Source organism: Anoplophora glabripennis, unplaced genomic scaffold (assembly GCF_000390285.2).
Source record: "Anoplophora glabripennis isolate ALB-LARVAE unplaced genomic scaffold, Agla_2.0 scaffold149, whole genome shotgun sequence".
Classification (NCBI taxonomy): domain Eukaryota; kingdom Metazoa; phylum Arthropoda; class Insecta; order Coleoptera; family Cerambycidae; genus Anoplophora; species Anoplophora glabripennis.
Genome location: NW_019416248.1, coordinates 671,877 through 732,824, shown reverse-complemented (window position 1 = coordinate 732,824; position 60,948 = coordinate 671,877). Strand labels below are relative to the sequence as shown.

The 60,948-nt window shown below is 33.8% G+C and overlaps 2 protein-coding genes and 1 non-coding gene across 5 annotated transcripts in view; 2 read left to right on the top strand and 1 right to left on the bottom strand.

The window, feature by feature from the left end:
* The first annotated feature begins 265 nt into the window (after positions 1–265).
* Positions 266–37,049, top strand: LOC108911694 (sodium/hydrogen exchanger 3). The gene is made up of 17 exons (XM_018716688.1): positions 266–647; positions 8,839–9,105; positions 9,377–9,830; positions 12,340–12,557; positions 13,711–14,003; positions 14,821–14,891; positions 16,859–17,071; positions 18,813–18,951; positions 19,766–19,909; positions 20,954–21,023; positions 21,094–21,189; positions 22,503–22,610; positions 22,962–22,982; positions 25,894–25,953; positions 29,075–29,239; positions 31,182–31,452; positions 36,824–37,049. The coding sequence occupies exons 1-17, from the start codon at positions 266–268 to the stop codon at positions 37,047–37,049; spliced, it is 3,198 nt and encodes a 1,065-aa protein (XP_018572204.1).
* Positions 37,050–41,304: 4,255 nt separating this feature from the next.
* The window catches only part of LOC108911719 (zinc transporter ZIP11), a 125,404-nt gene continuing 105,760 nt past the window's right edge, over positions 41,305–60,948 (top strand). Inside the window, exons 1-5 of one of the 3 annotated variants that reach the window (XM_018716718.2) lie at positions 41,305–41,623; positions 41,732–41,930; positions 41,986–42,220; positions 42,337–42,468; positions 48,024–48,246. In XM_018716718.2, coding sequence (XP_018572234.1) covers positions 41,823–41,930; positions 41,986–42,220; positions 42,337–42,468; positions 48,024–48,246 — 698 coding nt within the window. In that variant the 5' untranslated portion in view covers positions 41,305–41,623; positions 41,732–41,822. Of the gene's footprint in view, positions 41,931–41,985; positions 42,221–42,336; positions 42,469–48,023; positions 48,247–60,948 lie in introns of all 3 variants that reach the window. The other 2 variants (XM_018716717.2, XM_018716719.2) reach the window with 2 other exon arrangements.
* Trnar-ccu lies at positions 49,218–49,290 on the bottom strand. The gene has a single exon. It is a non-coding gene; the product is annotated as a tRNA-Arg (tRNA).

Genomic DNA, 60,948 nt, shown 5'->3' with positions numbered 1-60,948 from the left:
ATGTTCTAAGCTTAGGGTCCTGAAGCTCCAAAAAATACGTCAAAATCAGTACCAGCCAAACGATCATTACCGGACTAATTTATACACGGCGGCGGAAGGGTCGACCGACATCGACGAGCCCTTCGAGCGCGCCTGCGCCCGGCCCGACGTCGCGCCGCCGCCGCCGCCGCCGCCGTCAGCTGAGCCCGCCGCCCAGTCTTGCAGGTGCACGGACCGGCAACAGACTGCCCCATGGCAGTCCTCCCGCGCCTTTAGACCGTATGTGATGCATTCGCTCCAGCACGGCGTCAACCTGTCCAGGCGGGCCTGCAGGGTCGCCGCGGTGCTCCTGGTCCTAGCGGGCGGCTGCTGCGGGCAGCCGATGCCGCCCAACCAGGCCTCCAACAGCGACAGCCGCCCGCCCGCCATCCTCGAGACCTCCGTAGACATCAACAGCCTGCGCCACTCCATACCGACGCCCGTCGTCCCCACGAGGAACGCCGCTTCCACGGAGACGCCGGCCGTCGAGAAGGTGGCGTCCACCGAGGCCCCCAAGCCGCTGAACAAGACGGTGACTAGGTACCCCGTCATATCCATCTCTTTCCACCGGGTAGAGACGCCTTTCATCATCGGGTTATGGATTTTCTTTGCGAGTTTGGCGAAAATTGGTAAGTTGAGGGGTGGTTGCATGCATGTACGGGGTGAGGCGTGAGGGTGTCTTTCGTGGAGGAAAAGATAAACACTGTAAAGAATATTGAGTGAATTTTCACTCGCATCGCACCCAATAGTGTACCAACTTTTGAACTTTTTATTATTTTTTTCTTAGCCCTTTAAAGTAATGCGAGTCTCTTAAGAAGCGTTTCAGGATGTACAGGATGTCCCTGAAAAGCATGGACAACGCTTGATCACAGGTTCCTTGGATGAAAATAAGACTATTAGCCTACCTAACTTACTTATGTACAAACAGCACGCCTACTGAGATATAACCGTCTAAATATACAGGGTGGTCTCGAGGTAATGGGCCAAAATTCCTGGGTACATTCCCCAAGCAAAAATATTGCGATTTAGCCGAACATACCTTAGTAAAATATTATTTCAGTTTATTTCCATTTATTTCTTAATAAATGCAAATATCTACACAAAATTTTGGGGTTTGGGGTTCTTTGGATAGAGGAATTGAAATTTGTTGACATTTTAGTTATAGTTCGAAATTTTGTGAGGATATTTGCATTTGTTAAGGAATAAATTAAAATAAACTGAAATAATATTTTACTAAGGTAAGTTCGGCTAAATCGCAATATTTTTAATTGGGGAATCTACCCATTTTGGCCCATTACCTCGGGACCACCCTGTAGAATAGATAACCTAATTTTTTCCAATAAATTGTAAACTATTTTTCTTAGAAACTTCAAATTTGGTACACATATTTTCTTATATAAGAGCAACCTAAAAAAATTTGGTGATAATACATATACAGGATGTTCTCTTTCTAGTGCCTGTGCACCACTGGCTATCCCTTAATTTTTTTTTGGTGTGTATTCCAGTGACGCCAAAATTTATATTTCAAATAAGCACTACTTTAGAAAATTTTTGTGCTCTTACAAAATTTTGATATCGTTTATGGATTTCGAGTAAACTTGGTATACATTAAATATAGACAAAAATCCGATTATAAAAAATAATTTACAACTGCCTCAAAGCGGGGAATAATAATGAAAAAATATCACATTAAAAAAAAACATTAATAACACATTTTTAGTCTTAGTATTATCAATCAATAAAATAAAAAATCACCACTAGTTTTTTAAATAAACAATAATGTAAGAAAGTCAACATTAACATCTTAAATAAAAAATCTTCTAAAATAGTTCTTATTTTTTAAAATAACCTAAATAAAAACCTAAATAAACGTAAATAACCTAAATAAAAAAATAAAATAAACCTATTTAAAAAAAATTTAAAATATTTTTCTAAGTTTAACACCCTGTATCTTTCTAATGAAGCGCCCTAGATAGGAAAGACTCCCCTTAAAATTCACCAAAATATACGAGGTTTCATTTTTGGTCACCATTTGTGAATCACCCTGTATATATAGCATAAATTCATTAAACGTAGAATTGTGTACGGAAGGCAATTACTTTGGTAAAAATATTCCGGGAAGAAGAGACTTTTTTGAAAATTATCTAAAACTTATACAGACATCGATAGTTTAGAATGGAATGTTTGTCTTTTTTTTCATGATAGTTAAAGTTGAGTTTACAAACTTATATTTTTATTTTTAATTTTGGTAGAACGTGTTTAAGATATAAGAACTGTGATAAAATTATATAGTAAATTTATATACAATAAAATTTATTAATTAAAAATCCTGGGGAGTATGCTATCCACATAAATATTCTTATTTATGTACCATAAAATTAATTTATGGTAGTTATACTACTACTGGAAGTGTGTTTTCCTAAGAGTTTGATAGTTCTCTGTTCAAACATTAACTTTTTCATTATTTAAATTTAATCGCTCTGATAGTAAACAGCCTGAAAGGTTTCGAAACATTTTCTTTCAAATTTATCAGTGAACAATAATTTATTTCCCTTTCTTTCACAAAATTTAAAGCTTATTTTAAAACTATATCGTAGTCGTTGCGTCTCAAGTGACAGTATGTTTGTGTCATAGGTACAAAAATGAGCATCGAACAAAGGGAAAAACTTTGTTAAACTTTTACCGAAACGTTTCAATTAATTGGTGAAATTGGTGGTGTGGTGTTGTCAATATGATCCAGAAACCAAGTGTCAAAATACTGAATGAAGACGCCAGATGAGCCATAACCAAAAAGTCTCGTTTTGAGATGTTAGAAGAGATAATGTTGGTTTGTTTTTACAATTCCAAGAGCATTGTCTACAAAGAATTCGTTTCACCGGTCCAAATAGTTAATGCACAATTATTTCTTGTCGTTTGGTGCATCGTATTCATCGTATTCAGGAAATTGGTGTTTGTCGCACGATGATATGCCATCTCATTGGAAAGGAAAGCGTTTTATAGACTGCCATCCAAAAGACTTGTACTGACATTCTGAAGGACGTCCCTGCCAACGATCTAAAACACTCATCCGACATGCTAGATCATGCATATCGCTCTATTGACTCGGAAAGAAACTATTTTGAATAAAATAAATCGGTTTTGCCAAAAAACCTCTTGTTGTTCTCATTTTTAAAAAGTCCTGTTTACTTCAGCCTCACTCCTCGCAGTTTGATGCCGAAACATTTTCAAGACACGTACAAAGAACGACTTTCAAGAAAAACTCGCTCTGAAAGCTCGCCTCTGCGCTTATATGACCCATTTGAAGAGTTTGGGCTGAATAGAAATTTTGATCGATATCTATAAACGCAAATCTAATTTCTGAACGGTCTCTAGGCCCCACAGAACGACTAGGTGGATATATTTTTTTGCAAGAAGTTGTAGTTATGAATTTGCCCACCGCACATACCGTGGTATCCAAACAAGGTTTCCACTGCAGAGTTTGAGGTCAGGATATATCGATTTCGGCGCGTCGGCTTGATACACTAACCCGTACCGAATGTTAATGTTTGTTTTTATTTTTGTACAAAGCATGCTCTGATAAGGGATAATCTGTGTTGTTACAAGTGCTTGTTAATATTTATTTATTTATTTATTTATACTGCATACATACAGACAAAGGGACAGTCCAATTACATGTATACAGTTGAGAAATGTTAGCTAATATAAAAACCAGTTAAAAATTATGTATAAACAACCACAGACACATGCAAAATACAATGTAAAAAGAGAACAAAGAAAGAAAACAAAAAAATGTCAATTAAAATGTACATAAAACACAGCTTAGTCCGATTAATATTAAAAATATCAATATCGTATGTTCTTAACAAATTATTCACCGTACACAGACACTGTTCTAGGGGTGAATTAATCACCCCTAGAACGGTAATTAGAACTAACTAATAACTAGAATTAATTAATATTTTAAAATGTCTATATCTAGTTCGCATTCTCATATCGGGAACATTAATATTAATCTGACTATGTAAAATATTATAAGCGAACAAAATCTGAGCATTTTCTCTTCTCCTATTCAAAGAGGTCACACCAAACTCTGCTCGTTGATGTTCATATGATACCATGAACGGGTACAGTCCATACTCTTTAACATATATTGACCTTAAAAGCTTCTTCTGTATTTTCTCTATTGTGTCTTTGTTACTGGTACCTTGTGGGTTCCAAATCACACTGCAATACTCCAATTTGAATAGCCTTATAACTGGGTTCGATTTAAACTCTTGACTAGTCCTAAGAACAAAACCGAGCTTCCTGTAGCATTCTGCTGTTAAACTTGTAATATGCTCATTAAATGTAAAATTGTTGCTAAAAATTACACCTAGGTCCCTGATTCTATTCAGAGGCTCTATCTCAACACCATTCACCATATATACTCCAATATAGGGTATTTCTTCCGTGTATATGATTCCAGTTTACATTTTGCCCCATTTAAAGCTAGGTCGTTATTTTTACAAAACTCAGAAACAGCTGTGACTTTGCAATTTTGCAACATCCTCCCAACATGTTATGTTAAGGTAAATCTTCAAGTCATCTGCATAGAGTAAAAACTTTTCATGCTTTATATAATCAGAGATGTCATTTATAAATAAGATAAAAAGCAATGGTCCCACTATGGACCCTTGAGGTACACCGGAAGTTAAGATTCTGCACTGTTAAATTTCACAAAGTTTATCCGATCAGTCAGATAAGTTCTAATAAACTGTATCAAATCTACGCTAAAAGAATAAGAGTTCAATTTCCATAATAGAATGTTATGGTTGACTCTGTCAAAGGCCTTCGCCAAGTCAGTTCATTAAAAAAATCTACACGATTGCTAATGACTTGGTTTCCTTTTGTTGCATTGGATATTATGCATTATAATTCTATAAAATATAATTTGTAACACCACTGCAAGTCACAGGGGCTGCTTTCGAGATTTTTGAATATTTCCAATGAATTTCTAGAAGGAGTACATGGCCCATTTTCGGACCTTCTCCTCTTCTATTTTGATGTATTGTGATGTTCTTTAAGTGTTTTTTGTATCTAAATTTCTTTATTATTTTTTTATATCAACATATAAGTAGGTCTGTCAGAACTGATCAGGACATAGGATGTTATAGCAAACATCATTATTATTTATCAGGCTACTTTGATCGACATATAAGTATCTTATCTTATCTTTGGAATTTGACAGAAAATACTAATGACGTCATCAATTATATTTTTTCCTGAATCATACCCAAATGTTTTTTCTGTTAAAGAGCTCTCTTTTTTCTAATAAACTTTTATTAGAGAAATTTTTCTGCATTACTTCCTGTTTAAAAGTTATAAGCAGTATCGTCCTAAAGAGTTTCAAAAAAATCACATTAGCAGTGGAAGGATCAAGTAGTCGTTGGAAAATAATTGTATGTTCGTTGTTTAAAATCTGAAGGCGTCGAACTAATCATAACATCAATACCTTCATTTATGTGGATGGCAAATTTATCTGGGCAACAGTTAACACTTTGTATTAGAATTTGTATTCAGAAATATTTGTATATCCATTGAATTTAATATGTTCATCTTTGTTGAAATACACGAGTAGTATTTGAACGAAATACTTCGATATGGAAGATTTCTTCTACAAAGCAGTGAGATATAATTCTTTGTTCGAGAGCATGTTAAAAATTCTTCATTTCTGATTCCTGTCATATGTGTATATCAAAAAACGCAATTTCCCTTCAATTGACTTATTTTTTAAGCGGAAACTTATGTTCATATCAAATTTATTTCTACCAAAAATAATTATTTTAAATATAAGTAAGTTGCTGCAAACTACAGCTCATTTGCAACATGATATGATCTTTGTCCAGTCAATTTTATCTCTTCTAAAAGGAATTGCAATAAAACATCCCATATAAACCGCAATATGGAGGTAATACATTGATTGCAAGTGAGGTATTTGGAACCTCTTAGGAATTTCTGCTACACTAGAAATATTTCGCGTTATTAATTATAGGATATTGTAAACATTCCACGCAAGCTATGGAATCCAAAACATGTAATCAATGAAGTTCATAATAAAATCTTTTTGAAAGTCTTCGAAATCGCCGGAATTTGATAACTGGATAAAATAGTAATACACCATCCCCTCCACCGCACAATTCCTTCGTTTCTTTGTTCCAAACACAGCAAAATTTTTGATGATACATCGTAAAATGAGATTTGTCACCCATGGAATAGTCATAGTTAGAAAGAAAATGAATAACCGTTAAAGAAAACCCAGTGAAACAGCACGCGTTTTAGTAGATTGAAATAAAATGTGATAGTGGCGAAATATAAGTTCGAGTGTGAAGGTCGATTTCTAACAACTTGTTAAGTTTTCAGCTAAGTTTTTGGCCTACAGCCAAGCTAGCTCGTGTGTAGTTCCCTAAGCTGATCTCCTGTTGATGTCAGGGTTATTTGTAAGAACGGCTCAGGTTCTTCAAAGAGGTTAGCCTTCCTAACATGCCCTGAGTGTTACAAATCCTATACTTTTTCAGAGTTTCAGTGTTATTTGCCTTGATTTATCAGTTAAGTTATCAAAAATCACTTATTACTTGAGTTATCAAAAATAAATTAACTCTGGTTCAGTAACTCAACTTATTCAATTTTCCTGAGGTTACCGATTGATAGAAACTGAAGAAGACGCGTGTCTTTCTTACAAATATTGTGCGTGCCGCCTCACCTACTTTCATTTTGAGATGTGTGCCCCAGTTATCCCAAATGTATTCAATAATTACTGAAATTATGTTACCATGATAACACAGACTCTCATAAATGTTAAAACGTCGAAATATAAACAGCATAACGAGGAAGCAACATGAAAGTGCCTTGTTAAACTCAAAAATGACAGTGTGGAGGCTAATACATATCCCAAAAGCATCTTCCGCCTGTTGTTTCGAAACTGATAAAAAGCAGCACACTTCCCGAAGCCTTTCCATAGCCCTGAATACAAATTAAAGAGTTGGAATAAAAAAAATTACTAACACAAGGATTTTGAAATTGCCCTTGTGGCTATAATTTATGACGGGATGCAATCGATAATCCAATTTCGTTTTATGTCCTTGGAGACGTCGTCCAATGCCAGTCCAAATTAAGAGCGAAAATTCAAGTGGAAAATGGTTTGATTGTATCCTTATTCTCGTCCTTGCCGCAAAGGAGCATTTATCCTCTGAAATTATCAAGTTAATATCGAATGGCCTTGAAATTAAACAGAAATTGAAATATCGGAATCGATTTCCCAGCCTTGTACTTTAAAATGTACCGTACGGGTAAGTTCGATACAAACAGAGTAATAATGTGAATAAGAAATAGAACAAGGTTGGTATTAGTTGCTTTGAATATTTTAAAGGGGTTTCAACGGGGAACAAGTAATTTTCTTTTAATCTTTTGATCAATATAAAAGTTACACAAAAAGATATACATAATATAGAAGAATTGTTAATTAGTGATCTTCAGATAGAATCAAAACTTTTCTTTCACCTTTAGATTTCCAGTCTTTTATTTATCGTCGACTTTTTATAACCTAACTATATGGAACAATCTGCTGTTAATCCGTCTTTTCAAAAGTTTCTAAATAAATTGTTGTTGTTCATTGTTTTTAAGAGGAACTTGTTCAACATATCGTACACAACGTCAAATAATTTTTTAAAACAACCAGTCTTTGCACAATATCCAACCCTAAAGGAGTCAAAGCGTTTGTGCATTAGGTATCATAAAGAAAAAGTTGTTTTTCTATAGAGTCCTGCAGCAGACTCACTTAAGGTTATTGACATAAGTAATGTATGTCTGGGAATAACACTAATATGTATTTCCTTTTCCCTTACAAACTGTAAAGCTCTCAAAAGCACTTTAGTCTGGATGTTGAAATGCCGTTCCTTGTGTGACAAACTCGGGGGACTAGAATTTCTTTTTACTTGGTCTCCCGTGGAAAAAAGTGAATTATGCAGTTTTGATTTCGTCTAGATGTTTCAACTAGATATTCTTAAAAAACGAGACTTCATTTATTAGTTTTCTATGGAAAATATTTAGCGAGTCACAAATAAAATGTGGAAAAACACAGGCTTTTATATATTCTACTACGCTTTAGTCCTGGCTCTTCATTATTCAGGACATTCGAGTTTTATTAGGTGTAAATGTAGACTTGCTGCTTAATTACATACTTTTACGATCTTGATGAAAATCTACGCTAATTTAGAGTAAATTCCATTGTAACCCTTTCATTTTTTCAAGTAAGTTCTATTACATAACATAAATAATAATATAAAAGTAATAAATATCACAAGTGGACCTTCTATCAGCATAAATTTCTAGAAGGGACACGTTTACGTTGATGAAAATCTGCACGCAACAAAGACAGCCCATTATCAACATGAATTCACGATTACCTGTGGGCAGAAATCATTAACAAAGTTATTATCGGTCTAATCGTTTTACCGCGTGGATTAGTTGGCGAACGCTACTCAGTTTATCTCCAAAATAAATTACTACCGTTTGTAAAATAAGCTTCAGTAGTATATAAAGTGTTTTTGCAATAAATCTTGTACTTGCAAATTATAACTCCTTTTTTTAGTACGACAGACATGAATGAAACGTTCGAAGATCCTTAAAGCTCCTTATATAGAGACAGAAACTGACTTAGCATCATATATGCTACCCATTTTTTTAAAATAAAGAATAATAATCATATTTAAAATAAAAATTTGTTAAACAACAATATTTTTACCCTCGAATAGCTTTCCTTAATGACAATTTTTTTTGTTCCAGGTTTCCACATGGCTCCTAGGTTAAGCGAAATATTTCCAGAATCGTGCCTACTAATTTTCGTGGGAGTCGTCATCGGTGTGATCTTAGTCTACGTCACCGACACCGTCCACGTGTCCCCCCTCACACCGGACATCTTTTTCTTCTACATGCTTCCACCGATCATCCTGGACGCGGGCTACTTCATGCCTAACAGGCTCTTCTTCGACCACCTCGGAACCATCCTTCTATTTGCCGTGGTCGGCACCATTTTCAATACTTTAACTATAGGTAAGTCGCTTAGTTAGCAATTTTTTTGGTCTTTAAATGTGGAAGAACACATTCACTTGTACGCTTATGACGAGCACTGACGCGCCTGGGCTGGACACTGAGTAGGGCAAGATTTCAAGAAGTTTCAGTCACGATGACCTGTTGTCCACTGCTGACGGATGTCTCAAGAAACACTAAGTTGGTTTAAAAGAGTCTAAGCAAATCTGTAAAGAAAGATTGTCTTCCACTTTCCTTGAAACCACTTTTAAGAGAACATTTCTTAATTTTTCAGGTGCTTCCTTATGGGCAGTGGGACTGACGGGTCTGTTCTCCTGCGAAGCACCTCTCCTGGAGATGTTTCTGTTCGGGTCCCTGATATCCGCTGTGGACCCGGTGGCTGTGCTAGCGGTATTCGAGGAAATACAAGTTAACGAGATATTGTACATAGTGGTGTTCGGTGAGTCGTTGTTGAATGATGCGGTTACTGTTGTTTTATACCACCTGTTCGAGTCTTACTCGGAAATGGGTCTCGATAACATCCTCTACGTGGACATGGTGTCCGGTCTGTTGAACTTCTTTGTGGTCGCTTTTGGTGGTACTGTGATAGGAGTGATCTGGGGCATTGGCACTGCCCTCGTGACTAGATTTACGAATGAAGTGCGCGTGATCGAACCTATTTTTATATTCGTGATGGCCTATCTGGCGTATCTGAACGCCGAAATTTTTCACATGTCAGGAATATTAGCGTAAGTACTAGAAATTGATTATTTACGATAATTAAAGAAACATGTTCTAAATTTGGTAGCCAAATTATCAAATTTCCATTCATCAAAAAACGTTTGCCTGACTTGGTAGTTGGCGCATTCAAAATGACCCCTTTGTATCGTATAATTGCTTATAAGTCACAGGTGGTGATTGAAGTGTACCCTTGTGAACTCTAGGAACTAGGAACTCTAGGAAGTATCTACATGGAAGCTTTCGAAATAAAATTCCTAGATCTGACTTACTGAAAACTTTTCTATTACATAAGTTTGTACTGAGGTAATGACAAAAGTAAACAGAAATTTCCGCCCGTATTGTAATTTGTAATCCTTACCTTTTCAGCAATTCATTAACCCCTTTTGGAGAACAAATGAAAGGCGTACGCAAAACGTAATGCCAAAAGTTACTGAAACAATGCTTCCTAGATCTCACATGGCTTTTGAATGGAATTGTACTAATAACAAAGTTGTTACTAAAAAAAGTAACAGCTGAAATTATGTCAAAGTAATTAACGATCATTCAGTGTCTTGAACAAACTGACAATTTAGAAAACGTTAAAAGACTTAATACATAATACCTATCAGTTAAGAAGAATTAATGCACAAAACTTGTAACGCTGCCACGAGAATTACAAAAATATTTATTCGAATTTATTCTCATAATAAATAGTATGTGTAAAGACATTATTGTAGTTAGAATTCCAGATTCTAAAAATAGTATGTCACTTACAGATTGCACAGTTTTTGAAACGAGAACATCCTTAAATATATACAGGCCATTCATTCCGAATAACATCGGTAACGTTACTGGCTAATACAGGAGTTGATGTATTAGCAATCAAGAGACATGGTGGGTGGACATCAGCCACAATTGCAGAAAGTTATGTTGCTGACAGTTTAAGTAACAAAAATGAAATAAAAGAAGAGCCAAAGAAATTTGTATGTTAAAGTGTGTATAAAATTTTTATTAAAATCTTAGCTGAGCGCTTTCGACTACATAGTCATCATCGGAGCTATTCCTAAAATATCAACAAGAGGTTGAAATGACATTATATAAGGCAAAACATTTTTACTTACGTTAAATTTTAGATACCAAAAAATATTTAGGAAACGTTGAAAATCTTAAAAACTTCGACATAACAATATACAACATTAAATATAAAATCAATTACTGGTAAATACCAAGAGAAAGAAACAGAAATTGACTAACAATGTCAATGAAATTGAGCGGTCCAATTTATTTTCAGAAAAATGTGACAATTAGTAAACCCGAGGGAAATAATTATCCAGACTTTATAAATGTTACTAAATAACTGTACAATTACTATAAATATTCATTCATAATAATTAATAAAATGTAATGTTCATCAAATATTTCTATTTATTTGTTCATAAAATATGCATTTATACTTCGAAGTCGCTTTTTTTACTATAGTGGGAGCAGATAACTACTGTTGCTGTTTACTAAAAATCTACAGTTACCCAATTCTAGGTTCTATAATTAGTTACTCATGTGAAGGGGCTAAATCCCCATAAATATCTAGCAGGCTACTTTGAAGGTATTAGTTCCCACCACCCATAAGTTCTTGAGTCGATTTACCACATAATGAGATTTAGTGCCCAATATTAATCAGTAATTAGTGCCCCTTAGGAACCTTCCTTGACGTCTAGAGCCTGACTATTTGCGTCATCAATAAACCCATTACCAGAAAATAAAATAAAATCACTAATGGAAGTCGATGGTGACTTTTATAAAAGCTGCTCGATGTTGCGTAGGCTAATTCATAAATTTTTGTATCAATATTTAATCACAGTTTGAGATAATCAGCATTATTCACAAAGAAAAATGCGTCATGCTATATATCATGATTTTTTTTTTGGTCCACTTAGCAAAGTGTTACGTCGAAACCGCCCCACATTTTAAATATTTCAATTTCTATCAGTTTCAACTCATAATTCATAAGCAGAACACTCCAACAAGAGAATGATAAATTCGTGTTTTAAAAAGAAAACGCCGGTGTAAACACTAACCTAGCAATTATTATTATTATTATTATTAAAGTGTTTATTATATTTCAACAGATACGGGCATTCCATTAATCAAATGATCAACGGTAGTCCCTGCACAGTTTAAATTTAATCAGAATGCGATCCTGATCCGAACGCTCGTGAAAAGCAATGACAGGGCTTCTGGGCTATAAAAATAATACAGCAAAAAGCAGTACTTCACGGTGGATGGTGTGGAGATGTGCTTTGTAATAAAATGCTCCACCTTTCTTTAAATTATGAGATTTGACGACAATTCCAAGTGTGTATGCACTGCGACTAACGCGTGTCATTGTTTGAGGTCACACTAACTTGTCTAGCGGCGGGGTATGAAAATTATGAAAAAAACACTTTAAAGAAATCAGTTTTCAATACGGAATATGAGAAAACAAACTTGTGATGTGTTTTCTAAAGATCAATGTTAATTTAATGTTAATTTATGCTCCAGAATTACATTTTGTGGGATAACCATGAAGAACTACGTGGAGGCTAATATATCGACCAAGTCTCACACCACAATAAAGTATGCCATGAAGATGATGAGCAGCTCGTCAGAAACCATCATATTTATGTTTCTGGGAGTCGAGACAGTCAACAAGATCCACGACTGGAACGCGTGGTTCGTTATACTAACCATTATCTTTTGCTCAGTGTACAGAGTTATAGGTAAGTGATTGAAATTTTTTTACTACATTGAGAATGCTATTACATAATAATTAAAAATACGTGAATGGAAGATGTTCTAGCACAACTCCACCATTTTAGCAATAATTTGAAAACGAAAAAAGATATCGACCTCCGGTTTGTGTATTTGTTCTCCTTAATAAATGGTCTATCAAGCCATGAAAAAAAAACTCTATCGTTGCATTTTATTTTTTTAGTAAACGGAGACAATTACAAAACTTGTCTGATTAGCGTCGTCTACCGTTGTGCAGGAAAATAATATTTTTATTCCCATACCATAAAAATATATTTTATTAATTGTTTTTTAAAATGAGCAGTCGTTTTTGGAAATCGATAAAAGCATTTAAAAGTTCTGACAATGGATCACCCTGTATATTTCCCATGATACAAATTCAGGTGGCGAAAGGGATCATATACGATTTAATAAAAAAACTATTAATCATTCTGACTGCTGGAGAATTGTTTTACTTCCCCTTTGTTGTCTGGTAAATGACTGGTCTGTAATATTACACATTTCTACAATATCATTCATCACAAGAATGTTGTAAGATAGTAGAATTTCTTGGTCTCATATATCTCAATATTGAGTTAATATACCTCAGTAGAACAATTCCTTTGGGTATAAAATTTAGCTTATAAAACTCCTAAACTAATCGGGTTTTCTTAGAAAAGCGGGTTTTGGCAGCTTATAGTTACTAAGATTCTGGGCATGTTTACAGAAGTTTATTTATCATCATTAATTTATTTTCCATAACAAACTATTTTAACAAAGAAATAATGTTTAGTGAGAACGAGTTATCCGTTTATTTTATGACAATAATAAAAATCATTCTTAACTTTAACAGAATTTTCATGGAGTTTAATTAATTTTCAGAAAATTTACAACTATTTTAACAGACAGAACGGCAGAGAGAATTTGTAAACATGCCCAGAATCTTTAAATGATACGTCGATGAAAGATATGACAACACCTGAATTATACAGGTTGTATTAAGTTGACGGTCCATTAGAATATTTCAGAGACTACTTCGATTTGAATTTTGAAAGTTTGGGCTATAGGTTTTTTGGGGCTGCTCTCTTTAAATAAAATAATGCCTTAATGTATTCATTCACTGACACTTCAATTTCTTTCCAGGCGTTATAATATTTACAGCGATAGCGAACCACTTCAGGCTCAACCAGTTGAGCACAGTGGAAAAGTTCGTGATGTCATACGGAGGCCTAAGGGGCGCCGTAGCCTTCGCCCTAGTACTTCTCATCGACCCCAAGAAAGTGGAACTACAACCTATGTTCATGACTACCACCATCGCAGTGATCTACTTCACCGTGTTCTTCCAGGGCATCACGATAAAGCCGCTGGTGAAGATACTCAACGTCAAGACCGCAGAGAAGAGGAAGCCCACGATGAACGAGAGGATACACGAGAGAGTGAGTAATTACACGAAGATGGCACCTCTTACATATCGCTTCGTTAGATGCTCCAGAAAAGCGGGATCGCAAGGAGACCAGGCCTTAGCCGACGGCTGCGGGTCTCAGCTGACGGGGCTCATCCAGGACATCCCCGCGAAGTGAATTAATTTTAACACTAATTAATCCTAATTAATCATTTACGAGTGATTTATTTTATATTTGTGGTTTATCTATCGTCGGGCATACGCTGAACAAAGAAATAGGACTATGACTTGAAGTGATATATTTAGTTAAATTTATTTATTTTGTAAACACAACAGCCCTCAAAATATTCAAGAGCACGTCGTGTTTAATTCCGATTTGGGCAATTGCACTTAATAAATTTATAATTAAATTCGTATAATGGAAACGTCGATTCGAATCAGAGAAATACAATGAAGTGAAATTTCTGTTTAAGTGGAATTTCCCCACGTTTTGGTTTGGCAATCTGGTTTCCCCCTAATAAATTATAAAACATTCCTTTTGCGACATTAATAGGGAAATTCGATAAACTCAAAGTTTTGGTCATAAATCCTGTTAAAGCCTGGGACAGATTTATGTTCAGTTTAGTTGGAAAGGAATATACAAACTGATAGTGATAGTATATATAGTAATCAATATCAGGAAAGGGTTAGATTCTGAGGATTCTAAGGATCATCTGCTTTTTTTACATCATAATTGTTAGTTTGGTGTTTGGTTACATCGGCATCACGTGAATATTGCCAGAAATTTAAACTACATAAATTATTATTTATTTTTGTCATCAAAATATATTTTAATTCATGTATTGTTACAGCTACTGGATCATACCATGTCCGCCATGGAGGACATTCTAGGTCAACATGGAAATTACCATATGCGAGATAGGTAAATATTGTAGTATTGTAATTGTTTTTTTTTGTGAGGATTTACGTATACCTATGTATAACGTAATTAGAAAAATGGCAACGTTATCAAAAGTAATATCATGTTTCACTATTTCCCGAGTGGTATCTCAAAAAAATGCTATTTTCGCTTACAGTAAACAGTTTGTCAATCACTGACTGAATTTAGTAACCGGCAAATAATGCGTTCACACTAAACTTGAAGTCGAAGTTGGAACAACCTATACAGTTTATAACAATATATCATTAAATACTTCAAAAATTGAAAAAAAAATAAGTGTACCACATCAGCTTTATAAATGAGTATATTATTTCTACAAATTCAAGTTAAAAAATCGATTTGCATTAACCCTTTAGAGTGGACGTTATTACTATGTTATTTATTATGGATTTATGTTCGAAACTCATAAAAAGCAACTGCTATGGTTATATGTATACATAAATGTGAACCATTTGTTTTTATGTCATTTTTATTTGATCAGGTCACTTGCATAACTAGTAATGGTACACCATTTACCGATTTTCTATGCGATATCACCCAGAAATAGAATAAATTGGCCTTACAGATAATTATTTTTATTGCAGACATACTTTTATAATAAATGGGATAAAATTTCATATAAAACTAAATGTAACTAACTCTGTTTAAACAATAAAATTCCATAATCAAGCAGAGCTTAGTAATTTTTAAATTATTTTTGAAAAGATAACATTTTTTAAACACAGCGACAATAATATTGATAAAAATGGTGCATGCGCCAGGTATACTCGGTGCATTTTTTTCAGCAAGTGTCCTCATATATCATTGTCATGGCCTACTATTTCCTTACATTATTTATAGCTTTATTATTCTATTTCCTTACGGATATGCTTATGATTAAGTAACATAAGCAATGAAAACATAGCGCTACACTGAGAAATGGTTTTAATTTGGGGAAATAGAACTTATTAGAGTTTGTCTGTATTTGGAACATTAAAGATTTCTCCACATAAGGCATTTGTTTGAAAGAATATACCCAAAACTTTCGTTTTAAGAAATAATTTAAACAGGTGAACTCAACGGTTGTCACATCAGATATTTATTAATTTTTTTTACATGAACTTCAATAAGATTCTTCTTCTTCTTCGAGCTAAATAGTGCAAAGTGCAGATCTCCTCTCTTAGATAAAGTCTCTTTAGGCAAAAACTTACGCTTAATCTTCTAAACAAACTTGAAAACAATTTTCGGTTGAACCGTCTACGAACAGAATAAATATTTACGTTTTTAAAGCAAAATAACAAATCTTTTCTCAAAGATCTCTGAGTGGAATTAATATATGCAAATAGTTTTATGCAAGTGATTATAGTCACTGCAATATTTTGGCTGTTGTATGGCAACTCTCGCTGTATATGAATTACAAAATGTTTTTGCGTAACTTATCTCTATACAAATTGGTCCGCTAGATGGTGTTAAAGTTGGCAGAAAAAGTTTTTCCCTTAACACTTGTCGAATTTAAGAGCGATCTATTGCAAATAAGCAACCAGAAATACATTTTTATAGATTTTATTACACAGTTTGTCTAAATATGAATTAATGCATAAATAGCAGACTTTCCCCCAATTTAACCCTGATTTTCTATAAAATGGACTTAGTTTGAAACTCAAATAACAATATGGTGTAAAGAAATTTGTAATTTACTATGCAAATTACAAATTTCTTGACAACAGAAAGTAGTTTGAGATTCAAACCTACTCCATTTTATAGAAAATCTGCGTTAGAATGGAGGAAAGTCTATTATTTGTGCATTGATCCATATTTACACAAACTGTGTAATAAAATATATAATAATGTATTGCTGGTTGCCTATTTGCTATAGAGCTCTTTTAAATTAAATTTACTACGAAATTACCTGTACACAGATTGCGCCACAAGCAATTTTGAAATATCTCGCAAACTACCCTTCTTTCCAGGTTCAAACGTTTCGACAACAGCTTCATCCGCCCCTACCTGTTGCGCAACCACCAGGGCGCCGAACCGAAGATCCTGGAGACATACTCCAAGCTGGCCATGAGGGACGCCATGGAGTATATGCGCAGGAACGCCTCCACCATAGGCAACATCTCCGGTACGGAGAGTATGTCGGCCATCTTCAGGAATTACACGGCGGGTAACCTCAATGGAAGGTGCGCCCCTAAATTAATCACCTGGTAAACTTACACGGCACTGACCGCTACTATTATCTACTATACTAAGAGTAGCAGTTGCATGACTTCTTTATTTCCTGGTGTCAGGATGTGGACGTGGTAGATTTGTGTGTAGATGTTGTAGGATTGTAGAACGAATCTGCTCCTAGGCTTATTCTACAACGCACTGAGCGACTCCGCCCAATTCTATGGTTGTCGTGCGTTGTCTTTGTCTTTACCATCGTCCCCATTAGGTCGTCCATCTCGTGGCGTGGTGTACGGCGTGTAGTGTTGGCAGCTATCCAGTTATCAGATCAGTTAACGAATTCTTTTAAACGATCCCTAAAATACAGAAACCACTGTGGCAGCTTAATAGTTTATTAAAACTTAAAGGGAACATAAACCAAGTATGAGTAAAAAATTACTCAATAATAGTTAAATTTAGAGGAAAAGTCAACTCTTAATTGGTTTTACAAACTCAGAATAGAGTCAAAAGTCACTCACTTGATAATTAGGAAAAAACTCTGATTTGAGTAAAATTCACTCACTTCTGCTGCAATAGTTTCATTCATAAAATTTTAGTTGTACTCATACTAATAGAGTGAATGTTTCACTCAATCGAAGTGGATAAATTGATACATTATTATTAATTAAAATTGAGTGGAATTTGAGCGAAATATTTTTACAGTGCATACTGCAATTTTTCATTGATTGAATGATACCTATCACCACAAATAAGAAGTGGATCTTATTTGTGGAAGGGCGAAATGGGCGGTGACTATGACACGTCTTCATTATAGCCATCCTTCTCTATCGCATGAATTTCTATGGCTTACTTTATCGCTCTCACGTAACTTCAGATAGACCATCGGTACTTTCCTACCCGGTAAGTATGCTTGCATATCAAATAAATGACAAATTAATGCTTATTCATTCACTTTTTCTAAATTAATGTTAAAAACAGACAGTTTTACGTTGATATTTAACACTATTTCTTGCACAATTAATTATAATTAATTGTGTATTGAAAATTAAAATAGCAGTAGTTCAAACTAAGTGGCCAAAAAGGTTAGAAGACATACAGAAAACACATACTGTGTGTTTTTTGCGCAAAATCTGACTTAGATGGAGGAACTATGATTTTAAAGCAGACTAATACGTTGTAGATTTTCCATGCCTCGTATTCATCTCATGATTTTCTCTAATTTAATACCAACATTACTGTAAAAGTCATGCATTTCGTCGGTGTATTTTTTTGTATTTTACTTTTAATTAGGTACACAGCAATCTCGTAATAACAAACTGGCAAATTTTATTTACACATTCACAAGGTAAACACATCACTTAATTTCACATCAAATCCAACAGTTATTAATTAATTAACTACAGCTTGCATTTATTGGATGATGTTTTTATAACTTCGCAGCTATTAAAAAGATTAGAAGGACTTTCTATGTCCTTCATTATTTTCCATAATTGACTAATGTTGGATATGTTTATCTACTATCTTTAAAAATATGTATTTTAGTAACGTAGAAATAATTATTTTCCATTGAAATGGGTCTTGTATAATCTCCATACCAATTTTCTTAAATGTTTTTTGTTTGCTTATAGACAAAACATTGCTGAAGTAGGCCTTTTTTTGGTACTGGCGTGAATTGTAATTATGTATGTGGTGTTGTGTTGTGTGTTGCTTGTAGACACGATGCTAATCAGTGTTTAATGTATATGTCTCTTTCAGTTCTAGTTTTAGTCAATTGGACTCAAGTACCTGGAACATTGATATGCAGGAGCTGGAGTACAATCCATCGAAAAAGGATTTAACGGATGCCAAGATTCATCACTTGCTGGCAGAGGAGCTAGTAAAGCCTTATAGACGGGTAAGTTGAATATTTTCCTATTGAGTTAATCCACTAGGTCAGCCTCATATGCGAAGTATATTGTTTCAACATTTCAAGCTTTTTAAAAGAACATATTTATGGTATACTGAAAAATGAATTTCTGACGATGTATTTTAGAAATACAATTGAAAATATGTATGTAAGTTCCATTTAATTAACAACATTTTGCATTGCGGTAACAATAATTTCAATATAAACATTTTTTATGCAACTTCCTTGTTCTTCATCCTAGCCTTGGCCCAGTGTTCTTGGTCTCGAGAACAGTTACTTAACTTTTTGTTCAACTTCACTTTCCGTAATTTACAATAATTCTACTGAGCCGATTTGCTCCATTTCTGCCGCCATCCTTGACCAGCTCAAGTTGTGTCCCATTTAAATGGCAAAGGCCGCTGAAAAAAATCAATACGCAATGTCGCATTATGGATAAACAGATTATTTAGATGCATAACCTTGTAAGTTTGATACAATTTGAAAGATGAACCTAAATTAAAATTTATTATTGTTGTCAGAATTAGTAGATTATCAGAAAAGCGCACAGAATTTTACATTTTGTAGAAGAAAAAAGTAGCGTTAAAAAAATCCACTTGAAATTTTATCGTAATCGGTTTAGGAGTTATATACCGGGTGTCCCAGTTTCGCAGTTCAATTTTTTCTCATTTAATTAATTACACAGGATAACCCATTTTTTCCGGACGTTACTTAGCTTAATTATTTCAACCGGAACCCGTACTGACATCATTTTATTACTCATTTTAGTATATTCCTTCAAATTCTATTGTCCCTTTAATTTCAGCACCGGAAGTTCAGTTACAGCAGACACGCGGTCAACGATCGCGACCTGTCAACCCAAGTCAATTATCGAATGCACTACAACATGAGGAGGCTGGTGGCGGACAAAAAACACCACCACAAGAGGCACAGCAAGAAGCTGAACAAGGTGAGGATTATATTAGACGCTGGCAAAAACTAAACGACTTACATCGATAATATTATAATGGCTTTTTTTTCGTTGATACCTTGAGACTTGGCACTACTTCCTGTAAGCGCAAAAAGCTCCTAGGTCAAGAATAATCGATCGGTAAACCAAAAGGTCGCGTAAGATTGAGATAAAAAGATTATTCTGTTACAATCGCGAGAGAGGAATTAGCCAAGTAAATAAATTTCCTGAAGTGGAACCGAATTCTTATAAGAAATAAAACGCGGTTTTAATATAATTACGAAAATATTAAAAGTACATCATATTTGCTTTGTATGATCCTGAAAAAAAAAAAATTAAATGGAGTACGATTATCTTTACTAATTGCTTCTTAGAAATAGTTTATTTCTACAACACTTCTTGTATCAATCAATTATAGAACATTCTCTTGAAAGTCTTCTTCAATTTTCACTTTAATTTTAATATTATTCCCTTATATTCAACATAAACTTCATTTTGCATCTCATATCTATTTGTAGTTTGAAATTTGTATCCACGTATTTAATTGTATCTGCAACTCCTAAGAAATTACCGCATTTGGATGTTAATTGCTAAAATTGCTTACGAATTAATTCCACTTTTCACTTTCAGCTAATATTACGAATAGACAAACGAGAGGAAAGTTCTCTTATTGATCCTTTGAGACTATTTGATTCGTATTTGCTCTGTGTCTTTAATCTGTCTCTATTGCAAGTCGTCCACGCGCGGGAACTGTGACGTCACATAGTGCGTTGTAAGCTCCAACGTATCATAACCTAAACTAAAGCAAATAGTGTTTATAAGATTCGGTACGTTCTGTAGTCAAAATTTTTAAGTTTTCAGAAACCCAGTCTGCTACAGAGTAAAGATTATGTAAATACTATTCATGTACATGTATTCATCTACCTACTACGATGTTAAAACTTACCTTTTCTATAAGTCGAACCTTTTTTCCTTCAATATCAAACGAAGAATTGACTATGGATCTACAGTACTGTCTGGACATTACAGATTTTTTTCTCTTAGGACGGGAAGCAGAACCACGTGAGTTTTCCGGAGTTCCAGCAGAACGGAAGCGCCAAACAGTTCTGTCACGGTAAGTGGTCATATTTGCGAACAAGTAGTCGTTCCTCCTCAGTAGTAGCCTTCATGATTTCTTTCATTAGATTACATAAGTGAGGTTCTGAATGAGGATGATACAGAACCGAAATCTAGTAGGGAAGAATGGGATAGTCCAATTACCTTTACAGCTAAGTCATCTCGTAAGTAACTGTCATCTTCATGCATCTCTCTTAGGGAAAGTGCTCAGTTGGCTGGTTGTGATATTGGCTTATGGATGTAAAAAAGGACTGAAGAAAAAGCAAGGCGTTGCAAATTGCACTGAAACTGAAAGTATTTGTTTACCATGAAGCTGTCAGTAAATTTAGAATTATTCGTTCATCAAACCAAGCAAAAATAGCGTGAGAAAACGTAGAGTGTTATTGGAAGGGGAATATTCCTTTCTAGGTACAGAAATAAATAAGAAAGTTTTGATAAAAGTTTTTTAAAACTCGAGATATCTATTGATTGATAATTGATAATTTATAAATAATCATATACTAGGAGGAAAATTACACTTTCGATGACGGTACTCTACAGATTCGAATTAAAAACATTATAAAAAGTGAAATAACAAGAGTTTGCATAAAACTGACACACGGTAAAATTTTCTAACTGCATCTAAAACAGAACGAATGTAATAAATGCTTTTTCTTCAGATACTTTAGACAAGGTTTAAGGCAAACAACTACAAACACCCACCAATTTAAAAATACAAGTATTGTTTACAAATTAATACAACTTTAACTATGGATCGTTCAATAACTTATCACAATAAACACTGATTTACTTATAATTTTTATTAAAAAGAATTGTTCTGCAAAAGTATGAGATGCAATAATTGTATTTTTAATACAATGTCGTGAAAAGTATATATGTAGGACAAAACAAAAGCGTAATATTAATTAGCGCTTAACTTTAGTAGCTCGATAAATCGGCAGCATGGTGTGAAGATCACTTTCTGAATAATAACGCTGCAAAAACTTGAAATCAGAAGCTGTAGTAGTAGTAATATTTATAACGGTAATATTGCAACTGTTTTATTGATTGACGTAACTCGCATTTACATACAACATGTCCTCAGATAGACGAAAGAAAAGGGCTAAAAATGGTCGTCTGGAATTTAACTGTGCTGTAATGGACGATTTGGAATCTGTAAAAGACCTTTGGTTCTAGGGACCTTTGGCTTCGATGTCGTTGACCTTTGGTTTCCAGGATCATTGACCTTTTGCATGGAGTCATTGATCTGTGGCCAAGGGGCCAATAATCTTTGGTTTCCAGAGTTATTGACCTTTGGTAAAAAAAGCTACTTATAGCGTAATTATTCAACTAAAGTGTGTCTTTCCCATGAACTGTCCCTCGTAAATAGGGTTGAAGCCTCTGGTACCATTTCGTACTAACGGAACACCTAGAACATTGCAATAGTCATAACATAACAAGCACCAGTACTTAAAATGCTAAACCAGCGTGTTTTTAGCAAGCACTGGGACAGACGTTAGTGGAAGTCTCGCTAGTCAATTAGTTCCGCTGGTGGGACCAAACGTAAAAAAAACGACAGCTGTCGAGGGCAGCCTCCCTTGGCGCAGCGATCGCCTAGGTACGGCTCAGAGTAGTACCGCTTGCTAGTACTTTATTAGGCAGTTGTACCATGTATTCATAAATGTCAAGTACTTCGGACTAATTCAGTGAAATGACGGTCCTAAGGCTTTAAAAAAATTGTCTGTAGAAAAATTTCTCCAAAAATAAAATTGTATTATTGTATTTATGATAAATTGGCTTAATAATCCTTCCGTCACAATATCTGGTACATGGTACAACCCATCTCTCGAAAAGGCTTTACTTTAAACCTAGGTTTACTGTAGAATGATGAAAGAAACAAATTTGTCGATTAGTATTTTTAGTTGTGGATTTTTTAATATACGAAAATTGTATACAGGGCATCTCAAGAACATATGCAGTCATCATTGAAAAAACCGAAAATAATCTGCGGTTCGACTTTTGTCTTTAATTTGTGGGCGGAGCTGTCTCAGATGCAAACTTATTTACGTCGGCCTGTACATTATATTATTAGAACAGTTTCAATATTGCTAATGTGGTTATTAATGACTATACGCGTAAACCTTTTTGAGGGATGTGATAAATACAAAGAATTAAACCACCCACCTAGACATGGAACAGTGCCTTGCTTTGTCATAGAATCCTACACTTGCGTTTTTTTGTCGAAATATCATATATTAGTAATTTTTATGACGACTTCGGTGTTTTTCAGACATTAGTCCGGTCAAATTAGTCACACAAATATTGGTCAAATAACAAAAATTCCGACAGAGCTAAATTTTGGTGGAGACCTTGGGTAAACCATTAGAAATAAAGTGTCAAAAGTCTCCACCGATCCCATGTGTGCTAAAAAAGTTATTCGGGGTCAAAGGTCAAAATTTGAGGTTTTTTGGATTTTTTTCGAAAACGGTAAGTTTTATCAAAAAAGTAGTTCAGACAAAAATTATAGATCTGAAAATTATCTACAAAATTCCTGAGATATCGCGATTCTAAAAGTTGAAGGAGTCACGTTCTACATGATATGCATGTGCATATATGCATATATGTATATGCAACGTATATACATAGTCAGACACTTAATGCAAGTATAAATGCCTATTTGTGTCTCTTATAAACTATACTATTTTGAGAATATACACTCAAAATAAACTCAGTCGCTTAGTTAAAATGACGCAGATGTCCTTATAATTGAAACAGCAATAGAACAATTTAATGCAACAAATACAACTATTGTAGTTGGTGAAGATGTTGACTTATTAATACTACTCACTACAAGGACTCCAATTGATAAAATTATATACTTTTTAAAACCTGGAAAGGCTCAACAGCGAACAGAAATATATTCTTCAAAAAGTTTATCTGCTTATCCAAAATGCCAAAACCATATCTTATTTTTACATGCGATAACCGGCTGGCGATACTACATCAGCAATGTTCATAAGGGAAAAAAAAGAAAGAAAAAGAAAAGAAAAGAAAAAGATTTGATTGATTGCAGAAATTGATTCTTCACCTCAAACAATAATCACAATTCGCTTTCTCCTTGCTGTTAAGGAGCTCCAAAAAAATTGATTGTATAGATAAATATAGATATTTAACTTCTGTAAGAAATACACGAAACAGGAAACAAGTACAACTATCTTGTCTTCGTCCAACATCAGCTTCTGCTAATCAACACTTGTATCGAGTATACTATCAAGTTCAGACATGGCTAGGCAATCAACTGAACCCAGCAGACTGGGGTTGGAAATTAACAGATAATACTTTGGAACCGATTCAAACTTTACTTCCACCTGCTCTGGAAAAACTCCTAAACACTATTTTTTGCAATTGCAAAAAAGGTTGTAGTGCTAAATGTGGCTGTAGAAGAGTAAGGTTACTGTGTTCTCCAGCGTTTACTAATTGCCAAAGCCAGTCTTGCTCAAATGTCCAATTGAATACAACAGACGAAGATTCATGTGATTTCGATTAAGAGACAGCTGATTCATCTTCATTTGAACAATTTATCAACATCCAGAAAGAAGAAGAGAAGAAATCGAAGAAGACTGTTGAAGTCGACTTTGAAGAGTATGAATCAGATTAAAATATCAAAAGAAATCAGTACAGTTAAAGTCAATAACCAATATCAATATCAATAATCATCATACAGTTGAAAGAGTATTGTCCCTGAAAATTCCATCATAACAGTTCGTGGAGTAGGCCTACCGGGGAAACTACCTTAAAAAAACTACCTCACAGATGGTGTGGAAATGTGTGCATATCATATAGAACGTGACTCCTTCAACTATTAGAATCGCGATATCTCAGGAAACCGTTTTCGAAAAAAATCCAAAAAACCTCAAATTCTGACCTTTGACCCCAAATAACATTTTTAGCACACATGGGATCGATGGGGACTTTTGACAGTTTATTTCTAATGGTGTACCCAAAGTCTCCACCAAAATTTAGCTCTGTCGGAATTTTCCTTATTTGAAATGTCTATTTTGACCGGGCTACATTATATTCGTGAATGAAAACAACTTTTCACAATTTCACATTTTAGTAGGGAATATTACATACATTTTAAAATTATCCCAGCGTTTTATGAATGACAGTTATTTATATCAACATTTTCAACTGAAATAGTTCTCAATGAAATGTGAAATTACGCTCTTTAAAACCGGAAAAGCCTTCTCGTTTACGGCCAATAAAACTGGGAAGTCGTTGCAACAAGTAAACAACAGAAAGTAAAAATTACTGATACCTGGATTGTTTTTATTAGACTCTTTTAATAGCCTTTTCAAATGGGTTAGCGATTAATTAGATAATAGTTTTGCACGCTACAGCATAATGCTTCACCAGTTGTTTTCTACTCCCAATTATGAGCACAAATAGTGACATATAATCATATTTTATTATAACAAATATTCTACTTAAGAAAATGTTTCTACGTAAAATTTTAACTGATTTTCTTGAGAAGTTGGATGATACCGAGCAAGATCTAAGTACAAGAAGGTGTAATTATATCTGCAATTAAAGCATATTAGAAAAATTGGTTTTAATGATGTTCCCTTTTATTTCAGGAACAATTTCTTAGACAAATTTTATAAAATAACTCCTAGAATTTTTTTACATAAACATTTACTAAAACTATTTGTTAAATTTATAAATTAATAATTCGATGACTCACCGAACTTCTAATGTAAATGTAAACAAACTTACACGTTTTAACAAAAAAAAAATAGATCAAGCTTTTATATTGCATGAAGTTTGCTTAGTGTAGCTTAAAACGTGTGATGCTATAAATCGTGTTACATATTAAAAATTCTGTTCAGTTACAGACGAGAGCATTTTCTCTGATCCTGGAAAAAGAATGTCGAGAGGATCTATTGACGGTAAGTCAAATCAGATTGAAGTTCAGAGATTGAAATACTTATCTTACCTTTTTAACTCTTTAACATTTAGTCACGTCTGTTAATACAATGTACAAAATATAATTTTTAGTAACTTTAATATATTCCTTTTTATTTATCTCTAGCGTAATATTAACTAAATAAAAGAATAGAGGTTTTGCAATTTACTCAATTAAAGTTTTGTACGAAACTCCACTGCATTCACAGTATTAAAATAAAGTAATTCTGTAACTAACAAATTTTATACAGATGATACTGTCAAAATGACACACGCAGTTCATTGCTCCCGTTAAGCATGCATGAAGTTTGCTCAATTATATACAGTAAGGGTGCATATCACACAATTCATTTATTCCAAACACAAGGGTAAAATGTAGGGGTAAATTTAATGACGCGATAGATTTACTGGGTATGCAAAAACCTATGCACAACTTCTAGGACAACCAATAGAGCGAAAAAAGAGGCTGTTTTTACACTTAAATATTACATCAAATGAAAACCCAAATGATTTCCCCAGCAAAGTCGTGAACAATTTTTTTTTAAACAATAAAAACTGCAAAAAAAGATTTTTTTTTTGTTTTTTATAATATCTCGAAAAATAATAATGGAATCGTCGTAATCTCAATAGGACTTTCGTAGAGAATAAAAAAACCTATAAAATGTTTTTTTGTGCGACCCCATCGGTTCATATTTTACAGAGAAAATCCGGAAAACACTCTAAAATAGACCTTTTATCAAAAATTCATAACTCTGTCAGATTTGAAGTTGGAAAAACACAGATAATAATAATGGCAAGATGGTTTCTGTCCGATGCATAGTTTTTGGACAATTGCATTATAAACAAATTAGGGTCTTTTTTGCACAGCGTGCCGATTTATCAAAAATGGCCCGATTTAAATTCTGAAAACGGCATCTGAAAGTAAACGACAAAATCTCCAATTTGTATAGCTCGGATTTTCGCCTCGGTAACGGCAAATATGCTAAAAATGCACTCGGACCATTTTTGATAAATCGCCACACTCTGCATCAAACACCCTAATTTGTTTATAATGCAATTGTTCATAATTTTATAGGTTTTTTTATTCTCTACAAATGTGTTATTGAGAGGAAGGCGATTCGATTCCATCATTATTCTACGAGATATTATAAAAAAGAAACAAAAAAATGTAATTTTTTTGCGGTTTATATTATTTAAAAAAATTGTTCACGACTTTGCTGGGGAAATCACTTGGATTTTTATTTACTAATAAGTATTTTTCAAAAGGTAATACATGAATTTTGCTGTAATATTTAAGTGTGCCAAAAAATCTCTATCGGTTGACCTATTCTTCACCTCTATCACCTCTTATAATAAGAAAAATAAAGAAATTTTATTTATACAATTTTAAGTATATCTATGTAGATTGTGTTGTCGTTACCGTAATATTATTATGGATATTATTTATAGGCGAGCGGTTCACCCCTAGAAAAAAAGGCATGAACCGACTAAACTTTTAAAAGAAAAACCTACAGCATGAAACTTTTTTGTTATAAACAAAAACGTTGTAAAAAAAAATTGCTCGCCGATTGGCATTCTGTAAAATGGACCAAAATAAACACTTTTTGTTCTTTGAGAAAAATTCGAAAAATGCTTCGTTTCCGAGATATTTACAATTTAATGTGAAAAAAGTGACGAAATCGACAAACTTTCGAAATTTTTTTCTCAAAAACTACCGAACAGATTTTAATTCTAAAAAAGCATAATAATCGGCAGATTTTCTACTTTAAGATATATTTTTTTGGTATGGGTCAATCATTTTATTGAAGATCTAAAGCGAGTAAAAAAAAAGTTTTTTAAAGAAAATTATGATAACACTTCAAATTTAAATTTTCTTTTTACAATATCTTGGATTAGATTATATTTACAATAAACATTATTATGATTTTTTTTAATCGATATATGTTAACCATACAAATGTTCAAAAGATCATTTTTAGTTTTGCAGCCGGAGTAAGGTTTTTGCAAGTAATTAGTAAAATTTAAATATTCGATTTTTGGTTTTATAAATGGCTAAAATTGACTTGAAAGTTATGCCAGAACTGAACTAAATAAGCTTTTTAAATCGTAAAATTAACCTAATAATAGTAATTGACCTAGCGGTCTCGAAAATAAAAAAGTTATTGGGTAATTTATTGTATAGGATAATTATTTTATTTTTATTTTACAAAAATATTAAGGGCAATAAAAGTTTATTAATTTCTTTTTTATTTAATTTTTAAATAATTACGATTTAAAAAGCTTATTAGTTCAGTTTTGGTATAACTTTCAAGTCAATTTTAGCCATTTATAAAATCAAAAATCGAATATTTAAATTTTACTAATTACTTGCAAAAACCTTACTCCGGCTACAAAACCAAACAAAATGATCTTTTGAACATTTGTACTGTTAACATATATCGATTAAAAAAATCACATCATTTTTTTACAACTTCTTTGTTTATAACAATTGACTGACCACGCCGGAAAATATAAAAAAATATGTAAATTATCAGAAAAATACACTTTAAAAAATAAAAAAAGTTTCATGCTGTAGGTTTTTGATTTCAAAAATTTAGTAGGTTACCTTCATTTAAAAGCATCTTTTTAGGGGTGAGCCGCTCGCCTATTATAGAAACCGTGAGGGCAATGGCAATGACATTTGGTAGATCAGGTCAACAAAGTTATTTTGAGAACAAGATAATTAGTTGTTTTTTTCAAATATTTGCAAAGGTCGTTATGAGCAACCCATACTTTGAAGAGATTTTCATTTACCTACATCACCTTTCGAGTTAAGGTGGATTTAATTTGTACATTATTATTATTGTAAGATGTTGATCAATGGTCATGTTACACGACCAAAAAGTTTGTTTCCGAAATACCTATCGCCAAAGATAATTTTGATTTTTTAACATCAGCACCCAGCAACTTCTAAACTATATTTATTGGATACACGCGATTACAGCGAAAGCTGTTATTTCGCACAGTGATAAATCTAGTTTAAGGGAGACAGGTCCTAGACATTACTATTGATCTGAAATTATCCGGAGTGCGTCTACCTCTCTGAAATATGAAACATTCTGTGCAGCAGGAGATCTGATGCGAGTAACTACGCCTACCGCTACCGAAACCATGCTGCCATGGAAACGGGAAGAAGAAGAAGGGTCGGTGCCTCTCCAACAGAGCGAATTCCCTGCCTGGGCGTCGAACAAAGAGTACCTTGCCTACAACTCGCCCTCCGCCACGTTTTTAGGTAGGCATAATTCTTTAATCGATAGTGGCGGAAAGAAATCGCGAAGACCAAATATAAATTTGAACATTGGTATAATAAAGATTAGGTGTATAATAGTATATTTTATTCACAATCACCTTATAATCGGGCTTTTATCCACACATACGAACCATCTAATGTGATACTTTTGATACTTTATCCACTGGTGGAATAAAGTAACTTTATTTCACTAGTAGAATAAAGAATAAATAATAAACCTATAACGCATAACATCTGCCGAAGCTTGTGAAGAATTTGGACAAGTTACGGATGTTTCTTCTTGTAAGGATCAGCTATATTTTCCTGGGATTTTCCTTCCAATATCAAGTTTGTTAGATATAAAGCTCTTCCATCCACCATGCCGTTTGATGGCTGTAATATCAGCACCTTTATTGGCCAATGAAGTTGTTGAATTGCGCCTCATACAATGGCCAGCATATGCTTCTCGATTCACTCTTCAAATAAGCAGTAAGCTTGTTATATTTTCCAATATCTATATTGTTGTAGACCTTTACAGTAGCCTTGGACATCGAATACTTCAACCACATAGATGAATTTGCATATTTTTTCTTCAAATTTAAAAAATACGATAGCACGACTTCCTCATGTATCGTCATTACTCTCCGTTTTTCCTTCCATTCGTTAAATTCGGCGAACACTTTTTCGTATGCTTCCTGGATTTCGCTGGCAGTAAATGGAAAATTGTTTCTTCAGCTTTTTCAAAAACAGCCACAGGACCACAATTACTTTATTGCATTTTTACCAAATTCAGTAGGTATAACAAAACCTATCACGTTTCATTGAGTACTAGTAAGAAATATCAAGTCGTACGAATAGTTTTTGATTAAATTCCAATAATTCTGACTTCACAAATATGATTATGATGTGGTTATGGATAAAACGTATTGCATTCGTGGTGTAATTGCCTTTTATACACTTAAGATTATTAAACGAATTACGTTCTCGCATTTAAACATTCTTGCATGTATAAAATGGTACTTTAAAACGCTTATATAATAAGTAAAAATAATCAAAATTTGTGAGTTGGCGTCTCTAGATCGTCCTTTGTTTCTCGGCTATAGATTCATACTTACTATTTTTTATTTTCCAAAGCCAGTCATAATTAATTGCTTCGGTTTTACGACAGAACTTTCAGAGATGCGTAATTTAGCCAGAAAGTTTATCGTTTCGGACCAGTCAATCAAGAAAATGTTCCTTATTTTAGTGTAGAAAAAAGGTTGAATATTGATATCAATCATCATTATGAATTAACAATTTTATAATTTATCTGTTCTATGAGAGCCACAATTTCTTCTTCACAGTATCTTCCACCCATATCCTCAACAGCACTACAAGAAATAACATCAGAAAGACGTTTCAGATCCGTTCCTTTCAGCTGATTCATATACTTTCCCATTGCTTGAAGCTTAAATAACAATTACTATCTCAAAAAAGTTCTGTTCACATCTTGATCGGATCTAAGGTAACCACCACATACACTTAAATATCTTTCTTCCACTGGTGTCCTCAGTTATGTCTATTATGATCTTGGCCTTCTGATTATATTCAACAGTTTTTCTTTTCAGAATAGTAAATAACAAAACCTTTACGAAGCTTATAATGTTTTCTGAGCGTAGTATGTTATGTCCACCGTCAACTTTTTGACTTGCTTTTGTCCAGGGCTGCTTGCCACAATCTCTCGATCTTAGTCTTCACCCATTTCTGTATGAGTGTGGTAGTAACGAGGTCTAGCAACGCCTTAGTCAGTTCAGAATGCAGATGAGTCTACTCTGGTCAAGTCATCAGCCCTGTGCTGGTCCCAATACCCTTCATAACCTAGTATCAAGCCAGAGTTACATGGTTTTGACTTTCAAGTTTTACCAAAACGTCCAATGGACCCTATAACTTGTTTTTAACCTTTCAGGTGGGCTGGAAAATCCCCGCTCCTCGGTAATAGGCCTGTTCCGTCGCGAGAGCCTGGGCTCGGAACAGCACGCCAGCAGTTCGGAATCCACGCCTCAAAGGGAGCGCCGAGGTTCCGCGGGACGGAACGCTGTGCTGCTGATAGAAGACGGCGAGACGGACCCCCTGGGCGTCCTCCAGAAGCAGATGTCCATCCCCCCTCTACCCCAGCCCCCCCAAACGCCGGGGCAACGGAGGCCGCCCCGACGAGGTTCCATGCTAGAGCTTAGCGGGTGTGTTAATGAATCCTACATTAATCATATGTGAACATGTAGCCGATGAAAATGTAAGAAATTGAATTTTACTGTTTAATGGCTGCTCGGTCTGTCATCCTGCACGTCTTCTCTGGAGGTTCGCATAGGCTGGACACGGTGTCGGTACGGATGTATCGCTTGCCACCAGGTCACAGAACGGTTTAAATGACGGCAACTAGCTCCACTGTTGTATCTTCATGATATCATCTAAACTCGAGTCCTTTACTCTTTACTACATTTTACTTAAATTTCATCGATATTGAAGGGGGGTGTTTTGGGAAAACGTTAAATAACTAATATCCAAGAACAAGACAATTATATATTCATTATTTGACAAGCACCAAATTTAGAATGGCTATATCTCTAGGAACACAGTTAGCTATACCGATTATACCTTAAAATTAAATAAATAATAACTATTACTTGCCTAAAAACGTCCAATATGATTGATATACCGCTAGACTGACGAAAACAAAGAATACAAATTGCCCACACAATGTCTAGATGTGTAGTATGTACGTTGCAACAAGTCTATACATATATACCGACACTCAGCGTCCAGATGTATGCGAACCTTAACAACTGACTAACCAATTACAATGCCGCACTAGCTGTCATGATCGTCTGTGTCGATTTTGGCGCTTTACGTATCTCCGCAGTTTGATGGATAACAATTTCTTTATATCCTTACCACTGTGTTGTGCCAGATGTTAGTAGAAGTTTAGTTGCTACTGTTGGTATCAATGCGGTTTCTTCTCTCGAACTAGAAGTGGAAATTTTTCCCTACAGAATTAGACATAAAAAAGTATACACCTGTTGTACATAGCAATCTAATAGTTGATATATTTCTCTAGTTAAAAATCTTAGTATTGTTGGCTTTTGCCTCGATAGTTAACGTGTCTGGCGTGATTCACCTAGAACCTTTTTGGAATACTTATTTGTCGTACTGGTACTATTTTTGTTCCCCATTGCAATTTCTAATAAGTATATTTATGGAACTGTACAGGGTGTGGCGTGTATAATCTATAAAAATTAAATTACAGCTTCCTAACGACATTTGTAATAGAGAAGTCTTATACGAAAAAGTTGTATTTTTGCGTCTTTTTTTTTTTTCGTGAATTAAAGTTTAATTGTGGATCAAAATATTTTCTCTGGAACGGTTCTGTCCGTGTTATACGATGAGTTACGTGCTGTATACCAGCCGCGTGAACAAATCGTCGTTGAAAGATAGAAAGATACTTCTCAATTTTTGTGAAATAGATCCCCATTAGCGCGAATACCGACGCACCCAATTTTGGCGAATATTTTCCCAAATTTTAGGTATTCCCCTAATTGTGTCAGCAACTTCAAGTATACGGTTTCTCAATTCTTCCACCGTAGCAATTGGAGTATTGTAAACCAATGACTTCAAGAGACTCCATCCATTGGAGTTAGATCGGGTGACCGAGGTGGCCACGGCACAGGACCAAAGCGTCCAATCCATCGCTGAGGAAATATTTCATTCAAAAGAGTAGTTATTTCTCGAGTGCTGTGTGAAGGAGCCCCATCTTGAAGATAAAACATGCGTGCCCGATCTTGTAATGCCACATCGTCCAATAATTCAGGCAACCGGTTCTCTAAAAAGTCAGCATATGTTGGTCCATTTAGTCGTCCTTCAAACAAATAGGGACCCACAAGTACATCGCCTATTATGCCAGCCCAAACATTTACCGAGAACCGATGTTGAAAGTGAGTTTCCCTAATCGCGTGAGGATTTTCATCGGCCCATATGTGCATATTTTGGAAATTCACTTTATCACGGGTAAATGTCGCCTCATCTGTTACACAAACATAAGCAGAAAAGTCTACTTGATTGGCACATTGCCGTAAAAACCATCTGCAGAAACGCATTCGTTAATCACAATCCGGAGGTAAAATCTATTGAACTGGTTGCAGATGATAGGGGTGCAACAGTTGGCGCCTTAAGATGCGATGACGGTACGAGACGGGGTTCCTACTTGCTGTGCCGAGTACTAATTGTGGGGTCTTGGTCAAGATTTTCCAACGCTGCATCTTCAACATTAAGGTTCACTTGCTGACTACGTCCAATCGCCTCGAGAAATAACGCTTCCCGTATCTCGCAGCAGCTGAACGCACTGTAGGATTGTATTTGCACATGGTGGTGACGTTGTGGCCATCGTTTCCAGTACAATCTAGTCGCCACGAGCGCATTTTCTCCGTCTGCACCATACACTAACACCATATCGACACGTTCGAGTAAATGCATTGTTTTCTCGGTTCATTGTAAGACTAATTTGTGCACAAACTAAAAAATTATTCAAAGTAAGAAATAAGAATCTCGTTTTTAATGTAATCGGCACGCTATTCTTATTTTTTACTTCTTTATAAATATTACACTGTCACTATCGTGGAATTACAAAATAAAAACTTTTGTCTGGAATCTTTCACTTTTTAACATGATGGATCGATGGACGATGCTTAATATTTAATAATTAAGTGAATAATGAATTCATTACAAGTACAAAATCAGTTCCGTTGAATAAATGAACTTTAATTTACAAAAATAAAGGCGAAGATAGAACTTTTTCGTATAAGACTTTTTTATTACAAATATCATCAGGACACCCTGTATGTGCACAAAATTGACATTTTTTTAACACTGCTCTCACATAAAATGTGTATAATAGTCGTTGTTCTATAAATTTTTAGGTGGTTTTCAAAATTTTCTCTTTAGTTTGATTTCTGCTCACTCGGTGTCATAAAAAGATGGTAGGTTTCAGGTGGAACACGTTGTATAAACAATACAATCTTCCTACGTGCTAGAACCGAAACGCATTTCAAATAGACAAGCTGATAAATTAAATGTTCCTAAAACACGACTATCTATACGTGTCGAATTAAGCGCAACTATATGGCAAGCATGATTTCCTTTTTGTTTGTTGGTAAAAGAGCATGCTGATATACGATTTGACTAATCTTACATTTTCATAATAAGTTAACCTAAGAACAATGTAGTAATAAACCTCGGTAGTGTTTGGTCTGCATTATCAACTAATCTATCCGTAAATTTGAATTGTGTGAAGAACGAAAATCCCATTTATCTGTACCAGCGAATTTGTATTTAATATAATAATTTGTTATTAGTTAACTTCACAGAAGCAGCAATCGGGCAATTAAGTCAAATACGAGTTTAAATAAAAATGTTTAATTTTACCTAACCGCAGATTCCAATGTTACAATAAGTTACCCGAAGCAATTTTTTTGACAAAAAAAATCTTGTATATTGCGTTCAACTACAAGTTAAATAAATAAAGCATAATACACATACGTCGTGAAATTGTAATTATAACGATAGAAGTGAATTTATTTATAACACATACAACTGCAGTTTATAATACAGGCTAAAAATACCCAAAGTATCTATTTACTGTTTTTTTTTTAATTAAATCTTGAGATAATTTATTAAAACATCAGAATGTCCTACAGTAAATACTTAACATAACGTATAGTCCCCAGTATTTTTACAACTAAATTAACCGCAGATTCTTTGGGTAAAAATAATAAGATTTTCTTAATGCCATTTTTCATTTATTCGACCAGTTTTCAAGCTACAGGGTGTCAGTTTAAAATAGCGGTAATTTCTTTAACGATCCAATTTTTTAATGAACTGATATAGGCCAAGAAAATAAAATTTTTACTCGAAAAAATTCCTATACGCGAGACTATTGTAAAATTGTCTAAAGGAACATAATACAATGCATCGCTCATCTCGTGAGTCAAAAAATTTTATTAGCTAACTTTTCTATTTAAACAAATAAGTGGGGAAAACAGTTTTTTCACTTTGCAGGGAAAACCATCAATTTTAGCGAAAAGTGACTCACAGACAGCTTGTAGGGAATAAAATTATCTACAAAATGAGACTTGTTAAGTTAAAATCGGTTAATAAACAATCTTATTCGAATTCGTAAATATGCCCATTGTTATTTTTACGTCGAGCTATCCCAGGTTAAAAAAAAAGAAGTTTCTACGATGAATAGAAGCCGAGATAATGCAAAATTTTACAGCGCGCATCAATTTGAACTTCACCACGCCGGACATTTTACTTAGCAAGTACCTTCTCTTTAAAGGGCTCGTGAGTCGTTAATTTTCCACATTTTTCAATGCAATTCACGGGATATCGTAGTTTACGTCGTAAACTTTATTTTGTGAAAAATGCAAGTCTTAATGTTTATAAACAATTGCGCTACGATTAAAAAAAAATCTTATCTTGGCTCCTGTTGGTAGTAGAGGGTGCATTTTTATATTTTTTTGCCAGCTATCCACTGCATCTATTTTCGGCGAGGTAGCATAAATAGCAACAATTTTATTCAAATTGTTTATAAGCGAAAAACGCACGGTTTTTAATGCACAATTTGAGAATGTTAGTGTTAAAAAAACGGTGATATTTTTTAATAGGTCGCTTAATTACGTCTTTAAGATTACAATGACGCTTTCAGAACCATGTTTGGTTGAAAATTAACGCCTGTATGGAGGCTTAAAGTTCATAACTCTTGGAGCCTCCGTTATAAACAAATTGAATTGTGCGATAACTATTGCACCTACAGCGCCCACTTTTGGCACACTTTTAAAGTATGACAAAATCCTCATCTTGTCATAGGTTTTATAAAATTTTAACAATAAATGCGATAGTTATAAACAAATTAAAAAATGGGCACTTTTCTTGTTTTTTTTGCAATACCTTTTTTGTTTATTAACCGATTTTAATTTAACAAGCCTCATTTTGTAAATAATTTTACTCCCTACAAGCTGTCTGAGAGTCACCTTTCGCTAAAATTGATGGTTTTCCCTGTAAAGTGAAAAAACTGTTTTCCCCACTTGTTTAAATAGAAAAGTTACCTAATTAAAATTTTTTGACTCACGCGATGAGAGATGTCTTGTATTATGTTGCTTTAGACAATTTTACAATAATATCGCGCACGGGAATTTTTTCGAGTTTCTCCTTTTTTCTCGCTAATTTTCCTGGTCTAATAGAGCAAAATTTTAATCTTGAAAAAGAAACCCTATATAGAAAATGACATAAAGAAACTTATATTACTTTCGTCCAAAGAACCTCTCTTGTAGTGTAGGTAGTCCAAAACTTAACACAGCCTTTTTAAGAAATCAAGAACTTCCTCTCTTTTAGTTTCTTATTCATTGAATTCAAATTGCTGTACCGTATACATTAAAAAAAAGGATATGATAAATATGTAAGCTTAATAATACAACATATATCAGTTGCTTCCTTTAAAATGATGTGCTATGTATAAAAAAACCTATAAGAGCGGCGTTAAGTCCGTGTAAATTATTCTAGATCAATTAGCAGGGATACAATTCCTGAGGAATCTTTCGGAACGTCATCACTGAGGAGGCCGTCTTGGTTGACGCAGTCTAATCAGAGGCGGTTCAGCATTCCAAGGCAGCACACCCTGGGGGCATCCTTGATGGACAACGTTTCGTCGCCGTCTCCGACGCCGTCAGGCAGCTCGGGCGAGGACGAGGACGAGGACGTCGAATGCCTGATGAAAGCCGGTTTCTGATATAAACAGAATTCTTTCGACAAGCTGCTACCCGTGTCGCTGCTGAATAGAAATGTAAATAATTTTCTCCAGATCAAATATAAAGCTCTGTCCAAGAAAGTGACGTTTAAAAATTTTAAGCCAGGTTAAATTCTGTACATAGCGCACTGACTTCGCTGATGTTGGAAAGCTTTGGTCCTAATCAATGCCGTGTATGCATCCATAGTACTTGAGAAAGTAACGAATCAGTTGTTTTCAATTTTTGACATGAAATGTCTGCATGTATGTTACAAGTAAATTGTAAATTATATGTCCAGTTGTAAAACTATGAAGCTCACGAGCAGATTTCGCGGTGTCTTCAGAACCTTGGTCCTGAATAAGTAAGAGCACTGCTGTTGGGTCGACGTATGAACACCTTCTGTGCGGGCCTCGGGAGATTGGGTCGTTAGCGCTTCGCTAGGGATTCCAAATTTTTTGTATCGAGTACTAAGTTACAAAGTGGGCTTAAACTATTAAAAAAAAGGAACACGATGATAAGGACCAAAGTTTCAAGATACATTCGTGGTATATCAAGTCAGTACCTTTGGAGACATAAACCAGCATGCCATGTGAATGCGATGTTCTATATAAAACAACACAAGTTTATATCTCCGATACTACATTAGAATTGTTTTAGTGATATAAAATTTCCTAAAACAGTCATTCCTAAAACTACAAAATTTTGAACATTTTGCACTCATTATTATGTGGTTTCAAATAAAATGTTACATGATATGTAAATAACTGTTGTTGCCGCAGCTATATTGTTATTATTTTTGAGGTTATTCCGAATGTAGTCTAAATTCCAATCCAAGTGTTTCATATTCGACCTGTTTATCTTTAAATCGTAAGAGTTCTGTTTCGTGCTCATACTTTTACTGTACGAAGAAAGTCAATGGAGAAGCATCTGATTTATTACTGATAAATTTCACCTCAGGAAATTATTGTAGATACATTCTAGTAGTTTCTGTATCAAGACGATTGTCATTCACGTGATCTTTGTTGGTTTTATGACGTATCGTATCGAATTTTTAACTGTCCAGGAAAAAAAATTATTAATTTTTGAGAAAAACTTTTTTTACAATCGTCAATTGATGGCCTTTTACTTGAAAGAGTAAAAATTTTACCATATAATTTGCTTTTTGATCTAATTTCCATTAAAAAATATTTTGAAGTTATACAGGGTGTCCCCCGAGGAAGTACACAACTTTAATATTCATAGTTTTGTTTTTTCTTGGCGGGATATCCTTTTTTAGTCAGTCAGTATGAAATATTTCGTTGATCTACCTATACTAACATTTGCCTCTATTTGCAAAATGAACAGAATGTTTCGATACGGTTTCTGTTGTTTAATATCAATACATATCATTAACCATTGAACTAAAAACTAATTTTTTAACTTCAAATCGAATTTTGTACAATAATTATTGGTGACAACAGTTTTTTCGAAACAAGAAGTTTGTAGAATACAAATTACTGCTGTTTGAATATGTTCTTGAAACTCTTCATTTGTTTGTGAAGCTGAAAATACTCATACACTGTCGAATTTAATTTTTTATAGGTCCTAGACCCAAAAAAGAAGCCTTAAACTCTTCGCGACAGCTTTCACGGCCTACTTGATATACGCATTCGTTTAAGTCATATTGTCTGTGACTTACCTCGCGTGAGTGATAATCTAGCTTGGTACTATAATATTAAGGTGCTCTTACATGTTTTGCATTAATCAATAATAGTTTAGGCTGATTAGTCAATACTGTTATAAAATGTTGTTAGAACATGTTGTAATATTAAGTTAACAGTTGCTAGCCTAAGTCGAAACATTTTTTAATTTATTCAAGGAAACGAAAGGAAAATTATATTTTATATTTTTATAGCTCGAAATAGGTGGAGTAAAATTCGACTGTTTAGAAGTAAAGACCAATTTTGTAAGCAAGAACAAAGATGGTAGCAAAGAGTTTTCAAATTTGACATTTCTATTGTACTATTTTATCCACAGATAAAGGATAAATGCAATATTTCCTAAATTTCTTTTTATTTTTGCCCTAAAAACAATCAAAACATAATGAATGAAATGAAAAATCCTAATATACATACATATCTCGATATACATATTTATATATATATATTGTATTAGGTATTAAAAAGTCCTTACATTTCTTTGGGTACACTTGACTAAAAATGGATAAATTAGAAAATGTTTTTGTAGTTTTAACAATTGTATAATATACGTAGTGACTAGGACAAGCGTGATAGAATAGTGGCAGGTTGTTAAGTTGTCTCATTCTCGGTACGTAGAGGGAGTTTTAGGGGTGCATTTTAAGGGTATGGGGTGTTATGGGGAACTCTGGAATAAATATATTTCGTATAAGTAACAAACAGACATCAATAATTGTTATCTGAGATATATAACAAAATTATAATTGTGATTTTAGATACAGACATATTTTTATGATTGTATTTATTTATTAAGTATTTATTATTACATTATTCTGATATAGATATCATACTATGTTATATTTATTAGTATAATTGACGATCTTTAAACAACAATATATACATCCGGTATTAAAAATATGGCAGGAAATTGACGCAGTATTAATTCGCCTTTAAAATTAAAAAAATCGAGATCTTGTTCTTATACGAGTATATCCATCCCCAGAGAACACCGATCATATAAGCTGCATAAAGATTGTGCCTCAACAAGAAGACATAGTATAATTAGGTAAAATAATTTAATCACCCATTCTACTGATTGTGAGCGATAAGTTTAAGTGATTTCTCATACTTTTGGCCGACTTAACATTTCCGTACTTTGAGATCATCATTTGTTGTTTGGAATACGCTTGTAAATATTGTAATTCTTGTAGAAAGATATTTTTACATCCTGACAATACCTAATTTAAGTTTGTGGTTATCAAGTTGATATAAATTGCAAACTTGTTATGGATTAATAAATCTTCACTGACTTAAAAATCGATAAGTATTTGTCATTTCATCCCTTTTCCCACCGTGAAAGCTATGGCCAGAAAGTAGTCATCCTTTTTTAAAAAAAAATACATTATGTTTAAGAGAAGTTGCTACAGAACTAGTTATTCTCAGAAATTAAAGTTCTGACATAAATTTTATTTCTAAACGTACAACTTTTTCATGGCGTTAGAAATAAGAGCACCCTGTACATGCATACTTAACATTTACCTTATCAACCTCATTATTAGGAGCATTTAATGTGAATTCAGGAAATCTTTTACAATCAGTTAGAATTATCTCAATACATTTAAAGACAGGCGATTATATCTCACCCACACTTAAACGTGTTGAAACGAGAAAGATTCCATTGGTAGACTATTGATTATATCCATAAAAATAGGACGAAACGGAACTATGACGTTCAAGCAATTTTATTGCATGAAATCGTTCAAAGGGTCATTTTAGATGAAAAAACCACGGAGTTCTATTAAATTAGAGGGTGGAAATTGAAGATAAGGGTAAAAATGCACCCCTTTCAGTTTTTTAATTGTAGCTGGAAAACGAAGCAAAATTTCGCTATAAGTAGTTCATAGGAAAAATTATTTAGAAAATTGAATTTCCCATCGAAATGGCTTACCTATTTCAAAAATTTAAAAGGAAATTTATGCGAAGAATCGTTAATAAACAATTTGAAAAAAAGCAAAACATTCGATTTTTTTTTACCTTGTATCTAAAAAAACAATTCTACTTAAAGAAAAGGGGACTACCTACAAGGTACTGCAAAATAAAATGCATTATTTCCCATTTTTATGCCAAATACTGCTGGCTATGACACTTACAATTCATCATTTATTTATGTATTTTATTTTGATATCAAATTTTGAAGTATTAAATTCGAGTGGTAAATATTCACGTTTGTTCGTTATGCCTATGCAACCATCACCACACCAATTAAAATATTTATTCCTATTTGAAGTTTTTTTTATTAATTACAATAATTATATATTAATATAAATATTACAGATAAGTACCTACCTATTTATTTATGTCGTCTAGATAATTATTGTGACAAGTGGGTACCTAGATAGGCATTTAAAATTTTCTGTAGCGATGTAACTGTATAACTGTAACAATAATTAAATTTTAAGGTAGGTATTTTAAGTTTAATGGAATATTATCTATTTTCGATTGTTTTAAAAAAAGAGTTTTGAAGTTAGTTACAATTAACTGCTGTTTTAATTCTCAGCACATTAACAATAATATCGCTTATAAAGCACGTAGGTATTTCGAAAGAACACCCTGATGACAATTTAATTACTCGGCATTGTTACCAAAACATAAATTACTTAGGTATGTACATTTTGATGACACGTAATTAAACTGTGCAAGTACCTCAGTTTAGAGTTACATCGTTGGTAGTAGCAAGCAGCATAACAACAACGATAACTGCACTCGATTGATGTGTGAAAATTTTACCTACCTACTCCAGAGCAGGGCGAAAGAAGACTGGCGACTGAATAATCGAAAAACGAACAGAACGAGCAGAAGAGAAAGATTAACGTCAATAGGTGCACAACTATTAGCAAATGGTACGAATTTAAAAGCTATTTGTTTATTATATCCCCATAATCACTTGGCTTATACGCGCATGGTCTGATAACAATTGTTGTTGACACGTTTCAAATTATATATTCAAGAAAACGCGCTAATGTGGCAGTCGGTGTTGGTGCGTGGATTTGTTGACTTGGGCATGTTAAGGTTTTGTTGGTGAATTAAGAAATAAACAAAATGTTGGAAGGCTATGGACCGGTGATGCAAGCTTTTCTAGGCACCCTATTTACTTGGGGCCTTACCGCCGCAGGAGCGGCACTTGTTCTTGTCATTAGAGGATCTCAGGTTAGAACCTAACCTCAACATGTAAACAAATATACTTATTTGAGGCTATTTTCAGAGAAAACTTCTGGACGCAAGTCTGGGATTCGCTGCTGGTGTTATGACAGCGGCGTCTTTTTGGTCCCTGTTGGCTCCAGCCATCGAGCAAGCCAGCGAATCTAAGATTTATGGAGAAAAAGGAGAGTATGCATTCTTGCCCGTAGCCTTTGGGTTCCTCCTAGGGGCCTTCTTCGTGTATGGTGCTGATAAGTTAATCACCGTGCTAGGCATTCATTCACCAAACATGATGTTAGGTATGTTGATGTTTACTTATTGAAATAGTTTCACGTTATCAATTAAACCTCTAAATACCACCGATTTAAAACGCATCGAAAAGTTGGTATGCTAAGACCTTCGTCTTATTTTGTAGCCTTACATGCCACGAGTAATCGTAAAGACAGTAGACGTAGTAGTGCTAGACGAGATTCACATGTGTCTTCGCCTGACATGACTGCCATAGATGGGTTTAGCGACACCGGGCATTCCGTTCAACGTAGAAGGGGTAAGTTAAGTTTATTTAATTTCATCTTGCACTTTCACCGCCTACTTTTTTATGTTTATACTTTGTAGTCGTTAAATTTGACAGTGTGTTTGTTTTCCTTATTTGACAACCCCTGGCCTGCTATGATTTTTTATACTTATATGGGTGTATTTAAAAAAAAACATGTTACGGGTTTTTTTACTGAAAAAATAACACCGTAGGGCTGTCTATGTCCCCAAAAAAACAAATTTGAAGGAAAAATATCTTTCCTGGGGGTCTTTGAAAGAAATACAAAATATAATTTTGTGGTACGCATCTAGGATGCCATGAAATCAAAAACAAAACATCATAGAACTATTCTGCATCCCCAAAAAATAGTTAAATATTAAATTTGAAGAAAAAATATCTAATGGTTATTAAATGTGAAGTAGTTATTAATTATTTGGAACTTTATATTGTTATTAATCATTATGTGTAGTTCTTATATTTAATTTTTTACCGCGCGAAATATTTTAGCCCTTGAAATATTGTCACTACAGGCAATTGTTTATGATTTCATGGCATCCTATATGCACACCAGAAAATTATTATTTTTTAAGTTTATTGGAATGTAAAACAATAACCAATAGACATTTCTTTTAGAAAGGTGCACAATTGTTTCGGTGTTAAGTTTTCAGTAAAAAATCCCTGACAGGGAGTTTTCGATAAAAAATAAAGTTTCACTTGATTCCACCAGCCTACTTGTATTTAAAAATTCAGACATACTGTATATAGGTGCATAAAATAATGTGGGGCAATTTCTAAAATATAATGTTGACAATTAATTGTTCATGATGAATTTTTAGTATTTTTTTTTAAAGATATTTTATGAATTTTTTTTTTGTAATTACCTCTCTTAAGTCCATTGAAATTATGTTACTAAAGTTTTGGAATTTGTGTGGTAGATATTCATCCACTTTGTCTTTGTTCTTCTGCATTTTCTTTTTTAGTGTTGGATTTAATTTTCTTTATTTTAAATTGTAAAAGAGATACATACTGTATAAATATTGATTCTGCTTACCATGAAGTCTTGTAAAACCTTTTACAAGCTTAGTAGTGGTTACAAAAATATGGCAAAATTGCGGAAGCGGCCTTAGTTTAAACTTTTTCTTGAATTAATTCATGCTATTAAATCAGTCTACGTTTCTGATAAGGGAAAGCTCATGTAGCGAATAATAAAAATGCGTTTAAGTCTAAGGTTAGTTTATGTCAGTTTTTAAAGAAGTAAACGCTAACAATATTATATATAACTAGCTTGAATACGTCGAATTTAGGACTTTTTTGATGGTTCCTAATTTGGTTTGATCAACAGAGAAAAATGCAGTTCTGCTGGTAGTTTATTAATTTAATTGTTACAAGATTTGTGCCATATCTTCGTTATAAAAACTAATTTGGTAATTCTGCAAGTTTCAAATGCGTTTTTATATATTTTTTCTTTTTTGAAGCATGTGTTTACAAATTTTGTGTCTATAAGCCACATTGTTTCGAATCAGATACGTATGATATTCAAATACAGTTTTTTGTATTTCCATTTTGCTCCTTTTCAAAATGTACTTTTAGATTTGATCTGTATTGGATGTTTACATACAGGGTGATTCACAAACGTTGACCAAAACTGAAACCTCGTATTCTTTGGCGAATTTTAAGGGGAGTATTTCCTATAAAGTTTTTTTCTAGGAGGCCTCGTTAAAAAGATACAGGGTGTTAAAAAAATATTTTTAATTTTTTTAAATAAATTTAAAACTAGTAAGTGAAATAATTTGAAATTGGGCACATATACGTATGCAAACATTGTCCAGAATATGAGACCTTTTCCTAATATGGCATATTTTTCTAAATAAAATAATACGCCAATGGTTTACGGTAACAACCATGATATTTTCGAATCCGTCTTTCAATTTTCTACAAATTACTACTCTCTTAAGTTTTTCGAAAAAAGCTTGATTTTCGAGTAAAACTTAAAAAACGAATTTTAAATTATTTAAAAGAATTAAAAACATTTTTTAAGTTTAACACCTTGTATCGAAGCGTCCTAGATGAAAGCTTTATACGAAATTCACCAAAGAATACGAGGTTTCAATTTTGGTCACCGTTTGTGGATCACCCTGTATATTGTTTATTAATCTAAGACCTCAGACGCCAACATCGTTATTTTCTTTGCAACACTAGAGGCCAGTGAAAGATATTTACGAAATTCCTCTTGTAGAAATTTTTGGCTTCGTTTTGTTACACTAACCTTGAATTTTGTTTACAAATTGTGTGTTCGTGTGGAGGTAGTTTATTTATCTGATATCTCGTTTGGTATTTAAACTTCTGTAGAGTTGTCTTTGCTTAGAATTTATTATTTAGAAATATATTTGTTTAGGGGATTAACTCTAATTTATAGCTCCAGTGCAGAAAATTTTCTTCAACTTATAAGTTAGACTACTTTCAGCTAGATTTATACAGACAGTGCATTTTTTTAAATAATACTGTAGTGGGATAAAATTTATTTCGCTGCGTTTATTTATTCGACCAGTCGATTTTATCACCCTGTATTAGACAGATCAAGCCTTCTGTTACGATTGAATTTATTTATCTATCAAATGAGTTAAATTTTTAATAAATAAATGTTATTTTTCGACAGGTGACATATTTTTGTGGGTATTTCTTTTTAATATAACATAGGAAGTTGATTCCTATTTTTTGCAAGTACCTAGTTACAGGTAGAACATTAACAATGAAAGAAGTTAGGTGCGGCTTCAATAATTATCGTTTATTATTTAAAAAAATGCAGAACTGTTAACGTTTTGTCGTTTATCCTTACGTTTATGACTGTGTACCGTACTGATGGTGGTTATTTCTCCATCTAACTTCGTCCTTGAAAGATCAGTTCCCTACTTTTTATGAACATATTTTCAACCAGCGTTCTTTCCCATTGTGTTACGAATTACTATCTTTAAGTTTGCAGTATTGGTAGATAGATAGATATTTGTTTGACTAAAAAATGTGCGTTTATACCCTCAACCATCCTTTAACTCGAATTATCAGTAGTTTTCACGATTTTGAGGGTGATACCGTCGGAAAACGTTATCTTGAAACAACGCGAAAAATTAAATTTGCACTTTTTAATCCTTATTTATTTTGCGTAATTCCAGTTTGTGTTTGGGCTCTTAGAACTGTACGTGGCTAGATAAACGTATCAGATTTTTCAGATTTATTCCCTAATCCTGCCAATCGCGTTGGCAAATAAAAGCTTTATAGTAATTAGTAATTGTAATCTAAATATTTGTAAGTCGTTTCGCAATGCATCGAAACGAGGTCAAAATCTCAGCCCTACGTTCGAAGCGAGCCAATTGCACAAGCCTCGTCTAGGATTTGTCGTTCTAAGGCCGTCCACCGAAATCTCTGACGCGGATGTGTTTTTTCTCGCGTCGAGTTTCATTTGTAAGACTCATTATGGGAGTGTAGCGGATTGGCGATCATATGATCGGATAACCGTTACGCGTTCAACGGAATTAACTGTCTAGTGTCAATAAGCGACTTGCTCTCGTCATTTTTTTTTTTACAATTTCGCTTTCTTAGCAATCTTAGCGTTAAGGTAGGATTACACTGGGCGGTCAAGTCCAGGTGAGGCCTTGGCCGGTATTTGCAGAGCTTGAATGAAGCATATGTTATTGTCGGCACTTTAATATCATTCAGTTGTTTTCTGTGACCTTGGATTGAGAAGCATTTTTACATTTTACTTGTGCAGAAAGCGCATTAATTTAGATAATGATTCTAATTTAAAGATTATTCATTTGATTTTTTATCAGAACAGTTAGCATTTACCGTTCTATTAATCTACATACAGGGTGTCTTACCGTGACGGCCCATTAGAATTATTTCAGAGACTACTTCGATTTGAATTTTGAAAATTTGGGATACCGGGTTTTCGGGCATGCCCTTCTCAACTAAAATAATGGCGTCCACGTACTACTTCCGGTTATACCGGAAGTCGCCGTCAACTTGCTTATTTTAAATGGAACACCCTGTATATTATTGCAATTTTTGATTTTACGTGTTATTTTAGGTGGACTTTTATGAAGTTTCCCTATTCCTACTAATAATCGTTTTCGAGATATTTATTTTTTTTTCAAAAAAAATGGAGAGAACAGTGACTAGCTTCAAACTATGTGTATTTTATAGTAAGAAAAATAAAGCAACAATATTTATAGGGGGGATAGGTAGACCCCTAAGCTTCCCATCCATATTTTCAAAGTGGCTTAATTGCATATAGAGTGCTAGAAATTTAATGCCGAGTTTAGTTAACTTCAAACCTTCATAAGTCGGTTTTTTTAAATGGAAACCTGTAAGTTTTTCTATATTCTGATACACAACTTTATTCTCTTTCGAACAGTATCTGGGTTCCCTATACCTATCTCTTCTAGTTTTTAAGTTATTTACTATTTTTTGTGTAATCACCTAAAATTGTGTAATTTCTTACGAGGATAGCGATAGCAATAAATAGGCATCTACGTATATAATTTAAAGAAGATTCTACAACTTTCTCAAAATATTGTAGATGTTTTATTAAATATTAACTTTATTAATTTATTTGGTTGTTAATTATAATAGTATATTTCGACTTGTAATTTTTTTGTTTATCAATGTAACATGGAATCTTACGTTTTTCGAGTAATTAAAGTGTAAATTTTAATAAATAGCTCAAAATTGTACATAATCATTAGAAAAAAAAATTCGGATTCTAGTTTTTTTTCGTTTCTTTGCATTTCCTGAGAAAACTTACCATAGTAATGTGTATTTTTTTTTACACCTTCAAATAGTAGAGATTTCAACGAAGAAAAAGCCCACCGACGTTTTTAAAAAAGCAGATATTTTGACGTGAGAATTTTCGATTGAAAATTAGGGTGCTTTTTCGATATTAAGTAAAAATAAGGTGAAAAAATAAATATTTCAAATCAAAAAAAATATACAGCGTGTTTGGGACATAAATAGATAAGTTTTCACCAAATTTCGTAAAAAAAATTTTTTTTTGTAAAAGAAAAATAAAAAACCAAAAACTTGGTTATTTGAATTTATCACATAAATTTTGAGGTTATGTGAAAAAAGTGTAAATACAAAAGTTGTAGATGTTTTTATTACCTACAACTTTGCCATTTAACTTTTTTCCATAAGACTTGTAGTTTTTCCGGAAATCAAGGGAAACCGTTTTTTACCCTTAAAAACTCACCCCTTCCCCTTCCCGACCTCAGATCGCCCGTAAATTATTTTTCCTGTCATTTCTATTATATTATCTTCCTTTTCCAATGGGTTTCATCCTACTATAATTTTTTTCACTTTTTACCATTTTTGAAGGCTTAAGCACTGGTCTATTATTCTTCGGCTTATTTGCATTCGGGCGTTAGCGACAGAAACGGAAAAATGTCGATTGAAATATAACTCTTTTTTCTTGTTCGTCCAAATTTTATCTGTGTTTGGAATACTGTTGTTCCCGTCATTAATATTCATGCCTCCATTTTCCGAACGACAAACTGAACTTCATTTTCCGTTTACAGTAGGTAAAATAACTGATACAATAACGACTCGTACTGAGGACCTAGTTCACATGCAGAGTTACGACGAGACCTGCAACATCGAGGAAATCCAACACGGGCAATGGAAACGGATAATCCTGCTGGTGGTCGCCATCACGGTCCACAACATCCCCGAAGGGCTAGCGGTAGGGGTTGGGTTCGGAGCCATTGGGACATCCGCCTCGGCTACGTTCGAGAGTGCCAGGTTAGTACCTTTTTTTCTTCAGCTTCGTTTCTCTGCGGAATATATATTTTTTCAGGCTTTAGGTCAGTCTTTATGGAAGACAAATTTTATGTATAATAGTCGACGTTTTTAAAAGGTCGAGTTAATTTTTTCCCGATATTTTAACCTTATTAGGCTTTGGTTAAAATTAAAGACATTATGAATGAATCACCATGTAAAAAAAATAGAAAAGGGGTTTTATCTCTGTACCGGTCTCGACGAACTTTTACTTCTAAAATAAAACAAATTCCTCATACTTTGTTCCTTCTCGTTAAAGTTCAACAGGTTCAACACAATTCAGATAGGTACGTGCGTTCTTGCGAAAATACTTTGTATCTTTTTAATGCATTTATTTTTTATATTTTATCGAGCGCCTTGCCAACTTCTCTATCTCGCCAGTCCATCGCCCTATGGCATCCGACATCTTTTCACGGTTAAATCATACCTAAAAATATAATATTGCAAGAGTGAAGGTAACATAAATTATCTCATACTTCTTTGAAGCAATCAATTACATATATGTGCCCATGTTGTTTACCATTGCTTTAAATAAACGGATTATTACGGAACAGACAACTAGTTTAGATTAATGTTTACAGATCTAAAAATACTATTGATATTCCAGTTTAAAATTAGTAATTGTATCCGTTATATTTAAACACGATAACTTGGCCAGCGAGTGAGGACATTCTTTCACGCGAACTCCTTGTAATTTCATTTTTTCACTAAGCACGATTGCGCAAGATCGAATAAAAGTTCTATTTATAGTATTTTTTACTTTCCTTGCAAATGTCGATGTTTGTCAGTACCGGATTAACGTATGTTGAAGCCCGGTGCCACAAACAAACCGTTAACAGTTGGAATCTGCTTTTTATTTAAAAAGAAAGTAACGTACTGTATGTATACTTTTTACTTGTTGCTGTTAATATTATTTCTGAAAAAAAAAAAGAAATTACCCCTGGTGGGACTCGAACCCACAGTCCCCGGCTTAGGAGGCCGATGCCTTATCCATTAGGCCACAGGGGCTTGCTACTACTCCGTACATCGTTTAGTATACATATAGCGTCACTCAATCCGTGTAGGATAAGGTTTTGAACATTGAAGCTAATTTTATCTGCTCCCACTGTAGTAAATGGACTATTAATACATTGTTTGCAAATTGCAACTTTTATGTAGCTTATTGTTAGAAACAACAAAATCCAAACAACCAAGGCAACTTTGCAAGATTTCGAATAATGTCAAAATGAATTGATTAAGAAATGTGAAAAAATAAAACCTAATCTTTATTTCACGAACCATAAAGAATTGTGGGGGCCGACATTTTTTTATTATACACCACGCAGCAGTTAAGTATAATTTACCAGTCTCGGACTCTATTGCCAACCCTCGCTCCGCTCGGGCGCAAAATCGTCCTCGACTGGTAAATAATACTTACCTCCTTTATGGTGTAAATAACTATTATCTCTCGGTTTTAATTAGGTGTTTCTAATTAACTATTTAATTGAAATAATTTAAGGTGTCTAATATTGTACAACATTTCTGTTAATATTGAACCATCCTCAAGGAATTACGGTCTACGTAGGTTCTCTTTAAATAAATATGCCCCTTTTAAATATTAGTAGGTCTTTGTTCACTGGCCTGGCCTTCTGTCCAGAATTATTTTTTACATTCGTTTCTTTCGTTAAACATTTTTTTCGTTGTTTTATAGTCGTCAAGAATTTAGTTATTGGCGAAATAATAATATATTTTTCATTATATGTTGTTGTAAAATTTGAACTTTGTTCTGATGTCAAGGGTTTATAGTTTTATTACTGGCAAATTGGTCATATTATTAACATAAATACTTCCAAGAATTGGTCAGTTGACATTAAATTTTTCTTAGAATTTATTTTGTTTACGTTATCGAATTTAATATGATATTTGATCAACACACGAATATTGTTGAACAAAGCACGTTTGATTACTTTATCTGTTTTTATTTATCTAAATTGGGTACTAATTCGATGTAATTTTGTAAAATAGTTTTATTGATAGACTAAATATGACTTTCTTCAAGAAACATATCGAAATGTTTCCTCATTTAAACTTACTTTAGTTCAGTGGTCACAAACCCAACAAATTTTATTTGAAAATAGCAGGCCTTCGCTATTTTTACTCTTTTTTTGTATATTTTGAGGTGCTTAGATCTATTTTCATGTGTTTGCCAGCGAAGTCGAAGGTTGTTTATGATTGAGGAGGTACTTCTACTTTAGTTGCATCCTGAAGACGTTTAGATCAAATTTAATTATTTCTGATGTATTTTCGATGTTGTCCAAAGGTGAAGAATTTGAAAACACCTTGTATTATATATTATACAGGGTTGCTGATATGTTTGGAAGACTACATTTTTTATGTAACCCCCATAGAAAAAGTCAAGCGGGGTCATATCGGGAGACCTAGCTGGCCATTCAATTGCCCCTTATCAGGAAAAGTTTAATCTATTTCCCGTTTCTTTAGGTACATGAGGAGAATTGAAATATGGAATGATATACAGGGTGTTCAATTAAAGAAAAAGCAACTTTGTTTCGTCATGACTCTTTGACTTGACACTTTATTGTAATAGATTTTAAAAAGGCCGTAAAACAAGACAAACTCTTAAGTTTCAATTATGGCAGCCAACTAGAGATTGCCCGACATTAATCCATTTTGGTCTGAAAATTTGACCGGTTAAATATTTCGTTGTTTATAGTTAGATTTCGCGCAATAGTCAAATACGTGACAGTCCTTACGGTGGACTATCTACGATGCTCCGTAACTCCCGATAATTGTTTAAGGGTCAGAGTCGTTTGTCTCGATTATTCATGCATTTGTTTTTTGACGGGAGTGCATAATTTTTTTTTGGATGACTCCTTAGTGATTACGTCGTAAACAATATGTGGACCGTCTTGTTTTGCGGATTATTAAACCGCTTCTTTCGTTCGCGTAGGCGAGATTACGGGTGATTATGGGTATTAGTCGATCGTTTGCATATTCTTTAAACCCGTTTTAAAGTACGTAAAGGATCGTACGGAATGACCGGGGTTTTTATGCTTTAAATGATTTTTATTCAAATTTATTAATCAGTTTTCTTGCTGCCCACAGAAAAAAATTTAATCAATTCTTTGAACATATCCTTGTTTCTTGCCACGCATAGATTTTCAGTACAACACGTGAAAGCTGTGCTTTTATTGCATTTAGGTGGTTAAGTATGTTTGGTTGGCAATTCTTATCACTCTTAGAAGTGTACGAATTCCTTTAAATTGCAGGAAAAGTTCGCTGCAATGCCACGATGACAAAGATGATGCAATTCTAAACACTGTTGCCTTCTTTTCGGATACCGCACGTCTTCAGTTTGTAATGGAAAGAAATCAACGGCTTGAACGATCAAAGGTTGATAGGTCAGGAAAATAAGCTGGAAAATGACCATTTCGCGACTTTTTCTTTCGGCAATCTGAATTTATCACTATAGATGCTAAATATTATGTCCAATAACATATTAGTTTCCACAGTCATAAAAATGGGGGGAAGATTGTTTACAGGGTGGTTAATTGTATAATTATTACGTAAATTCACGTTTTTCGCTTATAACTTGTTTCGTCTTCAAAAGACCTACAAAACTAGCCCTCGAGCTTCAGTAAATGTTGATTAGATCAAAAGTTACAAACAAACACCTTTTGAATTAAACATTTATAAACTGTGTTATTATTACCAGAATTCATAAATATAATAATACGCCCAATGAACAAATTTATGCGCACGCCATATTTGAAAAAAAAAATCCAGTTATTGACGTTGATGAGGTTAACTGTATCCGAAGGTCTAAGAATGTAACAGTAGTTTTTTTTGTTTTTTCTTTGTGATGCGGATGAATGTTCCGATATCACCTATATTTAATTTAACATCCTTGGCATGGATTTGGATGAGTTCTTTTTATCTAACCCATTTCTGCATGAATTAACCTTTAATTTTTTTCTCACTTTGCATATCGTTATCAACTGCTGGCTGCCCATTCAGCATTGTCGGTGTCGTCTCGAATAACTGAAATGACTGAATTGCTAATTAGCGATTGATTGACTTTGAGCAACGTACAATTCGGTGCAGGTGCAATGGTATGCAACAGCAATGCATTGAAATACAGGGTGAGGCTTGAATCTAATGGAAAGCGTTGTTTATTCTTTCTTGTAACTGCTCAGAATGTCAAAGTTACTATCGCAGCCCACTATGTAATTTTAAAAAGCATTATATTCGAATATCGAAGTGTGTTCTCATTTCGTTTTACTCGAAAAACGGGCTTTTTTCGAAAAACATAAGACAGTAGTAATTTGTAGAAAATTGAATCCGAAAATATCGTGGTTGTTACCGTAAAGCAGTGGCGTACTATTTTATTTAGAAAAATATGCCATCGACACCCTGTATCTCCGCCACTGGAAAACGTAAACGGAAAAGCGCTCAGACTTTGGACAATTTTATATAAATACATGTGCCCAATTTCAAATTATTTCACTTACTAGTTTTTAAATTATTTAAAAAAAATAAATATTTTTTTTTTGAAGTTTAACACCCTGTATCTTTCTAACGAAGTGTCCTGGATAAAAACTTTATAGGAAAGACCCCTTAAAATTTACCAAAGAATACGAGGTTTCATTTTTGGTCACCATTTGTGAATCACCCTGTATATAGAAATTTTACATTTATTACTTAAGTTGCACACAAAATATAAGTGTACGTGCGTAGATTTTTGAAGTCAAAATAGACGTTTTTTTTCTACTAGAAAATGCTTTGTCCATTATAAATATTATTATTAGATGTCTTGTTTTGGTGTATTTACTACTTTTTTTTTATTCAAATCCGAATCAATCGCCATCAAAAATACAGTGCCAAGTTATATTTGTGTAGTTTTGCAGTTTTGGTGAACTCACTAACCCATACTCGTTTTAAAAACATTTAAAATTTAATGTTTTTGTTTCTAATTTAATCTATATAAGTTTAACCATCAAACACTTGTTTTTTTATTTTTACTGTATTTATATATTTCTTACTGCTTCATATATTATTAATAGCATAATAGATTTCCGTTTTTTTTCCGGGCTCGATTGACGTTGAGCCTCGTATTTTTGTCGTTTACATCTGTACAATGTTACACTGTAACATATTTAAAGACAACAGACCGATTAATGTGTTTTGATTAGTTTTAATCAGTATTGCAATTTGTCTCATTGACTTGACGCCATCAGTATGTATTGTTTTGATGGTCATTGAATGTACAACTGTCATATTCTTTAAAGAGTGAAACAGTTTTTGTAGAGAACCATTTTTGAGGGCCGAAATTCGTAGTAGGCGGAGGTATTAACTAAAATACATTGTCTTTGTAGTAATTCCAGAATTTCAGTGTGTGTATAAGGATATATTTTGGAAATAATTCTGGAACCATTCGTTTCATAATAAAAACTTATTATTATTTACGAAAGAACCACTCAATCAATTTTCTATCATTATGCAAATTGTTACTAATAATTGGATATGGAATTACAACTATTTAAAATAATAGATTGCTCCTTAAAATTTCTACATCAATGTTTGTTATGATTCTCGTATATTCCGTTAGATGTCGCAACAGTTATTGAAAATAAATCGAATTCTACTGTGTATCGCCCTTGAACAAGCGATCATTTAACCATCTTGGATCTGTCAACCACTCACAGATGGCGCGGTTGTGTTGATACAGTACAATCTTCATAGATGGCTCGGTGTGCTTCGTCCCGAGGAGTTCGCGCGGTTGCCAAACTATACCAAATTCAGTTAGATCTACTACTTATACAAAAAAAGACATTTTTGCTAGTGTTTCTACCAAATATAGTGGAAAGTTATGTGAGTTCAGTCACATTTCTGAATATATTTGGAGGTAGTTTGGAAGGTGTGTCAATTTTTCGTCTAATTAATAAATTTACACGTAGAACGAGTTTGACTCGATATGATCCTTACGTAGTCGGGTCTAATTGTAAGTTTAACGATAAACTCGAAGCGAATGTAAACAAATTTCAGTACCAATTCAAACATAAATAATCCAACACGTAATTCGAATAATTTGTATGATTGCAATATCATATGATCTAAAAAGTTCAATGACCGTTAATTTTAAATATATTTTCCGTCTAGACTGAATTAGTTGGCCGTTTGCTCCATTTTGTAAACGATCCAATTTTTCCGAATAAACTAAGTCCACGTTGTTGTAGATGTAAAGACGTGCTTTTCAAACGACTGCTCCATGTCTCTGGCTTGGGATCGGTGACCTTGTCGAACTGTGTCACTTGAAAAGTGCATTCGCCTGCCTCATCTCTCCCCCCCCTTTCTTTTACATTCGTAAACATTAGAAACGAAGGGTCCCAGCTAAAGTAGCAAGGAATTTAACTTCTTGTGATCTGAAAACTACTTACAAAAACAGTTGAATGGAACTTATACATATTTTCTATATAGAATATACATATTTGCAAAGGACAATATAATTTTATCAACAAAATATGTAATTTAATTAATTAAACTCGTTGAATCAAATATCTAACTGCTCCGTAAGGCTGACGATGAAAAAATTATACGTACGATATTAACTAACAATTATTATTTACAAAATAACATAGTCATATTCAAATCCCGGGTACGCTCAGTGGAATAACTCACGAGTTACATGAATAAGTTACTATTTCTATTAAATAGCCATGCTCAGTGAGAAAACTGAACATATGAAACTCACAGCAATACGCAAAAGTGCAATACTAGAAAGGCATGCTTAGTGGGTAAACTCACAGCAATATGTAAAGCTGTACTAGAAAAGCATGCTGAGTGAGAAAACTCACGGTAGTATATAAAACTAGTACTAGAAAGTCATTGACAGTTAGAAAACTCACAACAATGTGTAAACCGCATTACGAGAAGGTCATGTTCAGTGAATAAACTCACAGCAATATGTAAATTTGTACCATTAGAAATATATATTCAGTGAGTAAACCCACAGCAGTGTGTAATGCTGTACTAGAAAAGCATGGTGAGTGAAAAAACTCACAGCAGTATGTAAAACTAGTACTAGAAAGTCATTGAAAGAAAACTCACAGCAATATGTAAAGCGCATTACTAGAAGGTCGTGTTCATTAACAAAAACCTACAGCAGTATGTAAAGCTGTACTACTAGGAGAGTATGCTCAGTAGGAAAACCAATTTTTAACTGTTCTATATTCGATTGTGGCACAATGCTTTTACGATACAGTCACTATGTAAACTGATTTCATTTTAGTGTTGAAGCAAAAGAGATTGTTTGAAATTTGTGATATAGACGAAACTGGAACTTTTTATAAACAACAGACTGAGGAAGATGCGTGCTAAGTTTCTAACTTAAGACACATAATATTTAAAGTAGGGTTGTTGTACTGGCTGGAAGAAATTGAATTTTTTTAAATCTAAAGGTTAAGAGGGCGGGTTGGCATTTACATCCAGTAACCCCGTACGCGTATACAACGCGATGTAGTGAAAAATGGTAGATGGATGTGGAAAGAAAGACTAATTCCGGCAACGGCGTCCCACTATCACGTAGGTATCCTAGTAGGAGGTCCGATCTTGTGAATGAATGAACCGGCCTGGCGGGGGCTCCGACAAGGGGGCCAGGAATTCAATTCTACGCCTGAAGCGCCGAACATTCCTCCGCGCAAGACGTCTGACCTCACACCGCCCCCCGGCCCCGCCGGGTCCCCACGTATTACAGCTGTTGAGCAGCATAACTCTTTGGGAGGCGCGCGCCGCGGTCGCCAGTGGTCGATTGAATAACACAAACATTGGCAGGTTTCTGTTGAATTAGAGACGACAGTTGGTTCTAGCAAGGCTTCTAGTCCAATGAAATTACCCAAAAAATAGTTCTGTAATTGGAAATATGTAAAAATTAGGAAAAATTTGAATTTATGGGTTTAATTTTCAAAATGGCGTCCAAAGTTTGCAAAAAACAGTTTTTTTCATTTATAAAATAACTAAACATTTTAGAAAACAATGTTTCAAATAAATAAATTAGTTACTGCAAAAAAAAAACGCTAAAAATCGCAATTTTTTCAAATAGCTGTATCTCTTTCAAAAATAAATATTTTTTTATGAGACTTGGTGGAAGGAACTCTTGGTGAGCAAAATAAAACGATTTTTTCAAAAAAAGCGTCTTTGTAAAATCCCCATAATTCATAGGCCGTCACATCTTTAGGAACGGGGTTGAGTTTAAAATTTTCTTTAATAATTACACTATTATGTGAAAATATTGCATGAGCCTCAAATCGACTTCAAATATTGCAAAAAACGATCAAAAAATCGTGGTCATAAAACTCGTATCAAAATGTCGATACTGCCATTCGAAAGTTGAAATTTTTTCACGAAACTAAAATATTTTTCAATTATGAAAAAATGTTTTTTTTTTTGCTCGCAAAGAGCTATCCTTTCACGAAGTTTCATAAAAGAATATTTATTTTTGAAAGAGATACAGCTATTTGAAAAAATTGCGATTTTTAACTGTTTTTTTTGCAATAACTAATTAATTTATTTATCGATCAAAACTGGTTTGGGCTCATTCGATCCGTATTAAAAATTCTTACAACTTTTGTTTGAAACATTTTTTTTCTAAAATGTTTAGTTTTTTTATACATGAAAACTGTTTTTTGCGAACTTTGGACGCCATTTTGAAAATGAAGCCCAAAAATTCAAGAAGAGTAAAATAATTCATTGAATTTTACGAAATTTTTATTAATTTTTACATATTTTCAAATACTGAACTATTTTTTATCAAAAATAAGGAATTTTCAACAATTTGATTGGACTATTCGTACAGATGCCAATTTAAGAGGAACTAGAAATTTTGTCACCGAATTTATTTTTTTAAGCTTAATGTTGGTTGATGTGGAGTCAATAAATAGTAAAATACATCACTTTTTATAAGTTTTCATTAAAATATTTAGTGATAAAACTACAATTTTTAGTAAACAGAATATGCTCAAACACCTGAAATGACAGATGTCTTCTGAATATGAGTCTTGCTGAGAGGAATTTCAACGGTAACTTCATAACTTTGTCTTTCAAGAGTTATTTGACTCTTGGAACATATTCTCTTGGATAACACGTTCTTTTGGTCTGTTATAAACCTTCTAACTTTATTTGAGAGTGTAAAATTGTAGATTTAATTGAGTACTACTGAAAATTTTAATATTTAGTACAGGTCCATAACTATTTTCATCATAAGCGGTTAACATCCTTAAGTTTGAGTACCAAACGTTGTTTCCGTGGAACCTAACATAAAAGATATATCAAACTTGGTTATATTCATCTCCGTTAAAGACTTTTCTGTCGATAGACTCGCATATTTCATTAGATAATCTAAAAACAATGTATATCATTACCATTTGATTTATTTATCAGGTAGTTAGTGTTTTCTTGTGATTTTTATTTCTTCTGTAATGAGGATGATCGCGGTAATTGCCGTGAAGATTATCAAAGGATAGTAACCAGTGGCGGCTCTTGACTTTAATACTAGGGAGGGTGGAAAAATTTAGATACACAGTATTGGGAAAAAAATTAAATATTATTATTATTATATATTATTATATTATTTTATTATTATTATATTATATTATATTATTTTAAGTACTATTGAAATATAGGGAAAATGTGTTTTATACGGAGTCTATTCTTCTGCTATTGTCCGAAATAAACTTTTCAATTATATATTCATTAAAGTCTGGTATTTCTCGCGCCATTGATTTTTCCATAGATAGCATTACTGTTAGTCTGTATTTTCAATCAATTTAAACTTTTACAATCTTTTAAAAATTACACAAGAAGAGATACGTAAGTAACAAAATTTTACACCACACCTGAACAAATTACGTTTAATAAGGAAAAAAGCCAGTACTATTTGGTTAAGGTCGGACTAAACAGAGCCCAATCTGCATAGTAAATATGCACTACTCCCACTCCGTCTTTTACTGGTGCGCCACGGTAACCATAACCACCACTGTAAACAGATGTAGGAGCGAGCTACGCGGAGTTTTTCAAACGAATTTTGTTAAGTCGAGTAAAATTGACTGTAAACTAAATTTAAAATTATTTTTTTTACCATGAAAATTTCCACCTCACCAGCCGCCGCTGTTTGAGTTCTTTCCAGATATCCCTGGTTAAAGAAACGTTTTTCGCTTTACAGTTGTTAAATATATTTTTAGCATCATGACACATCGACTAGATAATGCCTTATTAAAATTCATTGAGCCGCGCTATGTCAGCAATTTCAGGAATTGTATGAAATGTCAGGAATTCCTGTTTCATTTCGGACCACTGACCATATGTCCTGATGCCGCTACTTTATTATTAGAGCCATTACGTGCTCCAAGAAATATTTTTATATGAAATGTTTTTATTTTTCTCAATTTCTAGTTACTGCCTTTCTAGTGTAGTAAGTTTTCGTTAAAAAATTTCCAGTATGTCTCTGTTTTGTTTTGTTATAACTGGTCATCCCAGTTAGTTATACCATTTACTTGAACTTGAATTACTTTTTTTTTCGAATATTACTTAAGGTGGCCATATTCCTGGCCGAGAAATAGTGAAATTTCTGGCGTTTTAAGGTACTGAAATCTTTAAAAGTAAAACGTGTAGAACAAAAGTAAGCACAAAAATAAAATTCTTGATGTTTTGTTTATTCATTGTTACCATTTAAATTTACTCAAATAAAATAATAACTAAAAAAAAGCGTTTGTAAAACATGCGTTTTCTGTTCTTCTAACCCCACATTTTAAGAATTATTTTCACGTATTTATAAATAAAAGTAAACAATTTTATATGTAGGACTAAGCAAGTAAATGTATATAAGAATATTTACATGTGGAATTATATATAAAAAAGTTAGTATTTTCGTAGATTTCAGTACCTAAAACCTTGATGGTTTGATCGTTTTTTGCACCTGTTTATTCGTTTTACTGCGGCGTCTTTAAAAATACTTAGGTGGCATGACATAACATTCGTATTATTTGATAAGCTTTAGATTATTCAGTTATTAAATGTTTCAAATTATTTGTCTTTGCGGAAAACACTATTTAAAGAATATGGGCCCCTTATAGGGTTGCCAGATTTATTTCATGACTGACCCGGAGAAATTCATGGCTAAAAAAAATTGTTTACGAAGATGAGCTCTAAAAAAAAAAAAAAGTAATATACAATCCTAAGTTCTGCAATTAGACAAATCGATGTCTATGTAAAACTGGTACTAGAAAGTCATTGACAGAAAACTCACTCAAAAAGAAAAAAAAAAGGAATATGACTGGAGGAAATGGATTTCGAGGGTGGGTAGGGCGTTAACCCGGAGAAATGACATGTTAACTCGGAGCCCGAGGATGTACCATCAAAACCCGAAGACTCCGGGTCAAACCCGGAGATCTGGCAAGCCTAGGCCCTTAACGTACCAAAAGTCCACAATTAAATGTACCAATTTAACAAAATTAAAGATGTAGTAGAAATGACAGAACACCACGTCAAAAACGCTGAAGATTTTGTCAAGGGATCTAAAAATACATGATGATGAGTTAGTTTTAACGAGACGTCGTTATTCACAAAACTACTACTTAAAAAAGCTTTGGGGTAACCGCAAACTACGCATCGAAAAGTTATAGACCGTGTGATACCGGCCAGGGGACTTAATCCTCGGTTGCAGGGTTACTTCTGAAGATCCCCGTGCAAGTTTTCTAGTTGCAACGAGAAAATAACCGCCTCAGGCGCGGACAAAAGTCTCCGCCGGCCGACCTCTGCCTTCATTTGCAATTTTAATGAGGTCCGGTGGGTTGCTTCCTCGGGAGTTATTCGTAATAATATCGGCCGTATTAAATGTACGTGCGGATGTGAAATCATGCAGGTACACGTATAAAATAATATATTTTACCATGCCGTATAACCAGTTATCGGTCTCCTCGTCTACGATGGTAGCAATGCTGGAGGTCTTCTCGCTCCCACGAACCGAGCCGGTCCGCGCGTACGCGGCGAGCGAAAAAAGTCGCGCATTGAACGGCCGGAGTTGTCGAAAATGTCCGTCCGACATTTACCGAGGTCGCAGGCGCATATCTAAAGTAGTAGCAGTTTTTAATAGATGCTGTTCTTGGAGAAGCTTCAACTACTTCAAATTTTAGTAGTCCCAATATCTGCGACATTGTATAATAACATGTACATGTGTGCGTCTGATGTGAAGCTTCGCATCGATCAGTTTATTCGATACGTCTCTAGCGGCACTCTAATGCCTGCCCTGTCGGCCTGCGTTTCGTTCTCGTTTGTGCGTGTGCGTGCCATTTTCACGCTCTAATATAGATTACTGCTGTTTATTTGTTTGATAATTTGACTATATCTTTTATATTTAATTTCTTTTTCTTACTTTTTTTATTATATTTTAATAATAAACTTAATATATTCTGTTACTGGGCTTTGCCGTTGATTTTTTTTAATAAATAATTCATTTGTGTAATAATCCGAGCGAATCCTGAAATTGACATGCTAGTCCAACCAAATTACACTTGGAGAAAAAAACAATTGTTACCTGGACTTTTATAAGTGGAAATGGTAAAAGGGCTTATAATAAATCTAAAAAAAAATAAATTCGTGAACAGGGGCGGCGGGGGA

Coding starts and splice junctions, on each gene's coding strand:
- LOC108911694 (XM_018716688.1), top strand. CDS start 266: ATGCATTCGCTCCAGCACGGCGTCAACCTGTCCAGGCGGGCCTGCAGG. Junction 29,240..31,181: donor GCCCTCCGCCACGTTTTTAG/GTAGGCATAATT, acceptor TTAACCTTTCAG/GTGGGCTGGAAAATCCCCGC. Junction 31,453..36,823: donor TCCATGCTAGAGCTTAGCGG/GTGTGTTAATGA, acceptor AAATTATTCTAG/ATCAATTAGCAGGGATACAA.